Below are 72,089 nucleotides of genomic sequence, written 5' to 3' on the forward strand. Positions count from 1 at the left end.
ATTGGAACAACAGACTGGTTCCAAATAGGAAAAGGAGTATGTCAAGGCTGTATATTGTCAACCTGCTTATTTAACTTTTATGCAGTGTACCTCATGAGAAACACTGGGCTGGAAGAAACACAAACTAGAATCAAAATTGCCGGGAGAAATATCAATAACCTCAGATATGCAGATGACAACATCCTTATGGCAGGAAGTGAAGAGGAACTAAAAAGCCTCTTGATGAAAGTGAAACAGGAGAGTGAGAAAGTTGGCTTAAAGCTCAACATTCAGAAAATGAAGATCATGGCATCTGGTCCCATCACTTCATGGCAAATAGATGGGGAAACAGTGGAAACAGTGTTAGACTTTATTTTTTTGGGCTCCAAAATCACTGCAGATGGTGAGACGCTTACTCCTTGAAAGGAAAGTTATGACCAACCTAGATAGCATATTGAAAAGCAGAGACATTACTTTGCTAACAAAGGTCTGTCTAGTCAAGGCTATGGTTTTTCCAGTGGTCATGTATGGATGTGAGAGTTGGACTGAGAAGAAAGCTGAATGCCGGAGAATTGATGCTTTTGAACTGCGGTGTTGGAGAAGACTCTTCAGAGCCCCTTGGACTGCAAGGAGATCCAACCAGTCCATTCTAAAGGAGATCAGTCCTGGGTGTTCTTTGGAAGGAATGATGCTAAAGCTGAAGCTCCAGTACTTTGGCCACCTCATGCGAAGAGTTGACTCATTGGAAAAGACCCTGATGCTGTGAGGGATTGGGGGCAGGAGGAGAAGGGGATGACAGAGGATGAGATGGCTGGATGGCATCATCGACTCGATGGATGTGAGTTTGAGTGAACGCCGGGAGCTGATGATGTATAGGGAGGCCTGGGGTGCTACAATTCATGGGGATGCAAAGAGTCAGATACGACTGAGCGACTGAATTGAACTCAACTGATACTGTATTGGTGTTTTCCTTTGTGGCTTACTTCACTCTGTATAATAAGCTCCATTTTCATCCACCTTATTGCTGCTGCTGCTGTTAAGTTGCTTCAGTCGTGTCCGACTCTGTTCGACCCCATAGACGGCAGCCCACCAGGCTCCACCATCACTGGGATTCTCCAGGCAAGAACACTGGAGTGGGTTGCCATTTCCTTCTTCAATGCATGAAAGTGAAAAGTGAAAGTGAAGTCTCTGAGTCATGTCCAGTTCTCAGCCCACCTTATTAGAACTGATTCAAATGTATTCTTTTTAATGGCTAAGTAATACTCCATTGTGTATATGCACCACAGCTTTCTTATCCATTCGTCTGCTGATGGACATATAGGTTGCTTCCATGCCCTGGCTATTGTAAACAGTGCTGCAATGAACATTGGGGTACACATGTCTCTTTCAATTCTGGTTTCCTCGGTGTGTATGCCCAGCAGAGGGATTGCTGGGTTGTATGGCAGTTCTATTTCCAGTTTTTTGAGGACTCTCCACACTGTTCTCCAAGGTGGCTGTACTAGTTTGCATTCTCACCAATAGTATAAGAGGCTTCCCTTTTCTCCACACCCTCTCCAGCATTTATTGCTTGTAGACTTTTGGATAGCAGCCATTCTGACTGGTGTGAAATGCTATCTCATTGTGGTTTTGATTTGCATTTCTCTGATAATGAATGATGTTGAGCATCTTTTCATGTGTTTGTCAGCCATCAGTATGTCTTCTTTGGAGAAAAGTCTGTTTAGTTCTTTGGCCCATTTTTTTGATTGGGTCATTTGTTTTTCTGGAATTGAGCTGCAGGAGTTGCTTGTATGTTTTTGAGATTAATTCTTTGTCAGTTGCTTAATTTGTCATTATTTTCTCCCATTCTGAAGGCTGTCTTTTCACCTTGCTTAGAGTTTCCTTTGTTGTGCAAAAGCTTTTAATTTTAGTTAGGTCCCATTTGTTTATTTTTGATTTTATTTCTAATATTCTGGGAGGTGGGTCATAGAGGATCCTGCTGTGATTTATGTCAGAGAGTGTTTTTGCCTATGTTCTCCTTTTGGAATTTTATAGTTTCTGGTCTTACATTTAGATCTTTAATCCATTTTGAGTTTATTTTTGTGTGTGGTGTTAGAAAGTGTTCTAGTTTCATTCTTTTACAAGAGGTTGACCAGTTTTCCCAGCACCTCTTGTTAAAGAGATTGTCTTTTCTCCATTGTATATTCTTGCCTCCTTTGTCGAAGATAAGGTGTCCATATGTGTATGGATTTATCTCTGGGATTTCTATTTTGTTCCATTGATCTATATTTCTGTCTTTGTGCTAGTACCATACTGTGGCTTTGTAGTAGAGCCTGAAGTCATGTAGGTTGATTCCTCCAGTTCCATTCTTCTTTCTCAAGATTGCTTTGGCTATTTGAGTTTTTTTGTATTTCCATACAAATTGTGAAATGATTTGTTTTAGCTCTGTGAAAAATATTGTTGGTAGCTTGATAGGGATTGCATTGAATCTATAGATTGCTTTGGATAGTATACTCATTTTCACCCTATTGAGTCTTCTGATCCATGAACATGGTATATTTCTCCATCTATTAGTGTCCTCTTTGATTTCTTTCACCACTGTTTTATAGTTTTCTATATATAGGTCTTTTGTTTCTTTAGGTAGATATATTCCTAAGTATTTTATTCATTTTGTTGAAATGGTGAATGTAATTGTTTCTTTAACTTCTCTTTCTGTTTTCTCATTATTAGTGTATAGGAATGCAAGGGATTTCTGTGTGTTGATTTTATATCCTGCAACTTTACTATATTTATTTATTAGCTCTAGTAATTTTCTCATGGAGTCTTTAGGGTTTTCTATGTAGAGGATCATGTCATCTGCAAACAGTGAGAGTTTTCAGTTCAGTTCAGTTCAGCCGCTCAGTCGTGTCTGACTCTTTGCGACCCCCTTCTTCTTTTTCAATTTGGATTCCTTTTATTTCTTTTTCTGCTCTGATTGCTGTGGCCAAAACTTCCAAAACTATGTTGAATAGTAGTGGTGAAAGTGGGCACCCTTGTCTTATTCCTGAGTTTAGAGGAAATGCTTTCAATTTTTCACCATAATGTTTGCTGTGGGTTTGTCACAGTTAGAACTGGACATGGAACAACAGACTGATTCCAAATAGGAAAAGGAGTACATCAAGGCTGTATATTGTCACCTTGTTTATTTAACTTCTATGCAGAGTACATCATGAGAAATGCTGGACTGGAAGAAACACAAGATGGAATCAAGATTGCCGGGAGAAATATCAATAACCTCAGATGGCTCAGATGGTAAAGCGTCTGTCTATGATGTGGGAGACCCAGGTTCGATCCCTGGGTTGGGAAGACCCCTTGGAGAAGGAAATGGCAATCAACTCCAGTACTCTTGCCTGGAAAATCCCATGGACAGAGGAGCCTGGTAGGCTACAGTCCATGGGGTCACAAGGAGTCGGACATGACTGAGCGACTTCACGTTTACGTTCAGATATGCAGATGACACCACCCTTATGGCAGAAAGTGAAGAGGAACTAAAAAGCCTCTTGATGAGAGTGAAAATGGAGAGTGAAAAAGTTGACTTAAAGCTCAACATTCAGAAAACTAAGATCATGGCATCTGGCACCATCACTTCATGGCAAATAGATGGGGAAACAGTGGAAACAGTGTCAGAGTTTATTTTGGGGGGCTCCAAAATCACTGCAGATGGTGATTGCAGCCATGAAATTAAAAGGTGCTTACTCCTTGGAAGGAAAGTTATGACCAACCTAGATAGCGTATTCAAAAGCAGAGACATTACTTTGCCGACTAAGGTCCATCTAGTTAAGGCTATTGTTTTTCCTGTGGTCAGATATGGATGTGAGAGTTGGACTGTGAAGAAGGCTGAGCACCGAAGAATTGATGCTTTTGAACTGTGGTGTTGGAGAAGATTCTTGAGAGTCCCTTGGACTGCAAGGAGATCCAACCAGTCCATTCTGAAGGAGATCAGCCCTGGGATTTCTTTGGAGGGAATGATGCTAAAGCTGAAACTCCAATACTTTGGCCACCTCATGTGAAGAGTTGACTCATTGGAAAAGATTCTGATGCTGGGAAGGATTAGGGGCAGGAGGAGAAGGGGACGACAGAGGATGAGATGGTTGGATGGCATCACGGAGTCAATGGACATGAGTCTGAGTGAACTCCGGGAGTTGGTGATGGGCAGGGAGCCTTGGTGTGCTGTGATTCATGGGGTCACAAAGAGTCGGACACGATTGAGTGACTGAACTGAGCAGAACGGTCATATATAGCTTTTATTATGTGAGGTATGTTCATTCTATTCCTGCTTTCTGGAGAGTTATCATAAATGGATGTAGAATTTTGTCAAAAGCTTTCTCTGCATCTATTGAAATAATCATACAGGTTTTATTTTTCAATTTGTTAATGTGGTGTATTACATTGACCTGCAGATGTTGAAGAATATCTGGGATAAAGATATTCCTGGGATAAAGCCCACTTGGTCATGGTGTATGATCTTTTTAATGTGTTATTGGATTCTGATTGGTAGAATTTTGTTAAGAATTTTTGCATCTATGTTCATCAGTGATATTGACCTGTAGTTGTTTGTTTTTGTTTTTTTTTTTTTTTTTGGCATCTTTGTCACGTTTTGGTATTAGGGTGATGGTGGCCTCATAGAATGATTTTGGTAGTTTACCTTTCTCAAATATTCTGGAACAGTTTGAGTAAAATAGGTGTTAGCTCTTCTCTAAATTTTTGGTAGAATTCAGCTGTGAAGCTGTTTGGACCTGGGCTTTTGTTTGCTGGAAGATTTCTGATTACAGTTTCAATTTCAGTGCTTGTGATGGGTCTGTTAAGATTTTCTATTTCTTCCTGGTTCAGTTTTGAAAAGTTGTACTTTTCTAAGAACTTGTCCATTTCTTCCACGTTGTCCATTTTATTGACATATAATTGCTGATAGTAGTCTCTTATGATCCTTTGTATTTCTGTTTTGTCTGGTGTTATCTCTCCCTTTTCATTTCTAATTTTATTGATTTGATTTTTCTCCCTTTGTTTCTTGATGAGTCTGGCTAATGGTTTGTCAATTTTATTTATCCTCTCAAAGAACCAGCTTTTGGCTTTGTTGATTTTTGCTATGGTCTCTTTTGTTTCTTTTGCATTTATTTCTGCCCTAATTTTTAAGATTTCTTTCCTTCTACTAACTCTGGGGTTCTTCATTCATTCCTTTTCTAGTTGCTTTAGGTGTAGAGTTAGGTTATTTATTCGACTTTTTTCTTGTTTCTTGAGGTAAGCTTGTATTGCTATGAACCTTCCCCTTAGCACTGCTTTTACAGTGTCCCACAGGTTTTGGGTTGTTGTGTTTTCATTTTCATTCATTTCTATGCATATTTTGATTTCTTTTTTGATTTGTTCTGTGATTTGTTGGTTATTCAGCAGCGTGTAGTTCAGCCGCCATATGTTGGAACTTTTAATAGTTTTTCTCCTGTAATTGAGATCTAATCTTACTGCATTGTGGTCAGAAAAGATGCTGGGAATGATTTCAATTTTTTTTTTGAATTTACCAAGGCTAGATTTATGGGCCAGGATGTGATCTATCCTGGGGAAGGTTCCGTGTGCACTTGAGAAAAAGGTGAAATTCATTGTTTTGGGGTGACATGTCCTATAGATATAAATTAGGTCTAACTGATCTATTGTATCATTTGAAGTTTGTGTTTCCTTGTTAATTTTCTGTTTAGTTGATCTATACATAGGTGTGAGTGGGGCATTAACGTCTCCCACTATTATTGTGTTATTGTTAATTTCCCCTTTAATACTTATTAGCATTTTTCTTACATATTGCAGTGCTCCCATGTTGGGTGCATATATATTTATAATTTCTATATCTTCTTCTTAGATTGATCATTTGATCATTATGTAGTGTCCTTCTTTGTCTCTTTTCACAGCCTTTGCTTTAAAGTCTATTTTATCTGATGAGTATTGCCACTCCTGCTTTCTTTTGGTCTCTATTTGTGTGGAATATCTTTTTCCAGCCCTTCACTTTCAGTCCATATGTGTCCTTGTTTTGAGGTGGGTCTCTTGTAGACAACATATATTGGGGTCTTGTTTTTGTATCCATTCAGCCAGTCTTTGTCTTTTGGTTGGGGCATTCAACCCATTTACATTTAAAGTAATTAGGAAGTGGCAACCCACTCCAGTATTCTTGCCTGGAAAATCCCATGGATGGAAGAGCCTGGTAGGCTACAGTCCACGGGGTCGCAAAGAGTCTGGACATGAACGAGCAACTTCACTTTCTTTCTTCTTTCTTTCTTTTTTTCTTTTCATAGTGAACTTAATTTCTTTTTTTTTTTTTAATTTTAAAATCTTTAATTCTTACATGTGTTCCCAAACATGAACCCCCCTCCCACCTCCCTCCCCATAACATCTCAGTGGGTCATCCCCATGCACCAACCCCAAGCATGCTGTATCCTGCGTCAGACATGGACTGGCGATTCAATTCTTACATGATAGTATACATGATAGAATGCCATTCTCCCAAATCATCCCACCCTCTCCCTCTCCCTCTGAGTCCAAAAGTCCATTATACACAGCTGTGTCTTTTTTCCTGTCTTGCATACAGGGTCATCATTGCCATCTTTCTAGATTCCATATATATGTGTTAGTATACTGTATTGGTGTTTTTCTTTCTGGCTTACTTCACTCTGTATAATCGGCTCCAGTTTCATCCATCTCATCAGAACTGATTCAAATGAATTCTTTTTAACGGCTGAGTAATACTCCATTGTGTATATGTACCACAGCTTTCTTATCCATTCATCTGCTGATAGACATCTAGGTTGTTTCTTATGATCCTGTTGCCATTTACTTTATTGCTTTGGGTTCGAGTTTATAGTCCCTTTTTGTGTTTCCTGTCTAGAGAAGATCCTTTAGCATTTGGTGGAGAGCTGGTTTGGTGGTACTGTATTCTGTCAGCTTTTGCTTGCCTGTAAAGCTTTTACTTTCTCCTTCATATTTGAATGAGATCCTTGCTGCTTACAGTAATCTTGGCTGTAGGTTATTTTCTTTCATCACTTTAAGTATTTCCTGCCATTCCCTCCTGGTCTGAAGAGTTTCTATTGAAAGATCAGCTATTATCCTTATGGGAATCCCTTTGTGTGTTATTTGTTATTTTTCTCTTGCTGCTTTTAATATTTGTTCTTTGTGTTTGATCTTCATTAATTTGATTAATATGTGTTTTGTGCTGTTTCACCTTGGGTTTATCCTGTTTGGGACTCTCTGTGTTCTTGGACATGGGTGGCTATTTCCTTCCCCATTTTAAGGAAGTTTTCAACTATTATCTCTTCAAGTATTTTGCCTTCTGTCTTCTTCTTCTTCTAGGACTCCTATGATTTGAATGTTGGGGTGTTTGACATTGTCTCAGAGGTCTCAGAGGTTGTCATCATTCTTTTCTTTTTTCCTGTCTGCTCATTTATTTCCAACATTCTATCTTCCACCACACTTATCATATCTTTTGCCTCAGTTATTCTACTGTTGGTTCCCTCCAAAGTGCTTTTGATCTCAGTTATTGCATTATTCATTATTGATTGACTCATTTTTATTTCTTCTATGTCCTTGTTAAACATTTCTTGCATCTTCTCAATCCTTGTCTCCAAGCTATTTATCTGTAACTCCATTGTGTTTTCAAGATTTTGGGTCATGTTTACTATTTTTATTCTGAATTCTTTTCCAGATAGACTCCTTATCTAATCCTCTTTTGTTTGGTTTGATGGGCATTTTCCATGTTCCTTTACTGATGAATATTTCTCTGCCTTTTCATCTTAGTTAGATTGCTGTGTTTGGGGTGGCCTTTCTGTATGCTGGAAGTTTGTGGTTCCTCTTTATTGTGAAGGTTCCTCCTTGTGGGTGGGGTTGAACGAATGGCTTGTCAAGGTTTTTGGTTAGGGAAGCTTACGTTGTTCTGGTGGGCAGAGCTGGATATCTTCTCTCTGGAGTACAATGAAATGTCCAGGAGTGTGTTTGAGGTATTTATGGGTTTGGTGTGACTTTTAGCCTCCTGTATTTTAATGCTTAGGATTATGTTCCTCCTTTGTTGGAGAATTAGCTTGGTATGTCTTGCTCTGAAACTTGTTGGCTCTTGGGTGGAGCTTGGATGCAGTGTCGGTATGGAGGCTTTTGGATGAGCTTTTGTGGATTAATGTTCCCTGGAGTCAGGCATTTTCTGGTGTTCTCAAGTTTTGGATTTAAGCCTCCTGCCTCTGGTTTTCAGTGTTATTATTACAGGAGCCTCAAGATTTCTCTATCCATACTGCACCATTGATAAAACATCTAGGTTAATGGAGAAAATATTATCCACACTGAGGGACGCCCAGAGAGGTTCACAGTTACATGGAGAAGAGAAGAGGGAGGAAGGAGATAAAGGTGACTAGGAGGATAAGAGGAGAAATCAAAAGGGGAGAGAGAAATCTAGCCAGTAATCAATTCCTTATGTGCTCTCCACAGTCTGGAACACCCAGAGAGGTTCACAGAGTTACATAGAGAAGAGAAGAGGGAGGAAAGATATATAGGTGACCAGGAGGAGAAGAGGGGGAGTCAAAAGGAGAGAGACAGATCTAGCCAGTAATCAGTTCCCTAGTGTTCTCCACAGCTTGGAATACCCAAAGAGATTCACAGAGTTGGGTAGAGAAGAGGAGGAGGAAGGAAGAGATAGAGGTGACCTGGGGGAGAAAAATGAGTCAGAAGGGGGAGAGGGTATTCAAGTCAGTAATCACACTTCTAAGTTCAAATGGGTACTGAAGATTGTATTCTTGAAGGTACAAAATTGATAACAAATACCAAAAAGCAAAGATTAAACATCTAGAGTAGAGATTAGACTCTCAAAAATACAATATTAAAAGAAGAAAAAAATCACAAAAATTATAAAACATATATATGAAATTTGCCTTAAAAATAGGGTCTTTTTTGACAAGGTAATAGTTCAGTTCAGTCGCTCAGTCATGTCCGACTCTTTGTGACCCCGTGAATCACAGCATGCCAGGCCTCCCTGTCCATCACCATCTCCTGAAGTTCACTCAGACTTACGTCCATCGAGTCGGTGATGCCATCCAGCCATCTCATCCTCTGTTGTCCCCTTCTCCTCCTGCCCCTAATCCCTCCCAGCATGAGTCTTTTCCAATGAGTCAACTCTTCACATGAGGTGGCCAAAGTACTGGAGTTTCAGCTTTAGCATCATTCCTTCCAAAGAAATCCCAGGGCTGACCTCCTTCAGAATGGACTGGTTGGATCTCCTTGCAGTCCAAGGGACTCTCAAGAGTCTTCTCCAACAACACAATTCAAAAGCATAAATTCTTCAGTGCTCAGCCTTCTTCACAGTCCAACTCTCGCATCCATATCTGACCACAGGAAAAACAATAGCCTTGACTAGATGGACCTTAGTCGGCAAAGTAATGTCTCTGCTTTTGAATATACTATCTAGGTTGGTCATAACTTTTCTTCCAAGGAGTAAGCATCTTTTAATTTCATGGCAATAGTAATAGTAGGTTATAAAAATGAAAATTAAGGGAGTAATATAGAAATTTAAAAAAGTTAAAAAATTATAATAGTAAAATATATCTAGGAATTTCTCTGGAAATGTTGACATCAGTGTGGGGTCAGTTCAGTTTCAGATAGTTCCTTGTTCCAGCTTATACTTCTCAAGGTCTATAGGCCCCTTCCAATGGTAGTTGGTGCTAACTAAAGGGCTTTAATCTGTTGCACCTGTCACTTCCAAAGCGGTTCCTTCTTTGTTTATTTTAGCTTCCTCCGTTTGCAAGTCTCTTCAGTGATTAACTTCTGCCCTGACACAAGGGGGCGAAGGTGGTCCCATATTTAGGCTCACTTGTTCAGCTGTGCTTTGGGGAGGGAGGAACACTGCGAACAAATATCACTGGCGTGTGTGGGGAGTGCTCACAGTGTCTGTGCCACACTGGATTTGTCTCCACTCACGGCGTCTGTGCTTTCCCAGTCCACACTACTCAGGTTCCAGGTTGCTCTGCAGGGGAACTGTCTAAAGCAGGCCTTGTGTCATGCGCACTTCCCAGGTCTAAGCCACTCAGGTTCAGGTTCTCGGGTATTCCACAAAGGCACAGATTCTGCTGGGCCTGTGTTTTGTGCCCTTCCCAGGTCCAAGCAGCTCAGGCGACTAGATGTTTGGCAAGTGCACTCTCCTCATGTGAGCAGTGCATCTTATCACCTCCCTGGTTCCAGCCACTCAGTTTCCTGGATGTGCAGTGGGAGTGCCATCTCAGGTGTGCCATGTGTCTCCTTTGGGGAGCTGATCTCTGGCTGCGACCTTCCTGGCAGACATCAACCATCAAGGATTCCAGGAAGACTTGGTTAGCAACTGGGAGCCTGCTCGAAGTTTGGTGGAGGATATTGTCTCTGGGGCCGAGATTGTCCCTCACCTTCTGGCTCTGGGTGTTGCCCACCTGCCTCTCTGCCTCTGGTGGGGGATGGGCCAGTCTGTAGCTGGCTAGCTCCCCTCTGGTATTTGCTCAGTACTTTGTTCTGTGGGCTGGCCTGGCAGTGCCTTAGGTTAGAGCTTTTCATGGGAAAGTTCTCTCTCTCTCTTTTTTTTCCCTCTCTTTGGCTATCCCACTGTTGGCATTGCTATCTCATGGTAGCTCCCTCAGATTGTCCTCAGGGCATTCAGGACCAGTCCTTACCCTAAGCAATGCAGCCTGCACCTCCCTGTTTAGCTGGTGGTGGACGCAAGAGTCTGGGCTACTTCTCCACTGAGAGTTGCAGTTAGGCCCGTAATCTGTGGGGATTTTTTCCCTCCCAGTTATGTTGCCCTCTGAGATTCCAAAACGCCCCACAGACCCACTGGTGAGAGGGTTTCCTGGTGTTTGGAAACTTCTTCTCCATCACAACTCCCTCCCCAGAATGGGTCTCCAACCCTAACTCTTTTGTCTCTCTTTTTATCATTTATATTTTGTCCTACCTCCTTTCGAAGACAATGGGCTGTCTTTCTGGGTGCCTGCTGTCCTCCATCAGAGTCCAGAAGTTGTTTTGTGGAATTTGCTCAGTGTTCCAAAGATCTTTTGATGAATTTGTGGGGGAGAAAGTGGTCTCCCTGTCCTATTCCTCTGCCATCTTAGGACCACCTCCAGTCATCTTTATTCCTACAACACACTCATTGTACTTTTTCTTGTTATTTTCCCCTGGACTTTCCAGTTGTTTCTTCTCAGTTTCCTTTCTTGATTTCTTTCCAGGACCATAGAATGAGGGATTTCCTAAAAATTCTCATAACTCTAATTCCTTTTCTGAATGGAACATTTTACATATTGGAATTGGTAATTAAAAAAGGAGGGTTTGGACATAAAAATAAAGGAAATAAGAGGGAGAATAAATATTATGAAGTCAGTTGAGGGCAAAAATGATAAAGGGAATTTTAATGGAAAAGGAACTTTAACTGAATAATGAATTGTGGATAGAATGGAATATACAGAGATGCTTTTTACATAAAATAATAATAATAATACTTTTAAAGAGACCAAGATAGAAAAGATTAAGCCTTTTTTGAGAAAGAGAGGCAATTTTGATTATAGTAGAGGAATCATGTAAATAAAATACTGGTTAGTAAGAATAGAAATTTTAGGCCATACTTATGAATTTCTTAGTACAAGATTTAAAATATTAAAGTCCTTCAGATTTCTCCCACAAACAAAATATGTGTCTGTGGAAACATAAAGTTTCTTTTAAATTTTAATGACCTTGTTAGGTTAAAATTATACCAAAAGGAGCAGAGAATGTGCTGCTATGACATTCTGTATGCCTATCATAATTTGCATATTATTTTAAACTGCTTATTTTCATGACATAAAATCATGGCTTTTTCCTCTTAGGGTGTCATTTAATAAACACTTAGTAAACATTTAATTAATAGACAAATAACTTTTGTCTCTGGAATATAAAATCAACTACAATATAGGTTTTGAATCCTATAAGCAAAGTAAAATTAAAACAAATTACTACTGTAACCTGGAACTTAGTTTATAGAGTATCAAATGAGTATTGATTATTTATATAGAATGAATAGCATTTACTAAAAAAAATGGTTTGTAAATAATGAAATTTACCCTGTAAATCTATTAAATTCTAAGGGCTATTTAAGGCAGTTTGGGAAAGCCTCTGAGGTAACATCTGCATGCAGATGATCTCTGCATCAACTGTTTAGATAAACTATTTTTGATTTGAATGTTTTACATGGAAATACAGAGCAATACATGATTTATGCCATGACTGGGGTTTAAACTCCTTGAAATGATTAAAACCTGTGATCAGGATGCAGCATCTAGGCAGGTACCCAGTTGTATATGTGTTTGCTTATGGAAGGAGTAAAAGCAGTGATAGCCTGGATGGTCTGGTCTAGAATAGGCAAATGGGGTAAAATCCCAGAAAAAAAGTAGATTCAAGAGGAAAGTGATTAAACAAGAAGGAAATAATAATCAAAGCTCAAGTTTTATAAACCATGTTAGTGGTATAATACCAAGTTATCAATGGAGACAGCAGAATCGTGGGTAAACCTTTCCAAGTTAAAACATCAGACACTTGAAGATTATTGGCATCTGGCATTATGTCAGTTGGTATGAGAAAACCCTGGAAAGTGGGACCACAGTCTCAAACCTGGTGTAGAGAATCACTCAGGCTAAGTAGCTTTCATTAACCTCACCCAAGGCCAACATCAGTTTCAGAGCATGGTTCAGGGATGAACTTTCAAGATGGTGTAAGAATGACCTAATAGTCACAAAGGGATATTGATATGTCCCCCTCTAAAATTCATATATTGAAACCTAACCCCCAGTGTGATGGCTATAAGTAGCTGGAGCAATTAGGCAAGAAAAAGAACAAAAAGTCATCCAAATTAGAAAGGAAGAAGAAAATTATATCTGTTTGCCTATGGCATGATTCTATACATGGAAATGTTCCCTTGGTATCTCTAATTTTCTTGAAGAGATCTCTAGTCTTTCCCATTCTGTTCTTTTCCTCTATTTCTTTGCATTGATCACTGAGGAAGGCTTTCTTATCTCTTCGTGCTATTCTTTGGAACTCTGCATTCAGATGCTTATATCTTTCTTTTTCTCCTTTGCTTTTCACTTCTCTTCTTTTCACAGCTATTTGTAAGGACTCCTCAGACAGCCATTTTGATTTTTTGCATTTCCTTTCCATGGAGATGGTCTTGATCCCTGTCTCCCATACAGTGTCACAAACCTCTGATCATAGTTCATCAGGCACTCTATCTATCAGATCTAGGCCCTTAAATCTATTTCTCACTTCCACTGTATAATCATAAGGGATTTGATTTAGGTCATACCTGAATGGTCTAGTGTTTTTCCCTACTTTATTCAATTTTAGTCTGAATTTGGCAATAAAGAGTTGATGATCTGAACCACAGTCAGCTCCTGGTCTTATTTTTGTTGACTGTATAGAGCTCCATCTTTGGCTGCAAATATAATCAGTCTGATTTTGGTGTTGACCATCTGGTGATGTCCATGTGTAGAGGCGTCTCTTGTGTTGTTGGAAGAAGATGTTTTCTATGACCAGTGCATTTTCTTGGCAAAACTCTATTAGTCTTTGCCCTGCTTCATTCAGTATTCCAAGGCCAAATTTGCCTGTTACCCCAGGTGTTTCTTGACTTCCTACTTTTGCATTCCAGTCCCCTATAATGAAAAGGACATCTTTTTTGGGTGTTAGTTCCAGAAGGTCTTGTAGGTCTTCATAGAACCGTTAACTTCAGCTTTTTCAGCATTACTGGGCTGGCAGAAGCACAAGCTGGAATCAGGATTACTGGGAGAAAAATCAATAACCTCAGATATGCAGATGACACCAACCTTATGGTAGAAAGTGAAGAGGAACTAAAAAGCTCTTTATGAAAGTGAAAGTGGAGAGTGAAAAAGTTGGCTTAAAGCTCAACATTCAGAAAACGAAGATTATGGCATCTGGCCCCATCACTTCATGGGAAATAGACAGAGAAACAGTGGAAACAGTGTCAGACTTTATTTTGGGGGGCTCCAAAATCACTGCAGATGGTGACTGCAGCCATGAAATTAAGACACTTACTCCTTGGAAGAAAAGTTATGACCAACCTAGACAGCATATTCAAAAGCAGAGACATTTCTTTGCCAACAAAGGTCCGTCTAGTCAAGGCTATGGTTTTTCCAGTAGTCATGTATGAATGTGAGAGTTGGACTGTGAAGAAAGCTGAGTGCTGAAGAATTGATGCTTTTGAACTGTGGTGTTGGAGAAGACTCTTGAGAGTCCCTTGGACTGCAAGGAGATCCAACCAGTCCATTCTGAAGGAGATCAGCCCTGGGATTTCTTTGGAGGGAATGATGCTAAAGCTGAAACTCCAGTACTTTGGCCACCTCATGCGAAGAGTTGACTCATTGGAAAAGACTCTGATGCTGGGAGGGATTGGGGGCAGGAGGAGAAGGGGATGACAGAGGATGAGATGGCTGGATGGCATCACTGACTCAATGGACGTGAATCTGAGTGAACTCCAGGAGTTGGTGATAGACAGGGAGGTCTGGCGTGCTGTGATTCATGGGATTGCAAAGAGTCAGACACGACTGAGTGACTGAACTGAACTGATACATAGGAAATCCCAAAGACTGCAAAAAAAGCAAAGTGTTAGAATTAATAAATAAATAAAATCACAAAGTACAAAAAGACACATAAAAATCAGTTCAGTTGCTCTATATTAACAAAGAACTATCAGAAAATAATAACAACAAAAATAATAAAATATTTAGTAATAAATGTTCCAAGAAGATGATATACATGTAAACTGAAAATTACAAATCAATGATTAAATAAATTTAAAAGGACAGGAGTTATGACTTGAAAAATTTAATACTGTTAAAATACTGTCCATACTGTCCAAAGCAAGCTACAGATTCAGTGTGACAGCTATCAAATTACTAATGAATTTATTTTTTTAACAGAAATAAGAAAACACTTCTACAATTCATATGGAACTACAAAAGACCCCGGATTGCTGAGATAATCTTGATAAAGAAGAACAAAGCTGGAGACATTACATTTCCTGATTTATTAAAACGATATTGTCCTGGCATAGAAACAAATGTGTAGAACAATGGAATGGAATTGACTGTCCAGAAATAGTCCCATATATATGGTCAATTGATCTTCAACAAGAGTGCCAAGAATAAAAACTGAGTAAAAGAAACTTCAATAAAGTTGTGGAAAAACTGAATATGCACATGCAAAAGAACAAAAAGTTGTGTTCTTAGTTTTTACCATACACAAAAAATTAACTCAAAATAGATTAGAGATTTAAATATAAGACCTAGACTTGTAAAATACTTAGAAGAAAACATTGGAAAAGTTACATGACTTTACATGACAGTTGTTACAAAAGTTACATGACAATTTCCTGAACATGACAATAGAAGCAAAAGCAACAAGAGAAAATTTAGGCAAAGTACTACATTAAGCTAAAGAGCTTCTGCACAGCAGAGGGAACCATCAGCAGAGTAAAAAGGCAATATATCAGTGGGATAAATTATTTATAAACCAAATATCTGAAAAGTGGTTAATATCCAAAACAAATAAGGAACTGCTATAATTCAACAGCAAAAAGCCCCAAAATTCAAGCAACCTGATTTTAAAACAGGCAAAGGATTTAAATAGACATTTCTCCAAAGATCACATGCAATAGCTAACAAGTATACGAAAAGATACTCAATGTCACCAATTGTTAGGAAAATTCAAATAAAAACCACAATGAGGAATTATATAGGTTTGGATGAGTTTCATAAAATTTAAAATTGGTAACACGTTTCGGCAAACCATGGAAAAGTATAACCCTGGTATACTGTTACTGGGAATGTAAAATAGTGCAGTCAGCATGAAAAATGCTATGGAATTTCTTCAATAGAAAGCCAATGGAACTACCATGTGAGCAGTAATCCTATTTTGGGTTATATACCCCAAAATTTTGAAACTGGTTCTCAAAATGGTATTTTCACTGCCATGATTATTGCAGCAGTATTCACAATAGTAAATAAAGAGGTAGAAACAACAATAGTTTGAATATTGTTTGGCAATGCCATTCTTGGGGATTGTCATGAAAACTGACGTTTTCCAGTCCTGTGGCCATTGCTGAGTTTTCCGAATTTGTTGACATATTGAGTGCAGCACTTTAACAGCATTGTCTTTTAGGAGTTTAAATAGCTCAGCTGGAATTCTATCACTTCTAGTTCAAAGAATTGATACCTTTGAACTGTGGTGCTGAAGAAGACTCCTGAAAGTCCCTTGCACAGCAAGGAGATCAAACCAGTCAATCTTAAAGGATATCAACCCTGAATATTCCCTGGAAAGACTGATGCTGAAGCTGGAATTCTAGTATTTTGGTCATCTGATGTGAATAGAAGATTCATTGGAAAAGTCCCTGATCCTAGGAAGATTTAGGGCAGAAGGAGAAGAGGGCATCAGGGGATGAGATGGCCAGATGGTATCACCAATGCAATGAACATGAACTTGGGCAAACTCCAGGAGATGGTGAGGAACAGGGAGGCCTGGTGAGCTTCAGTCTATGGGGTTGCAAATAGCTTGAGACAACTGAGCAACTGAACAACAATGAGAAATAACAAAGTGATTCCTAAGACCCACTTGGCTTCACACTCCAGGATGTCTGGCTAAGTTGAGTGACTGCACCATCGTGGTTATCTGGGTCATTAAGACCTTTTTTCTATAGTTATTCTGTGTATTCTTGCCACCTCTGCTTCTGTTAGGCCCTTACCATTTCTGTCATTTATCATACCCATCCTTGCATGAAATGTTCCCTTGATATCTCCAATTTTCTTGATGACATCTTTAGTCTTTCCCATTCTGTTGTTTTCCTCTGTTTATTGGCAGTGTTCATTTAAGGAGATCTTCTTATCTCTCCATGCTGTTCTCTGGAACTCTGCATTAAGTAGGGTATATCTTTCCTTTTCTCCCTTGCCTTTTACTTTTCTTCTTTTCTCAGCTATTTGTAAAACCTCCTCAGCCAACCACTTTGCCTTCTTGCATTTCTTTTTATTTGGGATGATTTTTTTGATTTCTTTTCTTTAGGATGATCACTGCCTTCTGTACAATGTTATGAACATTGTTCATAGTTCTTCAGGCACTCTGTCTATCAGATCTAATTCCTTGAATCTATTCATCACCTCCACTGTATAATCATAAGGGATTTAACTTAGCTTATACCTGGATGGCCTAGTGGTTTTCCATACTTTCTTCAATTTAAGCCTGAATATTGCAATAAGGAGCTTATGATCTGAGCCACAGTCAGTTCCAGGTCTTGTTTGTTGACTATATAGAGATTCTCCATCTTTGGCTGGAAAGAATATAATCAATCTGATTATAATACTGACCAGTTGGTGATGTCCACGTGTAGAGTCATTTCTTATGTTGTTGGAAAAATGGTGTTTGCTATGACCAGTGTATTCTCTTGACAAAACTCTGTTAGCCTTTGCCCTGCTTCACTTTGTACTCCAAGGTCGAACTTGCCTGTTACTCCAGGTATCTCTTGACTCCCTGCTTTTGCATACCAATCCCCTATGATGTAAAGGACATCTTTTTTTGGTATTAGTTCTGGAAAGTCTTGTAGGTATTCATAGAACTAGTCAACTTCAGCTTCTTTGGTATTAGTGGTTGTGTCATAGACTTGTATTACTGTGACGTTGAATGAGTTGTCTTGGAAATGAACTGAGATCATTCTGTCTTTTTTGAGACTGCACTCAGGCACTACCTTTTCTGAGGGAGTGTTTCTACAGTCTTAGATAAAATGGTTGTCTGAAATAAATTCGCCCATTCCGGTCCATTTTAGTTCACTGATTCCTAAGATATCAGTGTTCATTCTTGCCATCTCCTGCTTGTCCATGTCCAATTTACATCGAATCATGGACCTACCATTCCAGGTTTATATACAATATTGTTCTTTATTGCATCAGACTTTACTTTCACTATGAGACATGTCCACAGCTGAGTGTCATTACTGCTTTGGCCCAGCCACTACATTCCTTCTGGGCCTATTATTAACTGCCCTCCAGTATTCCCCAGTAGCATATAGGACCTGGGGGGGCTAATCTTCTGTGTTATATATTTTTGCCTTTTCATACTGTTCATGGGGTTCTTGTGGCAGGAATAATGGAGCAGTTTGTCATTTTCTCCTCCAGTGGAGTACATTTTGTCAGAATCCTTCACTATGACCCATCTGTCTTGGGTGGCCCTGCATGGCATGTCTCATGACTTCATTGAGTTACGCAAGCCCCTCACCATGACAAGGTTCTGATCCATGAAAGGGGAATACTACTTTGTACTGTTACATTTATTTGCAAGGCTAAACAAAATTTCTAAGCAACAATCTAAATTATAAAAAAATTGAAATATATATTTATCATAGAAGCATTAACAATTAGGCTATCCTAAAGACTTTCCATTAATTTTAGTTGATCTATTTTGTAACTGACAACTGGAAATCATGTTAGAAGCCATCCAAATCTTGGATTACCTGAACTGTTTGTTTTGAAATCAATTTTATAGGAACAAGAGTGGGATAATATCTTAAATATATCCAACTATGTTTGTTTTTTTCATTTTTTATGCCTCTGAGTAAAATTAATATTCTGCAGAGCTCCAGGGCAATATTGTATAGTGGTCATGGAGATACTTTCAGTTCAGTTCAGTTCAGTCGCTCAGTCCTGTCCAACTCTTTGTGACCCCATGAATCGCAGCACGCCAGGCCTCCCTGTCCATTACCAACTCCCGGAGTTCACTCAGACTCACGTCCATCGAGTCAGTGATGCCATCCAGCCATAGATCAACTTTATTCTTTAAAGATTATTCCTTTGTACACAGCCCATTTCCTGAGAGACAAGGTGATATTGGCAGAGCAACAGAAATGGAAGTCATATTAAAGTAACACAGCAACTGATGAGGTTCTTTGGGGAGAGACAGAAAGAAAATATTGAGCTTAATTACTGTTGACTTAGATACAATCAGTAAGGGGTGAAGGGTTGGATTAAGCATTTAGTATTGATTCATGGGCCGTTATGAACTCTTCAATATCTTTTCAATGATACAAAAATTAGTTTTATGTAAAAAGCAATGCACATAAGAAATTAGTAGCCACAAAACAATCCAGACAGAAATCAATATTTTCTAAAGACATGTTGAAAATAGAATACCAATGGAATTTAAAAGAAGAAAATATCAAACCCTTATATTTTACATAAGGCTTTCTAAAATATGAGAATTAAACTATTAATAGTGCAAAAGGCAAACTTTACATTATGTTTCTACATACATAAGTATAATATTTGTTAATGTTTAGAAAAATTCTTACAGAAGCAATTATATTAATGCACAAACATCCTGAAACTAATTTTAAAAAAATCTTGGGCATGTACTAGGAAATTGGCAGAGAAATTTGAAAACATGGTGCTTTCAAAAAGCACAGGGTAGAAGGTAGAGTGACCTAAAGATGTCATGTGAGCAATATTCACCTTCATTTGCTCATTTGAAAAATAAATAAGCTGACTAAACTAGTGTTGCTCATTCATTTTCTCATGTCAATCACACAACTTAATAAGAGATTCTTCAAATAGATTTTCTCTATTAAGATCTGAAATCTAGTGACTATTGAGTTAATTCCTACAGTTAAAAATTATACTTATTATATCATCTGATGACAACTCACTATTGTATCTGTCTTTTCCTATATGTCTTAAAACAATATTTTGTTAAAATAAAACAACTTGAAAAGACATGTCTTTTTCATTGATAATATTTCATTTCTTGTTCAAAAATAAACCAACAAAACAAAATTTAATGACTTTAAATTTCCAGCACCAATAATTAGACTTTCTGTATGCCCAACATTCAGAATTAACAAATCTTAAGATATTTCCTTCAGATCACAATTTTTAATGATAAAATGTTTTCAGTTTAAGCCCCTTATCCTGTTTATTAGCCCATTTCCCATCCTCTAAGGCAGCTGTTACTAGAGAAAGATACTGTCCTAATTGTTTTTTATCCTCTTATTTTTTATTTTATCACATGGATGACAGCCTTGTCTAACTCAATGAAACTATGAGCCGTGCCATGTAGGGCCACCCAAGACAGACAGGTCATGGTGGAGAGTTCTGACAAAACAGGGTCCACTGGAGAAGGGAATGGTAAACCACTTCAGTATTCTTACCTTGAGAACCCCGTGAACAGTATGAAAGGCAAAAAGGTAGGACACTGAAAGATGAACTCCCCAGGTCAGTAGGTGACCAATATGCTACTGGAGATCAATGGAGAAATAACTCCAGAAAGAATGAAGAGACAGACCAATGCAAAAACAACACTCAGTTGTGGATGGGACTGGTGATGGAAGTAAATTCCAATGCTGTAAAGAGCAATTTGCATAGGAACCTGGAAAGTTAGGTCCATGAATCAAGACAAATGGAAGTGGTCAAACAGGAGATGGCAAGAGTGAACATTGACATTTGAGGAATAAGCGAACTAAAATGGACTGGAATGGGTGAATTTAACTCAGATGACCATTATATCTACTACTGTGGCCAAGAATCCCTTAGAAGAAATGGAGTAGCCATCATAGTAAAAAAAAAAAAAGAGTCCAAAATGCAGTACTTGGATAGAATATGAAAAATGACAGAATGATCTCTGTTCATTTCCAAGACAAACCATTCAACATCACAGCAATCCAAGTCTATGCACTGACCAGTAATGCTGAAGAAGCTGAAGTTGAATGGTTCTGTGAAGACCTACAAGACCTTCTAGAACTAACACACAAAAAAGATGTCCTTTTCCTTATAGGGGACTGGAATCAAAAAGTAGGAAGTCAAAAAACACCTGGAGTAACAGGTAAATTTGCCCCTGGGGTACATAATGAAGCAGGGCAAAGGCTAGTAGAGTTTTGCCAAGAGAATGCACTGGTCATAGCAAATACCCTCTTCCACAACACAAGAAAAGATTCTACATATGGACATCACCAGATGGTCAATGCTGAAATCAGATTGATTATATTCATTGCAGCCAAAGATGGAAAAGCTCTATATAGTCAGCAAACACAAGACCAGGATTGACTGTGCCCCGGATCATGAAATCCTTATTGCAAATTCAGACATAAATAGAAGAAAGTAGGGAAAACCACTAGACCATTCAGCTATGACCTAAATCAAATCCTTTATGATTATACAGTGGAAGTGACAAATAGATTCAAGGCATTAGATCTGATAGGTAGAGTGACTGAAGAACTATGGATGGAGGTTCTTGACATTGTACAAGAGGCCATGATCAAGATCATCCCCAAGAAAAATAAATGCAAAAAGGCAAAATGGTTGTCTGAGGAGGTCTTACAAATAGCTGTGAAAAGAAGAGAAGTGAAAGGCAAAGGAGAAAAGGAGTGATATACCCATTTGAATGGCGAGTTCCAAACATTAGCAAGAGAAGAAGGCTTCCCTCGGTGATCAATGCAAATAAATAGAGGGAAACAACAGAATAGGAAAGACTAGAGATCTTTTCAAGAAAATTAGAGAAACCAAGTAAATATTTCATGCAAAAATGGGCTTACAATAAAGGACAGAAATGGTATGGTCCTAACTGAAGCAGAAGATATTAAGAAGAGGTGGCAAAAAAACACATAAGAGCTATACAAAAGAGGTCTTCACGACCCAGATAATCATGACGGCGAGATCACTCATCTAGAGCCAGATATTCTGGAAAGTGAAGTCAAGTGGGCCTTAGAAAGCATCATTATGAACAAAGGTGGTGGAGGTGATGGAATTCCAGTTGAGCTATTTAAATCCTAAAAGATGATGCCATGAAACTGGTGCACTCAATATGCCAACAAGTTTGGAAAGCTCAGAAGTGGCCACAGGACTGGAAAAGGTCAGCTTTCATTCCCATCCCTAAGAAAGGCAATGCCAAAGAATGCTCAAACTACTGCACAATTGCACTCATCTCACAGGTTAGCAAAGTAATGCTCAAAATTCTCCAAGACAGGCTTCAACAGTAGGTGAACTGTGAACTTCCAGATGTTCAAGCTGGATTTAGATAAGGCATAGGAAGCAGAGATAAAATTGCCAACATCCATTGGATCATCAAAAAAGCAAGAGAGTTCCAGAAAAACATCTACTTCTGCTTTGTTGACTATGCCAAAGCCTTTGACTGTGTGGATGACAACAATCTGTAAAATTTTTCAAGAGATGAGAATACCAGACCACCTGACCTGCCTCCTGAGAAATCTGTATGTCGGTCAGGAAAGAACAGTTAGAATTGGACATGGAATGACAGACTGGTTCCAAATTGGGAAATGAGTACGTCAAGGCTGTATATTGTCACCCTGCTTATTTAACTTCTATGCAGAGTACATCATGAGAAATGCTGGGCTGGAGGAATCACAAGCTGGAATCAAGTTCACTGGGAAAAATATTAATAACCTCAGACATATAGATGGCACCACCCTTATAGCAGAAAGTGAAGAAGAACTAAAGAGCCTCTTGATGAAAGTGAAAGAGGAGAGTGAAAAAGTTGGCTTAAAACTCAACATTCACAAAAGTAAGATCATGGCATTTTGTTCCATCACTTCATGGGAAATAGATGGGAGAAACAATGGAAACAGTGACAGACTATTTTTTTGGGCTCCCAAATCACTGCAGATGGTGACTGCAGCCATGAAATTAAAAGACACTTGCTTTTGGTAAAAAATATATGACCAACCGAGACAGCATCTTAAAAAGCAGGGACATTACTTTGCCAACAAAGGTCCATCTAGTCAAGGCTATGGTTTTTCTAGTGATCATATATGGATTTGAGAGTTGTACCTAAAGAAATCTGAGTACTGAAGAATTGATGCCTTTGAACTGTGGTGATGTAGAATACTTATCCTAAAGGAAATCAGCTCTGAATATTCACTGGAAGGACTGATGCTGAAGCTGAAACTGCCACCTGATGTGAAGAACTGACTCCTTGGAAAAGACCCTGAGGCAGGGCAAGATTGAAGATGGGAGGAGAAGGGGATGACCGAGGATGAGATGGTTGCATGGCATCACTGACTCAATTGACATGAGTTTGAGTAAGCTCTGGCAGTTGGTAATGGACAGGGAGGCCTGGCATGCTGCAGTTCATGGGGTCACAGTGTTGGACATGACTGAGTGACTGAACTGAACTGAACTGATTTTATATTTTAACACAAACTTTAAGGACTACTTTTATTACTTTTAAACTTTATGGCATTATACTATATTTCTTTGACAATATTTTTCACTCTCATTTTTGAAATGCATCCATGGCCACATATAAATTCTAAAGGCTATATAATTCTTCACAATTCTTTATGTAAATGTAACACATTATACTTTCTTGTGTATGTATACACGCTGTTTTATTAAACATTACCTATGGCTTTTATTCTACTTAACATTTGATATTGATGAATAATTTTTTTCACAAGTTATGATCTAATAACCATATATGTTTACAAAATTCTGTCTAATAATAGAATAATCAGTGAACAGACTCTTGTTCAACTCTTCTAGATTTTGCCAAATTACCCTTCAAAATAGCTAAACTAATATTTAATTTCCATCTTGATATAGAAAACTTCATTTTCTCTACAACTAAACAAATATTTAGTGTTGGATAAATTGCTACTATATTATTTTCTACCCAGAAAATAATCAAGTATATCTTTAAGTATAATGTATAATGGGGCATCCATTGTGGCTCACAGAGTGAAGAATCTGTGTTCAATGTGGGAGACTCAGGTTTGATTCCTGGGTAGAGGAAGATCCCCTGGAGGAGGGAATGGCTGGCCACTTCAGTAATTTTGTTTGGGAAATCACATGGACAGAGAAGCCTGGTGGGCTACAGTATATGGGGTCAAAAGGAGTTGGACACAACTGAGCAACTAACACCTTCACTTATCAATTTATCATCAAGTATAATGAGAAAGATTGTTCCTTATAGGATACAAAAACATATATTATAGATATAGTGACCAAAATACTTAATTTTAGTTAATACTAGTCAAGCAGTCATAGTCTGTGACTATAGCAGACTTCAGTATAGTAAATATTTTATATTTCAAATCTTTGGGTGTTAATTTACTATTCACAAACTGATACTGAAGCAATTTGCTCATCCAAGTGGAAAAAAATCAAATTATAATTTCTCTTATAGCAAAAAATATTTTTGGGAAAGCCTTGAACATATTTAAAAACTAAGAGATTGAGGTTGAAGAGTAAGAAAAAAAAAGAGTAAATCAATGGAATAAAGTCTCAGAGATTGTGAAAGAGAATAGGATTCAGATGGGTGGGCCAGAAATAGGAGAGGGGGAAGATTTTTAGCCAAAATTTAAGGAAGGAGATTATGATGGTGTACATGCAGATATGTGAATATTTTTCCTTAAACTAAGTTTCTTATCTCATGTGAGAGAATAGATGCTGGCTTCAGTGAGGTTGAAGCAGAAAAAGAGGCATTCACCAAAATGTTAGTCTTCTTTTCTCTCTCTCTCTCTCTCTTTTTTATTTTTTTGCTACAGAAACTCAGTTTATAAAATTTTACTTGGCCAGGTACTTATGGCTTATTATATTAGAATTGTTTATGTTTTCTCAGCTTTTGTAAGCACAGTTATTTTATGTCCTAACTAGCTATCTCCTAACAATACTAGTGCCTAAATGGAACTTGGAGTTTCAGATTGCAAGGTGATAATTTCATATTTTAATACTTTTGGATATGCATATCATACTCCTATTTGCTGCATGTATCACAAGTTAGGTCCTCTGAAAGAAGATGCTGAAAGATGTTTATTAGGACCTAATCCCTGTGAAGGGAAATGGGGGAAACTTCATTGTGTAGAAAAAAAGTTCAAGTGCTATGCTATAAACCCTCAGCTGCCTTGGTGTAGTGTGGTGATTTAGTTGCTGAGTCATGTGCAACTCATTGTAACCCCATGGATTACAGCTCTCCAGGTTCCTCTGTCCATGGGATTCTCCAGGGAAGAATACTGGAGTGGGTTGCCATTTCCTTCTCCAAGAGATCTTCCCAACCGAGGGATTGAATCCAGATCTCCTTTATTGTAGGCAGATTCCTTACCATCTGAGCCACAAGGAGCCCTCAACTAACTTGGTGGTGCTGCTGCTACTAAGTCACTTCAGTCGTGTCTGACTCTGTGCGACCCCATAGACGGCAGCCCATCAGGCTCCCCTGTCCCTGGGATTCTCCAGGCAAGAACACTGGAGTGGGCTGCCATTTTGGCAGGGTTTAAATCTAGAACACATATCTCCATGTCTTGCTTTGGTGAGATGACCAGGCCTTTATATGCCCATCTCTCTGAGTCACTGGATATAGGTTACCCTGGGAAGCTCATAACTCCTGCCAAGGTGAAACAGTGGGTGGTCATTAGTAAAATCAATTTCATTTGAAATCTGCCTTTATTAATCAAGGTAATTTTAACTTGCTACAAAAGATTTGCATGTACTTTCAGTGGTATGTAGCCTAAACAATAATAAGTGCGCCGAAGTTGTTTTCCAGGAACTTGAAGTCAGCTTTGTCTAGTTTAAGCTGAGCCAGTTAAGACTGAATAGGATCACTGACCTTCCAACTAGGCATGTGCAACTGTCTGTTCTGTGACCTTTGGGTATAAGGAGGCTGAAAACTCCACCCTCAGATCATACTAGTGCCTCCATTTTTGAATGTGCAGAATTGTAACTTAGTTACACCTTACTTACGCCTGTGCAGAATGATTACTGCACCATTTTTCAATCTCCTGCCCCATGTTCCTCATGCCTCAGATTGCCCTGCTTCTATATTCTTTATCCAATAAATACCAAGAACTCCTTGTCTTTGAAAAGGTGGATCTGAGACTTACTCTTCCATTTCTTCACTTGGTTGCCTTGTGAATAAACCCTATCTTTGCTGCAAATCTCAGTATTTTGTCTTGTTGTACCTTGGACAAAACAAACCTAGTTTGGTAACAAAGGTTGTAGCTGAGGCAGAACCTAAAGGACCTGACTACAGAACTTCATGATTTTGTCTTTAGAGCAAAGGGAAACTAGCCATGATCACAGAATATCTGCCTAGGATTAGGATAAAATAAAAGGATATTTTATCGTTCAGTCATGCTTTATGTGTATTGAATTTCCCTAGCCAACTTTCGTCAATTGTATTCCCTAGCTGAATATTAATAGTAACAAGACATAGAGATTGGGATTGTTGATAAAACAAAGCAACATAAGAAGAGCATATAACATGAAGAAGAAATACAATATAAAAATGAAAATATTATGCATAAATTAAACCCATCTATGTCAGATATCAGAAACAAGATTTGGATGCAAAACTGAGCACAGTTCTTAAGGTAAGAATTTATGTCTACATTCACCTTGGTAAGCTCTATGGCCCTGAACAAATCTGGGGATCAATAACTATATCCTAGGGTGGATGATTTGAAAGTAGAACACTAACTAAATTCATGCAGAAGCAGAGGAAGCACTGATTGTGCTTGCTGGTGACTTTTCCAGGTACAGGGCAGAGCCCATCTGCTGTACCAGATGCTCAGTGGTTGATTGGACACAAAGCTGTGGGAAGCAAAAGGCATCTCTCTCCGAGAAGGCCACCAGGAAAGAGGCCAATGCAACTGTGCCAGGACTACTGCTAACCTCCGTCAATAGCCTCACGGTCATACTGTGTTCCCTAATCTAACCAGAAATGTGAAAATGTGCACATTTGCTTCTGCAAATGTGTGGAGAGGTGACTGAGTTGCATTTCATTGTTTGAAATAAACAACCTTTGAATGTGTCTGATAAAAGTGAATTCATATGGTATCTGTCATGTTAACCTCTGCTATTTGGTTTGCTGTGCCTTAAACACACAGGTAAGTAGTATTTTCTATAAATGCTTAATTACACGATATTTATGAATTGGCCTTCAATTTTTGGTGAATTAAATGTTAGTAATCTATAAATTTCCTAAATATTAGAAGTTTTATTTATCTGCAATTATATGGGCATAAGGAATTTGAAAAATAATTTAGTTAACTTTATATTTCAGATTTCTAATTCTCTCATTACTTGTACTGAGTTTTGAAACAAAATTTTGCAACAATTGCCTTAAATTTGTGCTTCATTTTTTCCAATGTTATCATAGACTTGCTTTTATGGATTTCTGTAATCTAAGTTAAATATTTTGCTTTAATAAAAAAAAAAACACACATGCTAGTCTTCTAATCAGAAAATGTCTTATCTACATATACAAGTTTTCTTCTTTCCCTTCACCTACACTTTCCTTTTCTCAGGTTTCCTCCTCCCCATCTCTCTCTCTCTTTCTCTCAGACACTCACACACCCACACACACACCCACACACACACACACACACACACACACACACACACACAGTCATTTTGCTGCTAATAATAGAGGAGGTATTAGATGCTTTATTTTAGAAGGTAGACTATTTCTAATACTGGGTACATAAATCTCCCAGGTACCATGCTAGTTAGAGGCTGTGCTAGAATCACATCGAGTCTGCCCAGGAACTTCAGGGGCAAGGATTATTGTTCTATTTGCACATATGAGGAAACTAAAATCTAGAGGGTTTCAGTGATGGACCCAACCTAAGTAGGTGCCAGACTCCAAAATGCATGATCAATCAGATCCTTCTGCTTTTTTATCTTTGAAATACTGAGTACCTTTAAAGGAAGGGAGGGAACAGGAGCAATATCTCAGCCTAGTGATCCGGTGTGTTCATGTGCCTCTCCATTGTGACGCCTGCCCAACTCAACATAGTACCGAATGACACATTAGAAATGGCCAGGGATGAAGTTTTCCGGTGGTGTCACCTAGTCAGTATGGGATGGCATTTGGGAGAGAGATGGGATGGGATAGAAAAAAGCATCAAATGTGAAGGAAACAAAACAGAAGATAATAGGTATATTTTATAAGAATACAAAATGCTAGAAAATAATTGGTTTTATCTATATGAAACAGTCCACAAACTGTATATCTTGAATATAAGAACAAGAGATTCTAGGCTCAGGCCAGGTCATTAAACTTCTTTTGATTTCTCATAAAAGAAATGAAGCAGGCCCTTAAGTAAAATAGAAATATATATATATATATATATATATATATATATATATATATATATATATACACACACATATATATATATACTTATTCAAATATAAATATTACTCAACAAAGAATATTCATGAATTGTCTTTTTCCCAGTATTCTAAATTTACTCTGCTGAGTTCCTTTAATGGCACATTGCACTGTTTGTGTCAATGAGAGAAATAAATCCTGACCATAGGATTTCCCTGGTGTCTCAGTGGTAAAGAATCCCCTGCCAATGAAAGAGACATGGGTTTTATCCCTGATCTGAGAAAATTCCACATGCTGCAGAGTAACTAAGCCACAGTACCACAACTATTGACCTTGTGATCTAGAGCCCAGGAGTCACAAATATTGAGACCATGTGTCACAACTACAGAAGCCCATGTGCTCCTAGAGCCCATGCTATGCAATAAGAGAAGTTACCATAATGAAAAGTGCATGAGCCACGCTGAAGAGGTGCCCCCACTTGACACAAAGCCCATAAGCAGCAACAAAGACCCAGCACAGCCAAAAGTAAATAAATAAATAATTTTAAAATGTTAATCATAAAGCTTTACTTCAAAATAGGGTATAGGGATGAAGAGAAACCATATGTGACAGATAGATGTAGGGCTTAATGCAGTCTATGTCACTAAACAACCACTTGACCCTAGACAATAAGCTAAGTTTGTGTGAGTGTTTATAAAACCGGGATAATAGTTGACAATCTTACTGGTGATTGAGGCAAATTAAAAGTGATAATACATAAACCACAGGTACTATCTATTTATTATCATAAGTAAGTGGACACAACTTAGCAATTGAACAACAACGACGACAGTGAATAATACTGGAGAAGGAAATTGCAACCCATTTTGGCAAGTATGCTTGCCTGAAGACTCCTGTGGACAGAGGAGCCTGGTGGGCTATGGTCCATAGTGTCACAAAGAGTCGGACAAGGCTGAAGCAACTTAGCATGCATACATGCATGAATAATATATGGCATTTATAGAATTTACTATGTTATAAAAGTTAGGTTTGGGTTTATTGCTGTTGTTGAGTTGCTAAGTTGTGTCCAACTCTTTGAGACACCATGAACTACAGCACACTAGGCTTCTTGCTCAAACTCATGTTCATTGTGTCGATGATGCCATCCAACCATCTCATCCTCTGTTGCCTGTCTCTTCTCCTGCCCTCAATCTTTCCTAGCATGAGGGTCTTTTCTGATGAGTTGGTTCTTCACATCAGGTGGCCAAAGTGTTGGAGCTTCACCTTCAGCATTCTTCTAAGTAACATTCAGGGTTGATTTCCTTCAGGATTGACTGGTTTGATCTCCTTGCAGTCCAAGAGACTCTCAAGAGTCTTCTCCAGCACTACAACTTAAAAGCATCAATTCTTCAGCACTCAGCCTTCTTTTATAGTTCTACTCTCACATCTGTACATGACTACAGCTTTGACTAGACAGATTTTGTTGGCAAAGTGATATCTATGCTTTTTAATATGCTGTCTAGGTTTGTCATAGCTTTCCTTCCAAGAGGCAAGCATCTTTTAATGTCATGGCTGAAATCACCTCCAGTGGTTTTGGAGCCCAAGAAAATAAAATCTGTCATTGTTTCCACTTTTGTCATCTATTTTCCATTATGTGATGGGACTGGGTCCCATGATCTCAGTTTTTTGAATGTTGAGTTTTAAGCCAGCTTTTTCACTTTTCTCTTCCACCCACATCAAGAGGCTCTTTAATTCCTCTTCACTTTCTGCCATTACAGTGGTATCATCTCAGAAATGAATCTAGCTCTAAATCATACTCCCATATTTCTTCCAATATAAATGCACCAAATTCTTGCAACTTTTTTGATGTATAAGTTATTTCCTCCCCAAGTGGCTCATTGGTAAAGAATCCACCGGCCAATGCAGGAGACGCAAGAAACACGGGTTAGATCCATGGATGGGGAAGATCCCTTACAGGAGGAAATGGCAACCCACTCCAGTGGTTGCCTGAAAAATCACATGGACAGAGAAGCATGGCAGGCTACGGTCCATGGAGTAGCAATGGACTGGACACGACTGAGCAATTGAGCACGTGCACATGCACACACATACACATGTGCACACCTACTTTGTACCTGCCTTTCTGGATGTGCTGTGATATGACTCTAGTTGTGGACAGAATGCCAATAAGATGGCCTTGAGAATAAGCATCCATTTGAAAGATGAGGTTGATAACTTTACCTTGTCTTGAGATCTCAGGTGGGCCAAAAGATGATAGTGTATATCTTACAGTGTTTGGTACCACCAGATTCGCGCTCTCCAAAGATTTAACTCAGGGACCAAAGACACTCTCTGTCACTTAGCGCTTTGTGTAGTAGAAATTTTATTAAAGTGATAGTGACAGAAAAAGCTTTTGATATAGTCATCAGAAGCGGGTAGAAAGATTACCTGCCTCATGAGTTTAAGCAGGGCATTATATACTTTTCTGTTAACTATTGAGAAAAGATAAAAGGAATGCCTCAAGGGTGTGAAAATTTTGCCCATACCCTTTCCCATAACATACATTCTGGGATGACATCAACACGATTAACCAGAAGGAACAGGTTAACCCGGAACTCAAGGTTGTGGAAGTTTTACCCAGATCTTCTCCCATAACATACATTCTGAGCTCCAAAAAGCATGTCCTTGAGCAAGAGATATTCTGCCATGAGATCTACATGTCTAAGGCAAAAGAATGTGAAAAAGAATGTTCACCTCCTCCTTAAAGGGGGCTTGGACTTAGACTCCCTATCAACCGGTTTAAGTTAACTCTCTCAGGGTTATAGGCTCTTCAAGCAAGGAGAGGCTGATATTCGCAGAAACAAGAGAACAGGATACTTCTGGCAGAGGAAGCTCAGTGAACACATACACTTAGACTTGAAGATCCTGGGCTTTATCCATATCCATCCCAATGAACCTTTCCTATTGTGAGGATCCAACTCTCTTCCAAGCAGTACCTTAACCTTTACAAGAGAGAAAATTGATGCAGCTGCAAATTCAACTTTCTATAATTTTACGACCCATTCAATTAAAGTTTCTGTTTGATTTTAATTAAGACCAGGCCTGCGGCTACAAAGAAATAGGGATTATTTGGGGACGGTCATAGAATCTCCACAGTTATCAGACTCTAATTTGAGATGAGAATTTAAAGAGCTGAGCTTGTTTGTTTTTTATTCCTGTAAGTGCTCCAGATACTCCTTGGGGTCACTGTAACTGCAGTTAACAGTTAAGTGAAGCAGCCACTTACTTAGTCCCCCAGGGAGCGTGCCCATCACCATAAAACACACCATAAAACAGATGATAATGTAATTAATAATGATGTCACTATATCATATGGATTAGTTGTATTTTATTTTCCTGTTTGTAAGATGCTCAGTATTCTGTTCCTGACCAAAGACATGACCAAACTGATTCCAAATCTTTATCTTTGAGGGGCTCCTTTTTGAGTTCCCAATTCTGTTACCAACGTCTTAATCAGTGAGTCAGGTGCAGTGAGGAGGAAGACACTACATAAATTAGTTTAACAGAAAGAATTTAATATAAAAAAACCTGCTAACTAATGATTAAAAAATAGAAAAGGGAAAATTAAGGTTAGTAACTACAAGAATCATCTAGCAATCTTAGGGATAACAATGAAGAGAAGAGCTTGCAATGATTAAAAATTAGAAGCACGAAGGAAGGACTCTTTAGCGCTGAAATCCCATTTCTGAGAAAGGATGCTGGATGGCTGGTGCTGGGACAACTGAGGGAGTGTCATGAGCTTTACTCAATGAATACTGGAAAATGGCAGGGCAGCTTCTCGAACTCTCTATCTGCCATCTCCAGGGGGATGAAGCCTTTTTGAAGCATCAATAAGAGGAACAAATAGAAAAAGAAAATTTGAAGTACAACAGGAGAGGATGTATAACTTATTTTCCTTTTCCCACATTTTTGTCTGTCTCTCTTAAATCTCTTTATTGTCAGAGTCTAACAAGAAGGCAATGGCACCCCATTCCAGTACTCTTGCTTGGAAAATCCCATGGATGGAGGAGCCTGGTGGGCTGCAGTCCATGGGATCGCGCAGTTGAACACGACTGAGCAACTTCACTTTCACTTTTCACTCTCATGCATTGGAGAAGGAAATGGCAACCCACTCCAGTGTTCTTGCCTGGAGAATCCCAGGGACAGAAGAGCCTGGTAGGCTGCCATCTCTGGGGTCGCACAGAGTCAGACACGACTGAAGCGACTTAGCAGCAACATCAGCAACAAGGAGCCAGCTGGCAAACAGAATTGTAATACACAGAATCCCAATCAAAGAGCAGAGAATAGGTTTGGATATAGAGAAAATAACTAATAGATGGAGTTTGACTTATAGTGTAAAAAATAAAATATATATATTTAAATACAAGTATAATTGGATATATCTTTCACTTATCATATGCTAAATCTATTTTTACCATTTACAAGTTTTGGAGCATTGTTAATTTGAGTTAAGAAAGAAAAAATTACTATGTCTATAAAACATTTATTTTATTTATTAAAGTATAAAATTATATGGGGCCTCTCTGGTGACTCAGATGATTAAGAATCTGCCAACAATGCAGGAGAACAGAGTTCGATCCCTGGGTACAGAAGATCTCCTGGATAAAGGAATGGCTACCAATGCCAGTGTTCTTGCCTGGAGAGTTCCATGGACAGAAAATTATACATAGAAAACTTCAATATGGTAGCAGGTTGTTATACACATCCATCTTTATATTGCAATACGAGAGGAGCATATAATACTTTAAGAACAATATTTTCATACAAAATAAAGATAAAATAAGAATCAATAATTAATCTCCTTGTATCCACTCTCTGCCTCATATATTAACTCTATGTGGATATTTTATTTTTCAAATCTTCCTATAGTAGCTAATTTTCCTTTAGTTAGGGGGAAAAGTAACTTTCTTTCTGCATCAAGTTGAATCACTACCTATAATGTAGAAGATGATTCAACCCTTCCATACCAGTTCCTTTATCAGCATTCATTTCCTTTCAACAGGATAGAAGCAATTGTAGAGCTATTATTCTGAGTATTCTTGATTTTTAATATTTTAAAAAGATTTTAATGAATATAATACCATGTCCTATTCAGATATCACTTTTGAGGGTCCAGTTTAAGTCTTTTGGCTCCCCTATATTTTATATTATGTACATGGTGATCATTCATAGCAGATCATAATACTGAGATAGCAAATTATGTTTTTCTTCTGTTATGTTACCTTTGCCCAATTCCAAGGCTTTGCTATTTTATTAACATTTCCTGGCTTCAGAGAAAATAATAGATGGCACCACTTCTCTCAGTACTCTCTAGAAGTCTAACTCGTTGCCAATGATGGCAGGGAGAGCTAAGTGAAGCAAGTCAAGTAACAGGACCCTGGGGAGACAGAAAGACTCAGAAGACGCAGATGCATGCAGGATCTAAAGAAACTAAACCAAGGGCACCAGAGTTCCCAGTTTTGTCAATTGTCCTGCACTCATGAGCATGATCTTGAAGCTGCAAAACCACTCACTGAGAGATTGCTTTAGGCGGCTTTGATGGCAGAATCTAGCCTTTGTAGATAAAGTAACAGAATTTAAGCCAAGCTTTGAGAGGTAAGAAGTGAGAAAGAGAAAATAATATGCTCTAAGAGCACACTTCTGATGTAATCTTCCCATTAGTAGTTGAGACTGGGGAGAATAGCATAATTGGTAATAAAAGAGATACAACTATCAGGCATCTTTCATTCCTTATATTGGGACATTGGACTACTACCATTTATGTACCATTTTTGCTTCTTTTAAAAATATTTTTCATTTATAGATAGTCATATGATAAACGAAATGTTTATATTTTATGTTTGACTATATTTTCAGGATCATAATGCAATTCTTCTCTTTTGGCCCTCATTTCTGATGCTTCTCCAATATTTTAAATGTGAGAGAGTAAGTAATTCCTTATGTATTTAGTGTCAATCTACATACTAATTATTGTGATTGGAGAAATTTCATTTTATTACTATAATTTTCACTTTGATTCTGGAAAATAACATATTGCTTTTTATTTGGCAAATAAAATCTACTGTGAATTCTTAATGAGACACATATGGAAGTTCATCAAAGGTTTATTTTCCCCTGGCAATTTTTCATGCAAAATACAAGTGCTAAAATGTCATTTGCAGAGCTTTAGTTAAGGAACAGGAAAAAACTGACAGACTTTTAGGCACACACAAAAAGTACATTTTTATTGGCTACGTTTCAAATAAGGCAAGGTTATGATACTGTTGACAAATATTCTTCACCCATCTGTTAAAATTATTTTATGTTTTTGGGTGTCATTAAGACTTCTTTTGCCTTCAGTTCAGTTCAACTCAGTTCAGTTGCTCAGTCGTATCCGCCTCGGCAACACCATGAATTACAGCACGCCAGGCCTCGCTGTCCATCACCAATTCCCCGGAGTCTACACAAACTCAAGTCCATCGAGTCGGTGATGCCATCCAGCCATCTCATCCTCTGTCGTCCCCTTCTCCTCCTGCCCCCAATCCCTCCCAGTATCAGGGTCTTTTCCAATGAGTCAACTCTTCGCATGAGGTGGCCAAAGTATTGGAGTTTCAGCTTCAGATCAGTCTTCCAATGAACACCCCAGACTGATCTCCTTTAGGATGACTGGTTGGATCTCCTTGCAGTCCAAGGAACTCTCAAGAGTCTTCTCCAACACCTTAGTTCAAAAGCATCCATTATTTGACACTCAGCTTTCCTCACAGTCCAACTCTCACATCCATACCTGACCACTGGAAAAACCACAGCCTTGACTAGATGGACTTTTGTTGGCAAAGTAATCTCTCTGCTTTATAATATGCTATCTAGGTTGGTCATAACTTTCCTTCCAAGGAGTAAGCCTCTTTTAAATTCATGGCTGCAATCACCATCTTCAGTGACCTTGGAGCCCCCCAAAAATAAAGTCTGACACTGTTTCCACTGTTTTCCCATCTATTTCCCATGAAGTGATGGGACCGGATGCCATGATCTTCGTTTTCTGAATGTTGAACTTTAAGCCAACTTTTTCACTCTCCTCTTTCACTTTCATCAGGAGGTTTTTAAGTTCCTCTTCACTTTCTGCCATAAGGGTGGTGTCATCTGCATATCTGAGGTTATTGACATTTCTCCTGGAAATCTTGATTCCAGACTGTGCTTCTTCCAGCCCAGCATTTCTCATGATGTACTCTGCATAGAAGTTAAATAAGCAGGGTGACAATATACAGCCTTGACATACTCCTTTTCCTATTTGGAACCAGTCTGTTGTTCCATGTCCAGTTTGAACTGTTGCTTCCTGACCTGCATACAGGTTTCTCAAGAGGCAGGTCAGGTGGTCTGGTATTCCCATCTCTTTCAGAATTTTCCACAGTTTATTGTGATCCACACAGTCAAAGGCTTTGGCATAGTCAATAAAGCAGAAATAGATGCTTTTCTGGAACTCTCTTGCTTTTTCCATGATCCAGTGGATGTTGGCAGTTTGATCTCTGGTTCCTCTGTCTTTTCTAAAACCAGCTTGAACATCTGGAAGTTCACGGTTCATGTATTGCTGAAGCTGTCTTGGAGAATTTTGAGCACTGCTTTACTAGCATGTGAGATGAGTGCCATTGTACGGCAGTCTGAGCATTCTTTGGCATTGCCTTTCTTTGGGATTGGAATGAAAACTGACCTTTTCCAGTCCTGTAGCCACTGCTGAGTTTTCCAAATTTGCTGGCATATTGAGCGCAACATTTCCACAGTCTCATCTTTCAGGATTTGAAATAGCTTCACTGGAATTCCATCCCCTCCACTAGTTTTGTTCGTAGTGATGCTTTCTAAGGCCCACTTGACTTCACATTCCAAGATGTCTGGCTCTAGATGAGGGATCACACCATCATGATTATCTGGGTCGTGAAGATCTTTTTTGAACAGGTCTTCCATGTATTCTTGCCACCTCTTCTTAATATCGTCTGCTTCTGTTAGGTCCATACCATTTCTGTCCTTTATCGAGCCCATCTTTGCATGAAATATTCCCTTGGGATCTCTAATTTTCTTGAAGAGATCTCTAGTCTTTCCCATTCTGTTGTTTTCCTCTATTTCTTTGCATTGATTGCTGAAGAAGGCTTTCTTATCTCATGGCAAGAGTGAATGTTGACATTCTAGAAATCAGCGAACTAAAATGGACTGGAATGGGTGAATTTAACTCAGAAACCATTATATCTACTACTGAGGGCAGGAATCCCTCAGAAGAAATAGAGTAGCCATTGTGGTCAACAAAAGAGTCCAAAATGCAGTACTTGGATGCAATCTCAAAAGTGACAGAATGATCTCTGTTCGTTTCCAAGGCAAACCATTCAATATCACGATAATCAAGCCTATGTGCCAACCAGTAACTCTGAAGAAGCTGAAGCTGAACAGTTCTATAAAGACTTACAAGACCTTTTAGAACTAACACCCCCAAAAGATGTCCTTTTCATTATCGGGGACTGGAATGCAAAAATAGCAAGTCAAGAAACACCTGGAGTAACAGGCAAATTTGGCCTTGGAGTATGGAATGAAGCAGGGCAAAGGCTAATCAAGTTTTGCCAAGAGAACCCACTGGTCATAGCAAATACTCTCTTCCAAAAACACAAAAGAAGACTATCATGGACATCACCAGATGGTCAACACTGAAATCAGATTGATTATATTCTTTGCAGCCAAAGATGGAGAAGCTCTATACAGTCAGCAAAAACAAGACTGGGGGCTGACTGTGGCTCACAGCATGAACTCCTTATTGCCAAACTCAGACATAAATTGAAGAAAGCAGGGAAAACCACTAGACCATTCAGGTATGACCTAAATCAAATCCCTTATGATTATACAGTGGAAGTGAGAAATAGATTTAAGGGACTAGATCTGATAGACAGAATGCCTGGTGAACTATGGATGGAGGTTCATGACATTGTACAGGAGACAGGGATCAAGACCATTCCAATGGAAAAGAAATGCAAAAAAGCAATATGGCTGTCTGAGGAGGTCTTACAAACAGCTGTGAAAAGAAGAGAAGCAAAAGGCAAAGGAGAAAATGAAAGATATGAGCATCTGAATGCATGGTTCCAAAGAATAGCAGGAAGAGATAAGAAAGCCTTCTTCAGCGATCAATGCAAAGAAATAGAGGAAAACAACAGAATGGGAAAGACTAGAGATCTTTTGCCTTAGACAATATCAAATTTAAAAAATAGCATAATGTAGCACGCATGCTCAGTTGGGTCCAACTCTTTGCAACCCCATGGACTGTAGTCCATCGGGCTCCTCTCTCCATGGAGTTTTCCAGGCAAGAATACTGCAGTGGGTTGCCATATCCCCCTACAGGGGATCTCCCCACCCAGGGATCAAACCCCTGTCTCTTGCATCTCTGGCATTGGCAGGTGGATTCTCTACAATTGAATTACCTGTTGTTGGCTTCCCAGGTGGTGCTAGTGGTAAAGAACCCACCTGCCAATGCAGGAGATGTAAGAGACACAGGTTTGATCCTTGTATTTGGAAGATCCCTGGATTGGGAAGATACCCTGGAGGAGGGCACAGCAATCCACTCCAGTATTCTTGCCTGGATAATCCCCAGGGACAGAGGATCCTGGCGGGCTGCAGTCCATAGGGTCGCATAGAGTCGGACATGACTCAAGTGACTTAGCAAGCAAACATGTTCAGTCACTAAGCTGTGTCCAACTCTTTGTGACCATACGAACTTCAGCATGCCTGTCTTCCCTGTCCACCGCTATCTCCCAGAGTTTGCTTAAACTCATGTCCATTGAGTCAGTGATGCCTTCCAACCGTCTCAACCTCTGTCGCCCCCTTCTCCTCCTGTACTCAATCTTTCCCAGCATCAGGATCTGTTCCAATGAGTCAGCTCTTCGCATCAGATAGCCAAAGTATGACAGACTGGGAACTTCCAAAATTTAAAATAAGTCACCTTGTATTTCATTTTTGCCACTATTCTTAAATCAGTGCACTTCTTCACATGTAAAATTATTATAATTTTATTATTTGTCAGATTTCCCCCAAAAGAGTATTTGCAGTCACTACAGTTCATATAGAAATACTTACTTGTCTAGATTCACTTATAGGAATATTTTTGTACTTGAACAATTCTATACAGTACAATCAAGACACTAATGATACTCTCTTAAAAATGTTATAAGGCAAGTAAATTATAAACTAACAAGTGGAAGTTTAGAATTGTACACTTTTCACGAATTAATATAGTAAAGCAATACGGTATAAAATAGAGACAACCTAGCTTATTGTTGTGCTTCATTTCTACCATTTCCAGAGCTCAAAATTTCTTTGTGAAGATCTACTTTTCAATATGAATTCATATTCCTTCTGCTCGAAGAATTTCCTTTAACATTTCTCATACTGTGTCTGCACTGGCAATAAATTATCTTAGGCTTTGAAGCAAAAGTCTTTTTGTCATCTTCACTTGGTAAAGATATTTATTTTCTTTAGTTAGAGAATTGTGGCTTGATAGGTTTTTGTTGTGGTTGTTTGGGTGTTATTTGTTTCTTTTTGAGTAGTTAAAATAAGTCGTTCCATCAACTTCTGATTTGCATGGTTCCTGAGGAGAGGTTTACTATCACTCTTCTCTTTGTTCTGTATGTGATATTATGTCCCCTCCCCACCCCTGGCTCCCCACCCCTCCCTTAAAGATTTTATTTTTGACTTCAGCATTCGACTTCAGTATGTGTATGTGTATGTACTTAGTAATCATCTTACTCAGGCTATAGCCTTTTGGAACCCATGGTTTGACATCTTTCATTATTTTTAAAAAATTTGAGCCGTCAATTTTTACTTTTTTCCTGTGTTTTTATACCTTGTTCTTTCTCTTGTCTTTATGAGACCCCATTTAAATATATGCTGGACTACTGAATAATGTACGGCTCTTGGATACACTATTTTTCCCCCTCTCCTTTTCCTTTTGTGTTTCAGTTTGGGTATTTCCACTGATCCACTTCCTTATTCCCTTAGCTGTGTCCATTTGACATTTAGAGAGTTCATCTCCTTCTTGAAGTTGTCTGTTTTATTGATGTTGTTGTTTAGTCACTAAGTTATGTCTGAATTTTTTTGTGACCCCATGGACTGTAGCCCACCGGGCTCCTCTGTCCATAGGACTTCCCAGGAAGAATACTGGAGAGGGTTGCCATTTCCTTCTACAGGGGATCTTCCCAATCCAGGGATCAAATTTGTGTCTCCTGCATTGACAGGCAGGTTCTTTGCCACTGAGCCACCAAGGAAGCCTGTATGTTTATTCGTTTCTCTACTATTTCCTTTAGATCACTTAATGTAGAAACTGTAATTTGTTTAAAATCCTAGACTGATAGTTACAACAATGGGAACAACTTCATTTCTAGTTCCACTGATTTCTTTGTTCTTTGACCAAGTTGAATATTTTTGTACTTATTTGTCTCATAACCTTTTACTGATCGTTGATTACAGAGTGTAGAACAGTAGAGGCCAAGGTAAATAATATTTATCTTTTGAAATGAGCATGACCATCCCTCTGTCTGCTATTAATTGTGGGTGGCTGAATCATTCTATTCAGGAGTACAAGTGAATTTGAGTTTTGTTTTGATTTTGGTAACTTTAGTGTACTAATGGCATCAATTTCTTCTAGCAGTGGTCTACCACAGCCTTATGATAAATAATAGAGAGGCTTATGGTCAGGGGCATATTTCTATGTATTAGTGCTCTATTTCAAGCTATCAGCTAATATAGCTGATACAAAAGAAAATATCTCTCTGTCCTCTTGCCCTTCCTTTCATGGTGGAATGCTGTTGCTTCTTAATTGATGTTTGATCTCACTGGTGGTGAATGGTGACAGCAGGCAGTGTGTTTTCCTGGTCCAGCCAATATTAGACAGGACTTGTGATTAGAAAATGGTGTGAGCTTTCCTACTGTAGCCAAAGTTCACTTGGTATCTATGGTGGGTTTCTGCCTTTCCCTCACTGATGAATGATTATATTGGTATGGTCTCCTAACCTGCTTTTCCTCAAAGGTAGAAAGAAGGCTTCCTTCCCTACTATATCAGTAATAAGTCAACTTTCACTGTATCATAAAGTTGCCACTGTTTCCTGCCCACCCCTCAGAAGCTGAGTGTTTTCTCTGTATATCCTGTCCCCAGTTTTTCTGGAGTGCTGGGAGCCACCATGGGAGATCCCACCCATGACAAGCTCATGTGGAAGAGAACTGTTAAACAAGACTTCAGGACTCAACGGGCTCCCTAGGCTTTCTCGAGCATCTACCCCAAAACCAGAATCTGTTTTACTATTTCATGACTTTCACCAAATCCTCTGACATTAACAGGGGGCTAATCCTGACTACCTTTCTCTGGAGAAAATTAACTTCAGGCTATAGCTAATAAGTCTCCTGGACATGAGAGGAATATTTCCAATCAAAACCCCTTTGTTAGCGTTATAGCTTGCTTGGCAGGTATATCTAGACTCTTGCAGCTACGCATATGATTATTTACATCCTCCCAACTGTGAGAGGCATGGAAAGCCTAAAACATAGAGCCTTTTAAAGAGTTAAACACCCGTGCTGGATTCATGTCAATGTATGGCAAAACCTATACAGTATTGTAAAGTAAAATAAAGTAAAAAGAAAAAGAAAAAATAAATAAAAACAGCAAAAAAAAAAAGTTATTAGAGTTGTGCTAGGCATAGGATTTCATTATTGGGCCAGTGCTTGTTGCTAAGTTCCCATATCTCTTATCCACTGTGCACCTGGGAGTGCATTAGTTAACATAGTTGGAAAGTAAGAAAAACAAGTATAACCTTGAAATTAACCACATCAGACTTTTGAGCTAATTGGTTCTTTCTTGTAACTCACTGCACCTTTGCCTCCTGAGAATGTAACTCTGTTTAATACTTTTTGAGGCTGACATAGATTAGAAATATAAGAAAAAACATTTCAAGGGAAAATAAGTTTTCTGGTTGAGAAGCCTTTATCAAAAGAGGATCATAAAATGTTCACAGGCCTCCAAGGCCAGAAGATAATGTACACAATATTGTTTATGGGAAATGTTTGCAGAAAAATCCTGGTTTCGATAAAGACAAAACAGATGTAATGTTTGGGCTGACTCTGTATGACTTTGCATCTTTTATTTCCCTCTATATATAAGACAAGGTATAAAAGTACCTTTAAAAAATAAAGCTATTGGGCCTTGCTTGAAGAAGCTTGGTCACCCCGTGTTTTTCTTTTTTCTCTTTTTTTCCTCTCTTACTTTCTTTTTCAGGCTGAACCCTTGGAGCATAGAGGCTCCCTGCATTCACTTATCTGCCCGGGTTTCTAAGACCTGAACGGGAAGACGTTCTGTGTCTTCACTTCCTTGGGAGACCAGGAAGGCACCCATGGCCTCCGTGAACAGGGCAAACTTCTTGTCTTGAAGTTTTATTGGCTTTCTATGAAAACCAAAGAATATCAGACTCTTTCTCTCCTCTATTTTCTTATCTACAATATTCTTTCCTTATCTCTCTCTAAATCATCTGCTGATGCCATTTTTCCTTCAGGTTCCCCTGGATCCTGCGGGGGCTGGACTCTGGCACTGGAGGGTAACTAGTAGAGGTTAGTAGAAAAGAACTTGCAAATGAGTGTGAAACCTTCTTTAGTCTGTGTCTCTTGAGGATTCTAAACTGCCATATAGCGCATACTTGTCCTTTACCAAAATTTAAGCCTTTTTTTTCTTACCCAATTCTATGGCTTCTAGTCCCTCTTTATCCATATTCTGCCTTAGATATCTTTTCTTAAGAGGTCTTTGTTTCTTTTTGAAAGCAAGTACTTCATTGTCTAATGACCTCAACCCCCTAATGGGCTTATAGAAAATTATGATTTTGTACTTTATCCAGAGAGTTCTCTTTACAGTTTATCTAGCTGTTGCTCTTTGCAGATTTATGCAACCCAGGTAGAAGCTGAACTTTTAATGCATTAAACTTTAAGAGCATTGACCTTGCCACTGATTAAGATCACTCAAGATAGTTGTAATCAAATTATATACTAGTGTCAAGGGATGTGCTGGGCTCTGTCGTGTAACATAGCATATCTTCTTTAATTAACCTCTCCTTTCACGATTTGAATTAGCTTATCTATATCCACTACAAACATTTTCAAAATAAAATTACACTGCACTTTAAAAATTCTTCCTTTTTCATAAGTTCTTCAGTGGCTTCATAAATTTTATGCTGAATTTAGATATACCTATGAAAGGATAGCAAGACATTCAGTGAAAGTAAATAATTTTGAAAATGGAGGAGGGGGTCACTTTCTCTTATTTTCCTTCTCGCATTATCTACTCTTCAATTCAAATCCCTTAACTGTAGATTAGTTTTCCAGTCAGTGGAGTGTAGTTGGAGAAAGAACTAAGGCAGTGTTAGGGTAAATTAATTTCCTGTGATTCCATTTCTCCATGCCAGTAAGTCTTTCTCCCAGTCACTCACAGCCAGGATGAAAGTGAAAGTGAATGTCGCTCAGTTGTATCTGACTCTTTGCTATCCCATGGACTGTACAGTCCATGGAATTCTCCAGACCAGAATACTGGAGTGGGCAGCCGTTCCCTTCTCCAGGGGTTCTTCCCAACCCAGGAATAGAACCCAGATATCCCACTTTGTGGGTGGATTCTTTACCATCTGAGCCACAAGGGAAGCCCAGGATACCCATTGTAGCCAGGATACTCATTGCTTAGTTCTTATAGGCATCCATGTGTCCACTGCCCCATCTGTTACATTGTTCTTTCTCTCCAAGGTGTTCTCTCAAGCAGAGTCAGATTTCCAGGATTACTGTATAAACTCCTTCTGTCAGTTCTCAGACACCTCACTCCCTTCCAGATGTGACTGAGGCCTTCTTCAGTATCACTGAACAGCAAATTCATGGTTTTATCTTGGCATGTCAGATGTGATATCTTAACAAAATCCTAATAGTTCTTTAGGATTGGGATGGAAATAGAGAAGTTTTTTTTTTTTTTTTTGATGACTGGACCTTGGAGAAAATATATCTCTTTTATGCTCTTAAGGAATAAATTTATAGTTAATATTCCAGGATAAAATGGGAATATGGCAACATTGTTAACAGACATGTTTTGTTGCTGTTCAGTCTCTCAGTCGCTCAGCTGTGTCTGACTTTGCAAACCCATGGACTGTAGCACGCCAGGCTTCCCTGTCTTCATTATCTCCCAGAGTTTGCTAAAACTCATGTCTATTGAGTTGATGATCTCATTTTATATTGCCCTCTTCTCCTCCTGCCCTCAATGTTTCCAGCATCAGAGTCTTTTCCAATGAGTCAGACATGTATAACAGACATGTTTAAGCCTATGCTGAACTCAGTGCTTAACCTAGAAATAAAACATCATGTTATTTTCCTTTATGACATTTCCTAAGAGGTGATTTTGCATAGAGGCCCCAGGCAAAAAAGTTGGAAAGGCTTATGTAACAGAACTAGCTATAATTCAGTTGCTACCTCATTTCAACCTAGTGACTTTAATATTTATTTTTTGTAAGTTAGAAAGTTTTATTTCCAAAAGGAATATATTGGATTCATTCCCCAAATTATTTTTTGTAGAAATACGAGTTTGTCCCTGTGCCACTTATAAAGATTAATGCTTACCCACAAGCTGACAATCAATATTTCTATCATTTTCCTCCAAGTCTATCTCTAGGGACAAATCACAAGTAAATAAATGTCAAGTTATCTTCCACACACAGAAACAGGTATTCTTAAAATAGCATTTTGACTTCTTACAATGTTTTATGAGCAATCTTTTCCAAATTTTAGTAGAGGAAAATATGAAAAGAAACTCTAGTGTGTATAAATTAGAAACAAAACACAGATTTTTATTTTATATCATACTTAACACGTGCAAGTGACATGTAAGTTGAGAAGTTCTATTTATGCCTTTGTTATAAGAGAAATGACTCAAGAGGAGACAATGCACATTGTATATTACAATGAGAAAACTTCTCTCAGGTGACTGGTTGGTTTATAGAAAGATCTTGAGTGGAATGAAGTGTAAGCAAGCTATTCAGTATCAATCAATTAAGAAGAATTCTAGCTTTAAACCTGTCAGATTTTTGTTCAGTGTGTAGGCTGAAAACTCACTCTCATTTTTACTGAAGAAATTTTAAAGAGACACTATCTATGCATTTTAATGAGATAATATTTGTGCAACTGACAATGACATGGCTCAAAATTCTGAGGTTCTATTTCTACTAGAATACTGGCCAATAAAATGATACATTAAAATGTCATATTTTGTAATTTTCTTATTTTGGAGTCATAAGAATACATAAGTTACAGAAATACATATGCCTGAAAATGCTATAGGGAAATTATAAGAAATAAATTCTTTCACTTCTACATATATACGTTTTCTCTTAATCTTTATATACATTTTTGCTCTATATAAATATACATAAGGATATAACTGAGGATGAACCAGAAATATCTAAAGTTTGCAAGCTCTTAATTTACTTAACATCTTTTTATTTTGCATTTTATGTTTATTCAAAAGTCCACATCTCTTGATAAATAATTTTCAGAAGAATAATTATTGATGTGGTAGTAATTTTTACCTGCTTAGAATCATTATGAGTAAAGCATCCCTCAGATTTTCTGAACCTTTAATTGGTTTTGATTATGGAAGCATGGCTCTTTAGCTATTTGGATTTTAAGAAATATGAAATTTCATAGAAAGCACTATAGTAACAGAATTGTTTCCTTACATATGGGAAAAAAAAGTTTTTTGAAGCCTATTCATTTTGCTCTATTTTGTGTATACGGGGATTGAATATATTAATTATTATTGTACATCTCTTGATTGGTAAGGTTTCAGCTCAATTAATACTGTATCACTGAGGTTCATGGAGTTTTTCCTTTGCTCTTACAAATAAATAATAAAGCACCTTACCCTAAAAGCTCTCATCAAAAGTGAAAGGGAAAAAAGTAAAAGAAAAAAAAAGATGAAAAGCTGTTCTTTGGCTTGAAGGTTCTGCGAGAGAACTGTGTGGCCTGGATAGACTCTGGGAAGCTAACAGCAACATTGCATTTGAACAGACACTTCTTGAGCACTCAACATTCTGGTCAGGTGTTGGATGGTGGAGGCTGCAGTGTGTTTTTCGCTCACTGTCCAATTAACTTCAAACCTTGATATACAGAAGGACTATTATTATTATATTATTTTGGGCTCAGAGAGATATGATACTCTTCTTTCACTATTCATAAAATAAAAGCTTTGAGCCATATTTAAAGATTTTATCACTCACAAAAATATCAACACCTTCTTGTATAAATGTTGTGAAAATGCTTTAATAATTAATGTGAATGTCAGAAAATATATCTTAATGTATATTGTTTTCTTGAAAGCATTCCTTAGTTCTTTTAAAAAAGTGAAACTTTCTGCACCTCCCCCTTTCTAGAAAGTGCACCAAAGGTACAATTTAGAGAGAAGAAACACAAAGCATAACCTTTTTTAATATAAATATGATATATTTTTATCAGAAAAAAAAATTCATGTATCCCCCCAAAATGTTTATTGAAGTTATAAAAGAGTTGCTGTGTTAAATTTTTCATTGAATAATGTAAAATGAAATACTGGCCTGTGTGCCTTCATCCTATTATATCTTTATCCTGACCTTACACTATTTACATTGCTTTTGCAACTGGAAATACTGAGCAAACATTGCTGACACTGCAGAGTTTATCTGTGTATGACACTCATTATAGTGTGTGTAGCCCAACTTGGTCTCTCTTGCTTCAATAATGAAGTTTGCTTTGATCAGTGGAAACAATTTGATTGGTTTATAGAAGAGACAGTTTGTCCAAAACAAGTTACACATACAGGCTAGGAAATGTTATTGGGAAGTTGGTTTGGACTAGATAGGAGAGATTCAGTTTAAACAACTAGGACAAGAACACCCTTCCTTTAAGACAAAAGTGAAGACTGCTATGAAGAATTGATGAGACTATTTGTTCTCAGCCAAAAGAAGGAAAAGGAGCATGAGGGGAAATAAAAGACAAGAACAATACCTAAATTAAGGTTATCATCACCAGCCTGAATAAATGTTATATGGTGATTAAGACTGTTACTCAGTATAAATCTGAATCACAGTGTAAAAGCAAAACATGCTCAACTATCCCAGTTTACAATTACATCTTTCCTCTTCTGAATTCCTCTTGGGTCGTGTTTCTTAAAGTATAGTCATTAAACTGGCAGCATTAGCATTATCTGAGAAATCTGCCAGATACTCTAGGATGGGTCCCATAATCTGTGTTCTAACGAACTCACTCTGAAGCACACTGAAATTAGAGAACCATGGCTATAGGGCAATGCAACAACAGAAATAAATAAAGCACATAATTCTATGTTGTAATTGCTATTTTTAAATTTTTTGATGAATTAGGCATATATATATTATATACAGTATATAGCTCACTATCCAAACTCTTATTTTAGAACAGTCTTTATGATTGTCCTTCAAAAACGAACAACTTGGCAAAATAAGATTTTTTACGGTCAGATACCCGATTGAACTCTGTGTCAGTAAAACATCAATCACACTGAAAATCCAAGTGTCAAGGGTGTATTTTTCTTTTTTTGTTGTTGAAGAATTCATTAAGACAAATTTTTGCAGGAAATTTTTTTTTTTACAAAGCAAATAGAATCCAAAGAAGAAATAATTCACTAAAATTAGGAGCATTTACCCTAATGCAGTAAAGAAGTAATATATTTTTCACTAGTAAGAATTTTAAGAGAAAAATATGCTCTCCATTATCTGTGCTTTTTCTTCAGAAGGTTTAGAGTAACTAAAGTAGGTGTCTTGAATATTAACAATTTGGAATTTCCACAAGGCAGCCATAATAGTCTCTCCTGACAATTTTCTGTCTCAAAGTTATTTTTTCTTTGCCTTTTCAGTTAAGAACAAGTAATTTATCCTCAGGTGCCCGAGCAACTTTCACAGTCTTACTAGATTAATGCATCTGACCTATAACCAGCCTTTTTTTTTTTTTTTTTAATTTTAGTTGGAGGTTAATTACTTTACAATATTGTAGTGGTTTTTGCCTACATTGATATGAATCAGCCATGGGTTTACATGTGTTCCCCATCCTGAACCCCCTCTCACCTCCCTCCCCATCCCATCCCTCTGGGTCATCCCAGTTCACCAGCTCTGAGCACCCTGTCTCATGCATCGAACCTGGACTGGTGATCTGTTTCATATATGATAATATACATGTTTCAATGCTATTCTCTAAGATCACCCCACCCTCTCCTTCTCCCACTGAGTCCAGAAGACTGTTCTATACATCTGTGTCTCTTTTGCTGTCTCACATATAGGGTTATCATTACCATCTTTCTAAATTCCATACATATGTGTTAGTATTCTGTATTGGTGTTTTTCTTTCTGGCTTACTTCACTCTGTATAATAGGCTCCAGTTTCATCCACCTCATTAGAACTGATTCAAATGCATTCTTTTTAATGGCTGAGTAATATTCCCTTGAGTATATGTACCACAGCTTTCTTATCTGTTTGTCTGCTGATGGACATCCAGGCTGCTTCCATGTTCTGGCTATTGTAAACAGTGCTGCGATGAACATTGGGGTACACGTGTCTCTGTCAATTCTGGTTTCCTCAGTGTGTATGCCCAGCAGTGGGATTGCTGGGTCATATGGCAGTTCTATTTCCAGCTTTTAAAGGAATCTCCACATGTACAGAGGAGCCTGATAGGCTGCAGTCCATGGGGGTCACTAAGAGTTGGAGATTACTGAGTGACTTCACTTTCATTTTCAACTTTCATGCATTGGAGAAGGAAATGGCAACCCACTCCAGTCTTCTTGCCTGGAGAATCCCAGGGATGAGGGAGCCTGATGGGCTGCCGTCTATGGGGTCGCGCAGAGTCGGACACGACTGAAGTGACTTAGCAGCAGCACACTGTTCTCCATAGGGGTTGTACTAGTTTGCATTCCCACCAACAGTGTAAGAGGTTTCCCTTTTCTCCAGACCCTCTCCAGCATTTATTAGTTGTAGATTTTGAAGCAGCCATTCTGACCTGCATGAGGTGGTACCTCATTGTGGTTTTGATTTGCATTTCTCTGATAATGAGTGATGTTGAGCATCTTTTCATGGGTTTGTTAGGCATCTGTATGTCTTCTTTGAAAAAATGTCTGTTTAGTTCTTTGGCCCATTTTCTGATTGGTTCATTTATTTTTCTGGAATTGAGCTTCAGAAGTTGCTTGTATATATTTGAGATTAATTATTTGTCAGTTACTTTGCTTGCTATTATTTTCTACCATTCTGAAGGCTGTCTTCTCACTTTGTTTATAGGTTCCTTCGTTGTGCAAAAGCTTTTAAGTTTAATTAGGTCCCATTTGTTTATTTTTTCTTTTATTTCCATTACTCTGGGAGGTGGGTCATAGAGGATCCTGTTGTGATTTATGTCGGAGAGTGTTTTGCCTATGTTCTCCTCTAGGAGTTTTATAGTTTCTGGTCTTACGTTTAGATCTTTAATCCATTTTGAGTATATTTTGTGTATGGTGTTAGAAAGTGTTCTAGTTTCATTCTGTTACAAGTGGTTGACCAGTTTTCCCAGCACCACTTACTCAGCCGTTAAAAAGAATTCATTTGAATCAGTTCTGATGAGATGGATGAAACTAGAGCCGATTATACAGAGTGAAGTAAGCCAGAAAGAAAAACACCAATACAGTATACTAACACATATATATGGAATTTAGAAAGATGGCAATGACAACCCTGTATGCAAGACAGGAAAAAAGACACAGCTGTGTATAACGGACTTTTGGACTCAGAGGGAGAGGGAGAGGGTGGGATGATTTGGGAGAATGGCATTCTATCATGTATGCTATCATGTAAGAATTGAATCGCCAGTCCATGTCTGACGCAGGATACAGCATGCTTGGGGTTGGTGCATGGGGATGACCCACTGAGATGCTATGGGGAGGGAGGTGGGAGGGGGGTTCATGTTTGGGAACACATGTAAGAATTAAAGATTTTAAAATTAAAAAAAATTAAAATAAATAAATAAATAAATAAATAAAAATAAAATCAATGTGAACAAAAAATAAATAAATAAAGAGATTGTCTTTTCTCCATTGTATATTCTTGCCTCTGTCAAAGGTAAGGTGTCCATAGGTATATGGATTTATCTCTGGGCTTTCTATTTTGTTCCATTGATCTATATTTTTGTCTTTGTGCCAGTACCATACTGTCCTGATGAATGTAACCAGCCTTTTAAAAATCTGTTTTCTCTTTATGATTTGGAGAAGTAAAATCTGGGGCCACGTCTACAAATTCTATTAAGCATTGTGGGTTTTGTAATAGTGCAAATACATTTATTTATATTCCAGGTCAAGTTTTTCAGTGTTATTAGTTCATGAATTTGAGATGCCCAATTTGAGGTCCTATTAAGCCTGAAGTTTCTTTAGAATAATAATGGTAAAACAAAGTAATATTTTTATGGGATAACTTCTATTTTCAAATTTATGCTCAAATAAACACAAAGCTTCCAGGTTACAATTTAAATACTTCAGTGAAATGATCCAGAAATCCCCTTTCACCTACAGTATATTGCGACAGTAACTTTTTATCTCATACCATCATCATCCTTATTTCATAGACTCTTTTTGAACTATAAGGGAAAACTGGCTTTCTTTAGCAAGTATACTCATCATCTTTATTTCCATTATGTATATTATTACTCTCATCAAACCTGCCCTCATAGAAATAAAGCAGTAAAACCCAATAAAGCTAATTTCTTTCATGGTTCATTCAAATTTCTTTTGGTCTTATCCTGATGGCAGTGGGGCCATGGGAAATGACTTTCTTTTTTAAAAATTTTAATTGGAGGATAATTACTTTACAATATTGTGGTGGTTTTTGCCAAACATTGATATGAATCAGCCATGGGAGCACATGTGTTCCCTCATCCTGAACCCCCTTCACACTTCCCTCACCACTCCATCACTCTGGGTTTGTCCCAGAGCACTTTCTTTGAGTGCCCTGCTTCATGCATCAAACTTGCACTGATTATCTGTTTTACATATGATAATATACATGTTTCAATTCTACTGTCTCATAGCTTCTTCTACCCTTGCCTTCTCCCATATGACGTTTTTATGTAATAATTGACTTACTGTCAAGCATTTTTTTTCCTCCAGGGATGCTTTGTGTTTTAATTTGGAGTTTTTTCGTGTTTCTCCACCCGTAATTTTTTACTTTGCTTCTGACTTAATGTCCTTTTGTTTTTAGAGCTTTTTATGAAATTAAAAGATGCTTACTCCTTGGAAGGAAAGTTATGAACAACTTAGATAGCATATTCAAAAGCAGAGACATTACTTTGTCAACAAAGGTCCATCTAGTCAAGGCTATGGTTTTTCCAGTAGTCATGTATGGATGTGAGAGTTGGACTGTGAAGAAAGCTGAGTGCTGAAGAATTGATGCTTTTGAACTAAGGTGTTGGAGAAGACTCTTGAGAATCCCTTGGACTGCAAGAAGATCCGACCAGTCCATTCTGAAGGAGATCAGTCCTGGGTGTTCTTTGGAAGGAATGATCCTTAAGCTGAAACTCCAGTACTGTGGCCACCTCATGTGAAGAGTTGACTCATTGGAAAAGACTCTGATGCTGGGAGAGATTGGGGGCAGGAGGAGAAGGGGACAACAGAGGATGAGATGGCTAGATGTCATCACTGACTCGATGGATGTGAGTTTGAGTGAACTCCGGGAGTTGGTGATGGATAGGGAGCCCTGGTGTGCTGCAATTCATGGGGTCGCAAAGAGTCAGACACGACTGAGAGACTGAACTGAACTGACGTACTTTTTATCTTCATTCCTTCACTGCATGCATTGAGACTTAAAATATGACCTATCAATTTATCATATCACATTCTAGGAGATAACCATGCTTTTTTATGATGTCTTGTCCATATAGTAATGTGTACTCCTCAAGATATCATTCAGGGACTTCTCTGGTGACCCAGTAGCTAAGACTCTGCATTCCTAACACAGGGGCCTGGGTTTGATCCTTGATCAAGGAACTAGATACCACACATTGCAACTAAAGATTCTTCATGTTGCAACAAAGATCAAAGATCCTGTGTGCTGCAACTAAGACCTGGTTCAGTCAAATAAATAAATATTTTAAAACATATCATTCAGATACTTCTTGTCTCAAGCTTGATAGAGAATTATACAAAAGGATAGTAAATGTTTTTATTGCAAATAACATGTTTTGTCATTATTTCACCGTGTGTTTTAAATTCCCCCAAAGATTACTTATTTCAAATGCATGTCTTCATGAAAAATTAAAATTTATATTTTATAAATACACTTCTGTTAGTTAAAAAGTAATACTTGATTACCATTGGAAAAATACCTGTACTCTAAAAACTGTAAGACACTGACAAAAGAAACTGAAGATGAAACAGATGAAAAGACATACGTTATTCTTGAGAAGAAAGAATCAATGTTGTTAATATTACCTTATTACCCAAGGCAATCTACAAATTCAATGCAATCCCTATCAAATTACCAATAGCATTCTTCACAAAATTGGAAAAAATAATCTTAAAATTCATACAGAAACCGAAAAGATCCCAAATAGCCAAAACAATCTTGAGAAAGTAGAACAAATCTAGAGGAATCATGCCTCCTAACTTTAGAGGACACCACAGAGCTACTATAATCAACAGCATGGTACTGACCCAAATCAAGCATATAGATGAACAGGATGGAAACAGGAACAGAATAGAAAGTCCAGAAATAAACACACACCCTCATGGTCAATTATCTACAACAAAAGAAGCAAGACTATGCAATGAAAATAGATAGTCTCTTCAATATGTGGTGCTGGGAAAACTGGACAACTGAATATAAAAGAAAGAAATTAAAACATTCTATAACATCATATACAAAAAAACAAACTCAAAGTGGATTAAATTCCTAAATAAAAGACTGGAAGTAAGTCAGACAAAGACAAATATTGTATAATATCACTTATATGTAGAATCTGAAAAAATTGATACAAATGAACTTACTTACAAAACAGAAATAAGCTCACAGAGATAGAGAACAAAATTATGGCTACCAAAGTGGATAGTGGAGGAGGATGAGGAAAATTAGGAGTTTGGAAAAAAAATAATGCTTGGTTTCATATGTGCAGCTCATGGGAAACTATTCAATTCTTTGAAAACTACTTCTTACTATTTACTCATAATATGTCTCTTCATGGAAAGTTAGAATTTACATTTTATAAAATGTTCATTGATTTTTTAAAAATGTGTGGCACTGTGTCATTTCCAAAACACTAGTTGCATGATTATCATGGCTTTGTTGAATGCTATAGCATCTAAACTCTGTGTGCATGTTATTTTTTGTAAATATGGTTTTTCCTATGGCCATGTATGGATGTGAGAGTTGAACTGTGAAGAAGGCTGAGCGCTGAAGAACTGATGCTTTTGAATTGTGGCGTTGGAGAAGACTCTTGAGAGTCCCTTGGACTGCAAGGAGATCCAACCAGTCCATTCTGAAGGAGATCAGCCCTGGGATTTCTTTGGAAGGAATGATGCTAAAGCTGAAACTCTGGTACTTTGGCGACTTCATGCGAAGAGTTGACTCATTGGAAAAGACTTTGATGCTGGGAAGGATTGGGGGCAAGAGGAGAAGGGGACAACAGAGAATGAGATGGCTGGATGGCATCACTGACTCGATGGACGTGAGTCTGAGTGAACTCCGGGAGCTGGTGATGGACAGGGAGGCCTGGCGTGCTGCGATTCATGGGGTTGCAAAGAGTTTGACATGACTGAGTGACTGAACTGAACTGAACTGAATGATTTCTTAAGTGGTAGTAACTCAGTTCGGTCTGACTCTTTGTGACCCCATGGGCTGTAGCCTGCCAGAAATATACTCTGTTCATGGAATTCTGTACCCAAGAATACTGGAGTGGGTTGCCAGTCCCTTCTCCAGGGGATCTTCCCAACCCAGGGGTCGAACATGGTTCTCCTGCATTGCACGTGATTTCTACAGAACTGTTAATATTTAGTATTATTCTGCCATGCATATGACTGAATTTTATGCAAGGATTATGTGAGTAATAAATCATTTATGAGATTTAAGGAACATCAAGTATTTAGTAAAAGCATGTTCTTCTTTCAGAAGCGGTGGGTTTATAGCATCAACTTTGTGACTTTGATTTCATGAAAAGAATTAATAGTGTATTGTGTGACCAAGAAGATAATTTCTGGCACAATTATTTATGATTTAATATTTCAGAAAAATTTCTTTCTGCAATAGAAATATAGAATGTTACTGCTAAGTAATACAAGGTGGTTGTTCTTTGCTGAGTTGCTCTGAATTTAAATGTTTTACAATGCAAAGGAAAAATTACATGATTGTATGTTCAGATGCATTTTAAGAAATAATAGATTTCAGAAACCCTAAGCTAGTTTACTCCAATGGTTGTGTTATTCCTTTGCAAATTCGTGTCCAATTTTTGCATCCCATGGACAGCATAATGCCAAGCTTCCACTGAGTTGGTGATGCCATCCAACCATCTCTTCCTCTGTTGCCCCCTTCTCCTCTAGACCTCAATCTTTCCCAGCATCAGGGTCTTTTCCAATCAGCTGGCTCTTTGCATCAGGTGGCCAATGTTCTAATAGATGTTCAGGGTTGATTTTCCCTAGCATTGACTGTTTGATCTCCTTGCTGCCTAAGGGACTTACAAGAGTATTCTCCAGGACCACAGTTCAAAAGCAACAATTCTTTGGAGCTCAGCCTTCCTTATGATTCAACTCTCACATCCATATGTGACTGTACATAGCCTTGACTATATGGACCTCCACAGTTAGAGAGCAATGCCTCTGCTTTTGAATATGCTGCTAGGTTTGTCATAGTTTTCTTTCCCAGGAGCAACTGCCTTTTAATTTTGTGTCTGTAGACACTGTTCACAGTAATTTTGTAGCCCATGAATATAAAATATGCCACTGTTGCCACTTTCTTTCCATCTATTTTTCATGAAATGATAGGACCAGATGCCATGATTTTTGTTTTTTGAATGTTGAGTTTTAAGACAGCTTTTTCACTCTCCTTTTTTACCCTCATCAAGAAGCTTTTTTCTTCCTCGTCACTTTCTGCTTTTCAGTTCAGTTCAGTTCAGTCACTCAGTCATGTCCGACTCTTTGCGACCACATGAACTATGGCACGCCAGACCTCCTTGTCCATCACCAACTCCTGAGTTTACCCAAACTCATGTCCATTGAGTCTGTGATGCCATCTAACAATCTCATCTTCTGTCATCCCCTTCTTCTCCTGCCTTCAATCTTTCCCAACATCAGGGTTTTTCAAATGATTCAGATCTTCGCATCAGGTGGCCAAAATATTAGAGTTTCAGCTTCAACATCAGTCCTTCCAATGAACACCCGGGACTGATCTCCTTTAGGATGGACTGGTTGGATCTCCTTGCAGTCCAAGGGACTCTCAAGAGTCTTCTCCAACACTACAGTTTCAAAACATCAATTCTTCTGTGCTCAGCTTTCTTTATAATCCAACTCTCACATCCATACATGACTACTGGAGAAACCATAGCCTTGACTAGATGGACCTTTGTTGACAAAGTAATGTCTCTGCTTTTGAATATGCTGTCTAGGTTAGTCATAACTCTCCTTCCAAGGAATAAGCATCTTTTAATTTTGTGGCTGCAATCACCATCTGCAGTGATTTTGGAGCCCCCCAAAAATAAAGTCAGACACTGTTTCCACTGTTTCCCCATCTATTTGCCATGAAGTGATGGGACCAGATGTCATGATCTTTGTTTTCTGAATGTTGAGCTTTAAGCCAACTTTTTCACTCTCCTCTTTCACTTTCATCAAGAGGCTCTTTAGTTCTTCGCTTTCTGCCATAAGGGTGGTGTCATCTGCATATCTGAGGTTGGAGATATTTCTCTTCTTGATTTCAACTTGTGGTTCATCCAGCCCAGCATTTCTCATGATACACTTTGCATATAAGTTAAACAATCAGGGTGACAATATACAGACTTAACATAATCCTTTACCAGTTTTGAATCAGTCCATTCTTCCATTTCTAACTGTTGTTTCTTGACTTGGATACAGGTTTCTCAGGATACAGATAAGGTGGTTTTGTATTCCCATCTCTTTAAGAATTTTCTACACGTTGTTGTGATCCACATATCAAAGCTTTCTCATAGTCAATGAAGCAGAAGTATATATTTTTTGGAATTCCCTTGTTTTTTTTTTTTTTTCTATGCATCAACAGATACTGTCAATTTGGTTCCTTTGCCTTTACAAAATCCAGCTTTTACATTTGGAAGTTATTGGAAGTACCTCAATTAACTAAAAATAACAAGCTGGAAAATGATTTTGATACATATCTTCAACCTTATTCAGACTTTGCAAATTTTAGGTGTGTGCATGTGCAAACATTTAGTTTTATGCAAATTTATCACATTTTGGTTCACATGACTACCAACGTTGTTAATATGCAAACAATTCCATCACTAAGCTCCCTCTTGTTACTCTTTTGTAACCATACCTACCTCTCTTCTTTCTGGGCTTTCCTGGTGGCTCAGACAGTAAACTCCTCTAATCTGTTCTCCCTTTCTAGAACTTTGCCATTTTATTTTATTTTATTTTATTTTATTTTTTTTTATTTTATTTATTTATTTATTTTTTTAATTTTAAAATCTTTAATTCTTACATGTGTTCCCAAACATGAAACCCCCTCCCACCTCCCTCCCCATAACATCTCTGTGGGTCATCCCCATGCACCAGCCCCAAGCATGCTGTATCCTGCGTCAGACATAGACTGGCGATTCAATTCTTACATGATAGTATACATGATAGAATGCCATTCTCCTAAATCATCCCACCCTCTCCCTCTCTCTCTGAGTCCAAAAGTCCGTTATACACAGCTGTGTCTTTTTTCCTGTCTTGCATACAGGGTCGTCATTGCCATCTTTCTAAATTCCATATATATGTATTAGTATACTGTATTGGTGTTTTTCTTTCTGGCTTACTTCACTCTGTATAATCGGCTCCAGTTTCATCCATCTCATCAGAACTGATTCAAATGAATTCTTTTTAACGGCTGAGTAATACTCCATTGTCAAACTGCTGTATAAATAGGATCTTGTAGTCTTCTGAGATCAGCTTTTTTTGTTTGTTTGTTTTTCTCCATTCAGCATAATTCTCTTCCCTGAGATCCACTGAAATTGTTCCATGTATAAATTTTTCCTTTTGATTGCTGAGTAGTATTCCATGGAATGGATACACCACAATTTGTTTAATGATTCATCCTTTGAAGGGCATTGCAATTTTTCTAGTTTGGTGTTAAGTCTGTATAAGACTTTGTGTGAACATAAGTTTTTACTTTGCTGGGATAAATTGTATTTTTTTTTTTTTGTCAGTAGTGCAATTGTTGTGTCATATGGTAAGAACATATTTAGTATTAAAAGAAAGCATGGCAAGGAAATAACAACATAAATTCCAAAAACTATTGATAATTTTTATTAAAATAATAAAAGAAATGTGATCATATACTTACTTTTTCTTCTGATTTACTAACATCATGCATTGTGAAAATATTAACAAATGAAATTTTAATCCAATCATTTTCTTGAGCTCTTGTAACTGAGTACTTAAGCAATGAACCCTCCAATAGTGCTGAGGAAATATAATTAAAAATAAGGTCTCCTCCCAACAGAGAAAACCTTTGTACAAATTTAAAAGAGAAAGAAAATAATTGTATTATTGAATAAGAATTAAATTATAATGTGGTAGCCATCATAGATAACCTGCTAAAAGATATTGCAGATAGAAAGAAACCTCATCTTTTTTGATGGCCAAACAGATACAATTACATACATGTTGTCAGAATGAACAATGAAGTGAAGTGAAGTTGCTCAGTCGTGTCTGACTCTTTGCGACCCCATGACTTCAGCATGCCTGGCTTCCTTGTCCATCAACAACTCCCAGAGCTTGCTCAAACTCATGTCCATTGAGTCGGTGATGCCATCCAACCATCGCATCCTCTGTTGTTCCTTTCCCTGCCTTCAATCTTGCCCAGCATCAGGGTCTTTTCCAATGAGTCAGTTTCTCGCATCAGGTGGCCAAAGTATTGGAGCTTCAGCTTCAACATTAGTTCTTCCAATGAATATTCAGGACTGATTTTCTTTAGGATTGACTGGCTTGATGAGTACAATTATGAGTACTCTAAAGTCAATGATCTAGTTAAAAGGAAAGGATGAGGAGCCTGTTCTCTTAATTTCAACAGGAAATTTAAGCCTCTTAATTTTGGTTCATATTACCCTTACAGGACACAAATTTTTATCTAGTTCTTATCAGTTCCAATAATATGCTTGTTTTAATATCACTGTTTTCTATATTGTCTGATATTTCACTTTCAATCCAACTGATATTTCAATTTCAATCCAACTGTTATTTCAGAAATAAGTTTGATTTTAAGTTAATTATGATCTAGTTTAAAAAGCACTTAATATATTTATATTTATTAATATTTTAGAAGCTTCTCTAGTGGCTCAGATGGTGAAGAATAACCCTGAAATGCAGGAGACCTGGGTTCGATCCTTGTTCAGGAAGATACCCTGGAGATACGTCTAGTCATAAAATTATTTTCATATGTTGAACAATGTTTTTGTGTTTTTTACTTTTTCATCCCCAACTTTAAAGTTTTTAATTTGTATTGGGTTATACTTGATTAACAATGCTGTGCTTTCAGGTGAACAACAGAGGGTCAGTGCTACATACACATATATCCATTCTCCCCCAAAACCTCCTCCCATCCAGGCTGACACATAACATTGAGCAGAGTTCCATGTACTAGACAATAGTTTTTTGTTGGTTATCCATTTTAAATATAGCAGTGCATATATGACCTTCCCCAAATCCCTAACTATCCCTTCCCCCTAACAACCATAAATTTGTTTTCTATGAGTCTCTTTGTGTTTTGTAAGTAAGTTTATTTGTATCATTCCTCTTTAGGGTCCACATATAAGGGATATCATATGATATTCTTTATATTTTTTCTATATTTCACATATAATCTGAAGTTTTATTTTACTTTTAGCATTTTGTTAACTCAGGAGTTTTATAGCATGCATCAATGCATTCAAGATTAACTAACATTTAAACTGATTTGTATTTAGTTTTAAATTTTAGATTTAATTCTTACAACCATGAACATGTAACCCACAATTCTACTCCTTAAGTACTGGGGATTTTTTAAATTTTAATTTTTAAATAATGAGCTGAATTCTTGAAAGCTGATAATGTTTGGTTCCTTTGGTTCATTTGATTAAAATGTTTGAGTAATACTCAGAAAAAACATCAGTATAGATAGTCATTCACAGTGTTGTGTATTTGATGTTGTTGTGATGAAGACTAAAGTGAGCTTTTATTGCCACACTTATATACAACATGTTTTTCCTGAAAAGTAAATTAACATTAAAACAAAAAATAATATTTAGTCATCTTGTAAGAAGCTCTCAGCCAGTGTAAACAAATATTCCTGTGGGCACAGTTCCTTCCTTTGATTTGAACTTTTTTCCTTTTCCTTTAAGATGGCAAGTTTTTAAGTCTACCTTCTCTTTCAGCTGTGTGTATGTGTGTGTGTATTTCAGTCACACTCTTTGAAAGGACAATTTCTCTTTCAATTGTTCATTTACCTATAATAATCTTTCTTAACCTCATTTCTACCCCACCACTTTATTAAAATAATAATTGGCAAGGATATCAATAACCCTTAAAATTCTGGAACTAATTATTTGATATTGCTGACATATGCCTCTGCCTAAAACATTCGCTAGGCAAGAATGACAGTTTTGTGTGCATTTTTAACTTTTCTCCTTGAGCATCCTAACTCCTTCTTCCAGTCACCCTTTCAATGCTTTCTTTTTTCCTCCAAAGTTTCTTTTCACACTGTACATGTTGTCATAATTATCCACTCATATGATAACACTGGTGGGATATGGAAACAAAGTTACTTAAATAAAATTACTCATGGAAAATGATTTAAGTTGTTACAATATTAACATGATAGATACAAGTTTGCAAAACATAATACATATGCATAATGATATAAAATATAATGAAAAGTGGAAATAGTTATTCATCAATATGAGAATGTGCTGTGTGCTTAGTTGTTCAGTCCTGTCCAACTCTTTGTGACCCTATGGACTCTAGCCCGCCAGGCTCCTCTGTCCATGGGGATTCTCTAGGCAAAAATAATGGAGTTTGTTGCCTTTCCCTCCTCCAGGGGCTCTTCCCAACCCAGGGACTGAACCCAGATTTCCCACACTGCAGGCAAATTCCCTACCATTTGAGCCACCAGGGAAGCCCCTACATCAAATGGGTAGAGGGTAAATAAATACCAAATTCATAACAGTCTTTACTTCTAGTAGGGAGAAGAGTGATTACAAATGATAAAAAAGAAACTTCTGTTCTATCAGTTATGTGCTGTTTCCTTGAATTAAGTAAGATCTTAACCAATATGACAAAATATTAATATCTGGTAATTTTAACTATAGTGTTGCACAGGTGAATATTATATGAGTCACTATACTCTTTGATAGTTTAAAACTTTTTCCACACTTAAAAAACAGCAAATGATTGTGATAACATGTACTAGAGATATGTTGCTTTTAAACACAGCAGGTCTTTAATCCATTTTGAGTTTATTTTTGTGTGCGGTGTTAGAAAGTGATCTAGTTTCATTCTTTTACAAGTGGTAGACCAGTTTTCCCAGCACCACTTGTTAAAGAGATTGTCTTTACTCCATTGTATATTCTTGCCTCCTTTGTCAAAGATAAGGTGTCCATATGTGTGTGGATTTATCTCTGGGCTTTCTATTTTGTTCCATTGATCTATATGTCTGTCTTTGTGCCAGTACCATACTGTTTTGATGACTGTGGCTTTGTAGTAGAGCCTGAAGTCAGGCAAGTTGATTCCTCCAGTTCCATTCTTCTTTCTCAAGATTGCTTTGGCTATTCGAGGTTTTTTGTATTTCCATACAAATCTTGAAATTATTTGTTCTAGTTCTGTGAAAAATATGGCTGGTAGCTTGATGGATTAAAGATCTAAATGTAAGACCAGAAACTATAAAACTCCTAGAGGAGAATATAGGCAAAACACTCTCAGACATAAATCACAGCAGGATCCTCTATGATCCACCTCCCAGAATTCTGGAAATAAAAGCAAAAATAAACAAATGGGATCTAATTAAAATTAAAAGCTTCTGCACAACAAAGGAAAATATACGCAAGGTGAAAAGACAGCCTTCTGAATGGGAGAAAATAATAGCAAATGAAGCAACTGACAAACAACTAATCTCAAAAATATACAAGCAACTTATGCAGCTCAATTCCAGAAAAATAAATGACCCAATCAAAAAATGGGCCAAAGAACTAAATAGACATTTCTCCAAAGAAGACATACGGATGGCTAACAAACACATGAAAAGATGCTCAACATCACTCATTATCAGAGAAATGCAAATCAAAACCACAATGAGGTACCACTTCACACCAGTCAGAATGGCTGCGATCCAAAAATCTGCAAGCAATAAATGCTGGAGAGGGTGTGGAGAAAAGGGAACCCTCCTACACTGTTGGTGGGAATGCAAACTAGTACAGCCACTATGGAGAACAGTGTGGAGATTCCTTAAAAAATTGCAAATAGAACTACCTTATGACCCAGCAATCCCACTGCTGGGTATACACACCGAGGAAACCAGAATTGAAAGAGACACATGTACCCCAATGTTCATCGCAGCACTGTTTATAATAGCCAGGACATGGAAACAACCTAGATGTCCATCAGCAGATGAATGGATAAGAAAGCTCTGGTACATGTACACAATGGAGTATTACTCAGCCGTTAAAAAGAATTCATTTGAATCAGTTCTGATGAGATGGATGAAACTGGAGCCGATTATACAGAGTGAAGTAAGCCAGAAAGAAAAACACCAATACAGTATACTAACACATATATATGGAATTTAGAAAGATGGCAATGACGACCCTGTATGCAAGACAGGAAAAAAGACACAGCTGTGTATAACGGACTTTTGGACTCAGAGAGAGAGGGAGAGGGTGGGATGATTTGGGAGAATGGCATTCTATCATGTATACTATCATGTAAGAATTGAATCGCCAGTCTATGTCTGACGCAGGATACAGCATGCTTGGGGCTGGTGCATGGGGATGACCCACAGAGATGTTATGGGGAGGGAGGAGGGAGGGGGTTTCATGTTTGGGAACACATGTAAGAATTAAAGATTTTAAAATTTAATTAAAAAAAATAAAAAATAAAAAAAAAAGAACAAAAAAAAATAAATTAACATAAAAAAAAAAACACAGCAGGAAAATATGGGCAGAGATTGAACTGAGATGTGAAGCTAGTGTAAAAGGGTTTTTAGAATAGGATTGTTTCCAGTGTGTTTATATGACTGGTGGAAATACCCAGTAGAAAGGGAAAGTGATGAGCAAGAAATAGAAAGAAATGACACAAATCTCAAATGACCTAAAGAGCGAAATCCTTGAGAGTGTAGGAGGGAAGTGATAATGTTAGCACAGTAAGAACTCAGGAAATGTTAAGTGAATAAATGAGTAAATGACCCATTAAATGCTCTTTAAAAATCCCTCTGGGTATGCCTTATTAACTTTCAACTGTCCTAAACAATTTGAAACTTGGACTACTTTCCTCATGTTCACCAGTGCATCACAGTTCTCTTGTTTTTAGAGCAGATAATATTCCTTCCTGCTTGTAAGAGACAATAAAAACCATGAAGTTTCATTTTCAGCTGCTGGTTTATGTATTTATTGAGCACTTAGATATCAGATGCTGTCGTAGGCAATAAAGAAATAGTAGTGAAAACAACAGACAAATAACCATGTAGTATATTGTTAAGTGATGACACAAAGAAAATCACATCCCTTTAAAATGATAGAGTGTAATGCAAGTTTAGTTGTGGTGTTCAGGAAAATCCTCTTTAAAAGGTGCCATTTAAACAGTCTTGAATGAAATGACTGAGGGGAGGCCATTTACCCAGAGAAGTTACTTGAGAAATTTCTTCTGAAAAATACAAGGATCTAGATCCGTCTTCACATGTTTGAGAAAGGATGGGGTTGTTAAATCACAGTTCTTTTCTCTCACAACATGGACATATTGTTCCCTGCATTTCTAGTTTTCTGTGTTATAGGCAGTGGAGTATTCTATTTCCAAGCTTGTTTTCATTTACTTTTATTACCTCTTTTATCTTTTACAAACTCTAAGACTTTTTTCCTTTTAATTTAAACACTGAGGTAGTAAAGGATATATATTTATCTTACATATTAAAGTTGCCTAATAGGTTAAGTTATTTTAGTTTGAAGTTTTTCTTCAAAGCCCAGGATTATTCTACTATAACTTATTTTTCCTCTACCTTTTTCATATATTAAAGGAGTTTTGTCTCCTGATCAACAATAAAATTTACCCTTGGACCCAGGACTCAATTTGTTCTAAAATACAGAGGACTTTACTACCACCAGTTATCTATTTTTCCTTTTTCTACACTATCTCTACTTGCACTTTATATCCATCATATGCACACACTTATGATTCATACCATCTTAAAAGATACTTTAATAGTATTTTATGATTTACATACAGACACCAATAGTGTCATTTTTTCTATATTTATTGATACAATTCAATATACCTCACTTTGGCTTTTAAAATACCTCTCTTGAGTTATCAATGAATTTATTCTCTCCTTTCACATTAATTTTTTAAATGGCATATAGTGCATTTATAATGTTGTTCTAGTTACAGGTGTACAGCAAGTGAACTACTTACACACACACACACAAACACACACACACATATATATTCACTCTTTTTTTAGGTTCTTTTCTCATATGTCATTGCAGAGTATTGGGTAGAGTTTCCCGTGTTAGTTGCACAGTAGGATCATATTAGTAATCTATTTTATATATAGTAGTATGTACATGTCAATTACAATTTCCCAGTTTCTTCCTCCCCTCCACTTCCCTCGTGGTAGCTGTAAGTTTGTTTTCTACATCTGTGACACTAAGTTTTGTAAGCTCATTTATATGATGGAGTATTACTCATCCATAAAAAAGACTAAAATAATGCCATTTGTAGCAACATGGTTGGACCTAGAGATTGTCATACAGAGTGAAGTAAATCAGACAGAGAAAGACAAGTATCCTATGATATTCCTTATATGTGGCATCTTAAAAGTTATACAAATTAACTATCAATGAGTCTTTAGTTACTAAATCCAAGATATTTTCAATCATTTTATTATTTGACACCCCAAACATTTAAGAGTTTTGTGCCTTTCCTCTTTTTTCTTGAAATGCTTTCTGTTATTTACTGCAAAACTATCTTTTGTTTTATTTTTCCAGAAATCAGAGGTAAAAACGTTTTCCAAGAGTATTATTTTTATTGTTTTTTTTTTTCTCTTCACTGAAAACTTGGAAAGTCAACTAACATAGTCAACTACACGATAACTTCCAAATTTACAGTTCATTTCGAGGGACACTGTTGGGCAACAACAGACTCTTTGTGTTGTAAAAGCAACAAAAATAACAGGTAAAAATGGACTTGGTGACCTATTATTTTTCTTCCAAGCAAAGCCGTTCACCTCTTTCTTTCTGTCTTGATGCATAATGCTTGTTAGCAACTAGTTTTCTGAACAGTCACCTAGATCTATTCTAGTTTTTCCTGTTTCAATAGACCCAAATTCAAACAATACTAAATTATGGCAATTTCACCTAATTAATAGTATCTAAAACCTTCCCTTCTTTTCAAATCATATATCTAGTGTCCTAACTCACCTAGGATGAAGTAAGATAGTCATAGTTACTCTTCATAGTTTTCATTATTGATCTCTTCAAACCCATGCTACACATAGCCTGCTGTATAACACTGTAAAACATAAACCTGATCATATCAATCTCTGTTAAACTGATGAGCTCTATTTTCTTCAAGTTAAAATCTGAATTATTTAGTATACTATACAAGCCCCCAATGATTACATTTACTGCCAGTCTCTATAGCGTTATTTCTTCCCACTTCACTTCTAAAAAATCATTCTTATTCTTATCAAATGTCCCCAAAAGTGTCATGTTTGTTCATGTTTTTATGTCATTAAACATGGTGTTACACCGACCGAGAATTCTTTATCCTTTTCTTTGCATGGATATCTTACACTCACCCATTACAAGGAAAATTAATAACATCTCCAGGAAGAACTGCCTGATATCTATCCACTTCCATTTTTCAAACTGTTGTTTGGGTTATCAAAAACTGTCCTGTGTGTCCATGATACCTTGAGAAAAAACACTTTCAGAGCATTTTTGGCATATTATGTTTTGTTGTGATTTGTTGCCAATTTTTCTGTCTCTCTCTACTAGTTGCTGAGCTGTTTAATATGAAGAATATACACCTTTTAAACATTTTAGTTTGAAATGAAAGTGAAAGTTAAGTGAAAGTTAAGTTGCTCAGTCGTGTCCGACTCTTTGCCACCCCATGGACTGTAGCCCACCAGGCTCCTCCGTCCATGAGATTCTCCAGGCAATAATTCCACGCTAATACAAGTGATACAAAAATTGTTCATTGTTTCCCTTCACATTAACATCTTACATAACACAGTATATTTAGCAAAACTAAGAAATTAACATTAGTATAATGCTATTAATTGAATTACCTACTATAATACTACTTATTATTCAGATTTTAGCAATTGTTCCACTAATGACTTCATTTTGCATCTCTCAATTGCAAGCTGTAGTCTACTATTTGGTCACCAGATTGTAGCTTCTGTCTCAGTCATTCTTTCACCCATGCTTGTTCTTCCATGTGTTTTTACATTTCCCCTCCACAGCTAATCTTTTCCTCTTCTACTTTTCCTTTCTTATTTGTATACATTTTTATTTCTGTAAAATATCTTATTTGAGTTCCTGTAAGGAAGATAAATTGCCACATATAATGGATCCACTATGGATAACTAGTGGAGCAATTATACAGACTACTAAAGAATAAAAACGAGCTTGGTCTGATGAAAAAATACGTAAAAATAGGATAGAACTAATCTGCTGGACTTGGGTGAGTTAATGAAGAATTAGATGTCTGTGTGTGTGTGTGTGTGTGTGTGTGTGTGTGTGTATGTGCATGCATGCATGCTCAGTCTGTCAGTCATGTCTGACTCTTTGCAACCCCATGGACTGTAGCCCACCAGGCTCCTGTATCCAAGGAATTTTCCAGGCAAAATACTGGAGTGAGTTGCCATTTCCTACTCTATGGGACCTTCCCAACCCAGGGATCAAACCCAAATATCTAGTGTCTCCTGCCCTGGCAGGATGATTCTTTACCATAGCACCACCTGGGCAGCTCTAAAAGCAGGGAGTGCTCCCTAAAATGCATAGGTCTGGTATTACAAAGCCCAGCTGCCATCTTACTGGCATCCAATACCAATTTATTGAAACACATAGTTGATTGCTAAAAATTTATAAATCACATTGAGGATCCATGTGCATAAATCTATCTATGTATCTATCTACCAATTCATTATTACCACTCTTTTGAAGCTGAGGACATAGAAAAAGATAATTGAATCTATTGTTCACTTTCACATGTAACAGTGAATGGATGTATAGAAGGCTTTTCTGAACCTGACCCTTGTTTGATAATATTTTCCCACAAATAATATTTAAAGCAGGAAGTAAAAGATAAGAGAGACAGAGCAAGGGAAACTACTCCACAAGGGAACCAAAGTATAATCACATAACACAAGTGTTAGCAATTTTTTTCTATAAAAGCCTAGATAGTAAATATTTGAGGTTTTGCAGGCAATGCAATATCTTTTACAATTATTCAACTTTGCCATTGTAATGGGAAAGTAGATGGACAATACCTAAACAGATGGGCATTACTGTGTTCCAATAAAACTTTATATATGAAATTGGGCAGAAGTATGGTTTGACCCATGGGTAGTAGTTTGCCAACCAATAATTTAGCACAAACAGGTTATATTTAGGAGAAAATCATTTCCAAAATGCACAATAATTTCAGGACAACGAGCTGAATGCTTAAAGCACTTAAAAGTCCAAGTGTTCTGTCTCTTAATTTGCTATTTGCCATTCCACATAATAGAAATGAAGACAACTAGTCATCTATATGCCATAGATTTCAGGAATAATTTTAGTGACATTAAAGGATCTTAAAAGCTGCAAGAAATACATTTGATATAATGATCTTGCTTTTAAAGCAATGACAATTTTATCCATTTCTCCATGAACATATAAAAATAACTGTACATTTCCCCTAACTTTCTATTTCTATTTGTTATCTAATGCTTGATTAGGAAGAGAGCCAAAGGGGATAGTCTGTTCTCTTATTGTTATATATTTTTGTTTGTGTGTGTATAAATATACATACATATGGAATTCCTTACATATATTCTTTGTTTCTTAATCCTTCCAGCAAGAGGACAATGCCATGAAATTGCTCTTAAAGATAAAAATTAAAAGAAAGTAAAACAACCTGGAAGTATCTTTCCATAGATTACCATTATTCAATACTGGCAAAGATGTTAATCATGTAGGATGTAAGTGGTAGTGGGTTAGTCTCTGTCTTGACTGACTCTTGTGACCCCATGGAGTGTAGCCTACCAGGATCCTCTGTCCATGGGATTTCCCAGGCAAGAATACTAGAGTGAGTTGCTATTTCTTCCTTCAGGGGATCTTCCCAACCCAGGGATCAAACCCATAGCTCCTACACAGCAGGTGGATTCTTTACTACTGAGCCACCAGGGATTCCCAGGTGGTAGGGCTAAGTTATTCTAATTTGTGCTTGTAGTAGGGTAGATGTGCTTGTGGCTCAGCCCAGTCTGACTCTTTGCAACCCCATGAACTGTGGCCTACCAGGCTCCTCTGTCCATGGAATTTTCCAGGCAATAATACTGGAGCCAGTTGCCATTTTCTACTCCAGGGAATCTTTCTGATCCAGGGATCAAATCTGCATTGTTTCTTGCATTGGCAGGCAGGTTTTTTACCACTAGTGCCACCTGAGATGTCCCAGAAGAGTAGAAGAAACTAGTATATAGAAGGGATAAAATTGATCTTAAAATCATTTTCTATCCTAATAATATACTGAAGATAATAGAACTATAATATAATATGCTTGCTTTAGATGTTTTGAATAAAATTTATGACATAGACAACGTGAATGAAGTAGTAGTATCCCTTAGAAGAAGCTCTGTAATTGCCTAAGTATGAAACCATTTCTATTCTAAACACTTTCCTAACATTTCTTCTTTTACCAAGACTGGCTGTAAATATTTTGAAATCAGGAAATTATGTGACTTATGGAGTAAATGTTGATAAAACCAGATTATTCCTCAAGGTGAAGCATCCATACATTAGCCTAGTCTAACTTGCTCTTTTCTGAAATTCCCTCTTCAGTTCAGTCTTATGTATGGCAAGGTGTGAAAACTGACTGGGATCCTCAGTCATACAAATATAAACACTGTACTGAGTTGGAACTCTTTAGCGATTGTAACATAGAGGTACAGTAAGTAAAAAGATTAACTTGGAATGAATTTGGGGAAGTCTTTAAAAGGACAAAAGATGACATTAACTTAGTGTTAAATACTTTTAAACAAACAGCATAGTCAAAGAACATATTTATTTGTTTTGAGTTTTTATAGCATAAACAGATATAGGAATGTCATGCTGCTATGAAATGGATTTTTAAAAAAATTTAAACTGAGATCTGACCAGGAAAAGAACTTTCCATCAACATTAATTTAAAGAATTCCTCAATTTATATCAGCCAGAAGACAGAATGCAAGCACAGTTAGCACAGCCAGGAAAGGAAGGTTCATAAGAGACAAATGTAGAATTATGTAGCTATTTTCTTTAATGAACACCTTTTTTTTTTTTTTTTGCATGCATTGGAAGAATGCTGTTCCCTTTAGTAATAGAAATGATGAGCAATTAAATTAAAGGGAGTTTGAAATTGGTTAAAACAAATACCTACACAAATAATAAAGAGTGTATAATTTATGGCTAAAAATGAAGGGCACAGCTAATGGCAATTCAGACATGATGAATGATCCTCTTGAGACTACCTAGAAAAGATCAGAGAAATCTAGAACTAGATGGATTAGGAAAAATAAACTTTTAAATTAGTTATATTGATGGGAGTTTCCAGAAATTTCTTAAAGAAGCATGAAGGTGAAGTTTCTCAGTTTTGTCCAACTCTTTGTGACCCCATGGACTGTAGCCTACCAGGCTCTTCCGTCCATGGGATTCTCCAGGCAAGAATACTGGAGTGGGTTGCCATTTCCTTCTCCAGGGGATCTTCGCCACCCAGGGATCGAACCCAGGTCTCCCACATTGGAGGCAGATGCTTTAATCTCTGAGCCACCAGGGAAGCCCATAGAGAATGTAAATCATAAAAATCTTTAAAAATATTAAACAACTATCCCACAAGAAAGAGAAAAAAATAACCAACAAAAATATGGTATACACAGATAATTTCATAGGAAAATTCTTTAAACTTAAAAGATCAAATAATTTCAATATTATATTCCAGATATAAGATAAAGAAAAACTTTTAAACAAATTTTGTGAAAATTGATAATTAAATCAGAAAATGAAAGCAGCAAAAATTGATAGAGTAGCCTCACTAAAAATATCCGTGGAAAAATTCTGAAAATTTCTAAAGAAAATAAGGCAAATGAAATTTGAAGAAGGGGATGACAGAGGGTGAGATAGTTGGATGGCATCACTGACTCAATGGACATTGGTTTGAGCAAGCTCTGGGTGAAGCCTGGTGTGCTGCAGTCCATGGGGTCACAAAGAGTCGGACACAATTGAGCAACTAAACAAAAACAACAACATTGCTATTGAACATTTTTGAGAGATATTGGCTGCTATAATTAAAGCAAAATCAATAAAAGGCATAATAACTGGAAAGAGAGTGAATTGAGTTATATTTGCAAGTGATACGATCATATACCTAAAACTTCATGACTAGCACATATATACAAACAAAAAATAATTTGGTAATGTACAGGATACAAAATATACCTGTAAGAATCAATAGGAGAAAAACAAGTGCTTGCATTCATTGCTGTCTTCCACTTAAGGAGTTAGTTTTGCAGTTTCTTCTAAAGTGAAAGTGAAAGTGTTAGTTGCTTAGTCCTGTCCGACTCTTTGCAACCCCATGGACTGCAGCCCACCAGGCTCCTCTGTCCATGGTATTTCCTAGGTAAGAATACTGGAGTGTGTTTCCTTTTCCTTCTAAAGTTAAATATAAACTCAGTACATGACCCAAGAATTACATAATCATACTCCTAGTTGTTTACACATGTTAATTATATCTACATGAAAGCCTGTGTGCTTTATATATAAATGTTTGTTTCAGCTTTATATATAAACAGAAAACAAAAAACTAAAAAAAGAGAATGTAAATAAGATGTTCTTCAACAGTTTCAACAGGGAAATAAATAAAGAGCTGTAGTACATCCACACAATGGAATACTATTGAACTATAAAAAAGAATGGGCCATTGATTCATGCAGTATATAGATGAACCTTAAAGGTATTTTACTAAGAGAAAGAAGCTTGATTAAAAGGCTACATATTATGATTCCATTCATTAGATGTTTCTAAAGAAACATCTCTATAAGGACAGAAAATATCAGTAGTTGCCAGAGACTGGAGGAATAGGGTAGCTGTCAACAATCAAGTGAACGAACAAGGGAATTTTAGGGTGAATGAAATAATTTGTATGATACTGTTGTAGTGAACACTATGCATTTGTCAAAACCCATTGAACTGTACATTACAAAACAGTGAACTTTAATTTATGCAAACTAGAATGACAATAACAAATCAATCACATGTCAAGGCATCCCTGAATGAAATGCAAACCTTGACAAATAAATATGACTACTTTACAAATGTATAAAATAACTGCACAAAAGTTGTTGGGATCAAAAGGGAGTTGACCTAATTAACTTTGTAAAATAGTTTTTGATTAAAAACTCTAAGTATTAAAACTAAAGATATATAGTACAGAGATAGTGTATACCAGTGGGAAAATTTGCTTCTCATGGAGGTAGGAGTTAACAGTTATGAATTTCTTTAAAGTATTCTAGGGCTGAAAAAATATCTAAATGAATAGTAAATGTTGGAAATAAGATTTCTCACTGTCAGGAAAGTTACAGGATAGCAAGAAAATATGCTAGAATAAAATGTGTGGTATTGATTAGCATCTAAGATATCAGTGTGCACTCATATTTAGCTTACTGGCTAGATAAAAAAATATCATATATATATATATGTATGTGTGTGTGAGTGTGTGTGTGCGTGTGTACAGTAATTAATATCTGCTGAGAGTGCCTAGAGGAGATGACACCCTAGTAGCAACAAGCAAACTCATAGCCCTGAATCTTGGCTTCTAAAAACCATTCTCAGGTAAAGTAAAACCAGGTCCTTGGAGGAAAAGGTAGATACCAAGGTGGGGACAGAAGAGAAAAAGTAAGCCTAAATTCTACTTTTATGTCCTAAGTTTGGTAGGCAACTTACTTCAGAAAGTAAAGAAACCTTTATAAAACAAAGGTGGCAGCTTGAAGAACTTTCATTGGCTCAGGGTGGGACAATTTTAACATGAAAATGAATTATGATAATAATGGATTTTAATATAATGAATTAAAATGAGTACATTAATCCACATGGATAATTTGTTAAAAATAAACTATGAGGCAAGAAGGGAAAAATCTTTATGGAAGATGGATAACTAATTAATATAAAAGGAATGGCAGATGGATATTGAAATCATTGGCAAAATTATACTGAGAATAGGATATTCACAAAGTCTCAGAGTATCATCTCACAGAATACATGTTAAATAGATTGTCAAACAGGGCTTTATAATGAAGAAATTTGGTGGATACCACCTTAACCAAGTGATTAAACTTACCATTAATGATAATGGGATAAAATTGACATTAGTAGCAGTTTTGCCATCATTTGAAAAAACTGATTCTAACCAGAAGGAAGCAGTTAAACAGTTCTGATTTGAGACTCATTCTGTAAAATGACTGGCCTGAATTCTTAAAAAGACATGAATGTAATATGAAAGACAGCCAAATAATGGCTCAGGAATGGTTTCAGTTTAAAATAAACTAAAGAGATATGACAGCTAAATACTGTATTCTGAATTTTCCTTTAAATCTTTAATGGATATGAGAAAATTTTGCATACAGACATTATAGATACAGATTCCAATATGCTATCAATATTAATTTTCTTAAATGTGACTATTATACTAGGCTTAGGCTTATGTAGAATAATGGAATTATATTGTTCTTGGGAGACAATTGCTGAAATATTTGAGGGCAAATTGTAACAACAGTTCAGAAAGAGAGAGGATCTCGTTACATATGTATTTATCTACAGATACAGAAACAAGAGAGACAGAGGCAGACCGAAATATAAAGAATATGTGACAAAATGTTAATCACTGATTAATTTTAGATGTTCAGTCCCTGAGTCAGGAAGATCCCCTAGAGAAGGGAATGGCTACCCACTCCAGTGTTATTGCCTGGAGAATTCCAAGGACAGAGGAGCCTGGCAAGTTACAGTCCATAGGTTGCAGAGAGTCGGACTCGACTGAGTGACTATCGAAATAAAAAAACCTAGATGAAGATATATGGGTGTTTATGGCATCTGGTCCTATCACTTTATGGGAAATAGATGGGGTAATAGTGGAAACAGTGTCAGACTTTATTTTTGGGGGGGCTCCAAAATCACTGCAGATGGAGACTGTAGCCATGAAATTAAAAGACACTCCTTGGAAGGAAAGTTATGACCAACCTAG

This window comes from Capricornis sumatraensis, chromosome 5, assembly GCF_032405125.1.
Source record: "Capricornis sumatraensis isolate serow.1 chromosome 5, serow.2, whole genome shotgun sequence".
Lineage (NCBI taxonomy): Eukaryota > Metazoa > Chordata > Mammalia > Artiodactyla > Bovidae > Capricornis > Capricornis sumatraensis.